The following is a 71,538-nucleotide window of genomic DNA, read 5'->3' as shown; positions in this document are numbered from 1 at the left end:
GAGCATCGTGCACAGCCTCATGTGCCACCGGCAGGGAGGGGAAAGTGAAAGCTTTGCAAAGCGGGCCATTGAGAGCCTTGTCAAGAAGCTGAAGGAGAAGAAGGATGAGCTGGATTCTCTAATTACTGCCATCACCACAAACGGGGCTCATCCTAGCAAGTGCGTAACCATACAGCGAACTCTGGACGGACGCCTACAGGTAAATTATAGTGCCTCCTTCGCAGGCGTCACTCGATGCTGTTCGTTTACATCATATTTGAAACTCCTCTGTGTTCTGCAGGTTGCAGGGCGTAAAGGTTTCCCGCATGTCGTCTATGCCAGACTGTGGCGATGGCCGGACCTCCACAAGAATGAGTTAAAACACGTGAAGTACTGCCAGTATGCATTTGACCTGAAATGCGACAGCGTCTGTGTCAACCCGTACCACTACGAGAGGGTTGTTTCTCCGGGAATTGGTAAGTTCGGATCACATGTTCATCAATTTTGGTCATGTAGTTGCTATTCAACTTGCCAATAAATTTAGAATGGTGCACTAAGAGATTACAGTGTATTTTTACATGGATTAACATGTGTCAGAACAGATATTGTATGCTTGTAAGTAAGAATTAAATTTAAAATGAGTAATTTTAAACTGATTCACATGTTTTTTTGTTTTTGTTTTTTTTTATTAATGTGTTTGCAGACTTATCAACATTGACCCTTTCAAATTCAGGTACAAAGCTTTCCTTTTCCTCGTCAGCGACATTGTAAACGTTCATCAGTCTTAATCATGTCTGTCATTTTCTGCCAGGTCCTCTTATAGTGAAAGACGAGTTTGATTATGAAAACCAGCAGTCGCACTCCAGCTCTGAAAGCCACCTGCAGACAATCCAGCACCCTCCATCGAGGCCCGTCCCCCCGGATACGTTCAGCAACAACCCCCTACTGCCCCCATCGGAGGGCAGCACTTCAGCTTCCTCTTCTGCTTTCTCCACCATTAGTGCTGGACCTTCAAGTGAGAAATGACACAGACTTGAGATTTTAGATGATAGTCGGTTAAAAAAAAACAACTTTATATTTATCAGTTTATTGCAAATCAACAAGCGCACGATCTTGAGGTCCTTTTCCGAAATCTAAGTAAATTACAACAGAGATGAGTGTAAAAGCACAATATTTTAAATCTTGAGATGGTAAAAATTTTATACAAATATATAAATAAATAGATCTGGAATGTACTTACTCTGTGTCACTATGGGAAACTGCAAATGTTTTGGTAGGAATCTAAAGCACTGAGACAACAAAGTTTTCGGTGTATTTTTTTATTTTTTCTTTTTAAAGTGGGGCTGTATGAAGTAGTAATGAGTAGGTAGTATGTTACTTTTAGCAGTGACCGTGATCCCACTTTGAAGAAAAAAACAAAAAAACAAGTGAAATTTCAAAGTGGTTCGGATTACTTTGTAACGTCTCTCTATATCCCTGATTTTGTTCACCTTGAGCCGCTTTGGAATTAATTTCATGATGCACTTAAGGTCGCTGTCCATTTGGAAGACGCATTGATGCCCAAACTTAACTTCCTGGCTGAAATGCTGCTTCAGTATTTCCACATGATGTCCTCTCTTTATGATGCCATCAGTTTTTTCCTGTGGTAGTTCAGTCCATCTTGCAGCAAAGCGACGCTTTAACCTCCGTTCTTCAGTTGGTGTCTCTCTTTTCCCTCCAGTTTTAACAATAGTCGTCACGTACATCCACAATTCACCGTGGATGTTTCTGTCTAACCAGCTTCAACCAGCGTTTTTTTTTCTTTTCTTTTATTGATGCATTAAAATGCTCATATATTTAAATTATGCCCGTCTCCTTCCTGAACTTGATGAATGCTGGACAGTCCCATGGTGTTTAACTTGTTTGGATAGACAGACCTGAAACTTTTTTCCAGGTTGCACAAAAAAGCTTTGTGTTTGAAGTGTGGCTCATTTCCAAATGTTGTGAATTAGCCAATCAGAAGCTTACACAGGTATGACATTTTCACCTGGGGATTTCCACTTTTTTTAAGACATTTTGAAAGTAATTATTTAAAGGTTGTCTTTATGTAAACTGAGATTTTATTGCTTGAAAATAGGAATGTTAGAGACTGAGTGTATTTTTATAGTGTGTGTAAATATCAGGTGTTTCTTTTTTTATTCCTGATTTTCTAAGCTAACATCACACTGACTGCTGCATTAAAGATGTTGACGAAAGCAAAAAGAATACAAACGTCTCCATTTTAAAATTACGCGTTTTCTCTGGGTTCGCTCGATTCGAGTGTTCTGTTTGCATCTCTATGCAAGTTACTTGCCAACACTAGTGTCTTATTTTATGTGCTTACAGATCCCACTCCGAACTGGAGCAGAAACAGCAGCTTCCCCCCAGCGGTGCCACCACACCAGAATGGGCATCTACAGCATCACCCCCCGATGCCTCACACGGGCCATTACTGTGAGTGGATGGGGAAAAAGATGGACAAAAAAAGAAATCTTTAATTCTGCTGCAGTTTTAAGACATAAGTATGAACTGAACGCTCTTCATGCAACAAATGCATTAAAATCAGATGCGATGTAAATGACTTGAAAGTGTAGCAGCAGTTAAAGCAGTGCGGAGACTGCAGTAAGATGATCTTTCAGATAATGCAGAACAAGCTTTGCGAAATGTTTTTAGTCAGATTAGACGACTGCTACTATCATCTGCTTCCCCTTTTAAAGCAAAAATGTAATTTAAGTTACAATCTGGGTTGATTAGATAAGCTGTAGGTCAGTTGTGTCTTGATGTTATTTCAGACAGACATGAATGTGTTTGACTAGAAGCTTTCACGTAGGGGCTCAACATTACTGCATTTAATTTGATTATTAACATTTTATTAATTAACTGCATACTTTCAGTTGGTATTTTTAATGGGTTTTAGATTCATGATTTTTTTTTTCATTATTATTTTTGCTGTAGATGAAGCAGAACCATTTGTGTATTTAGAATCAGGTTTGTTACTGATGGATTGTTGTTCCTAATTTATGTTCCCCAGGGCCTGTTACCAATGAAATTGCATTCCAACCCCCTATATCCAACCACCCAGGTGAGTATAAAGTTGGAGGCAATGGAAATGCCAGAAGTGCAAAAGCAGCTGACGTTAAGATGTCTTTCGTTGCAGCTCCAGAATACTGGTGCTCCATTGCGTACTTCGAGATGGACGTCCAGGTTGGCGAGACGTTCAAGGTGCCGTCCACATGCCCGATAGTCACCGTGGACGGTTACGTGGATCCGTCGGGAGGGGATCGCTTCTGCCTGGGCCAGCTGAGCAATGTCCACAGGACAGAGAACATTGAGAGAGCAAGGCAAGAGCAAATATTATTTTTGATGTGGTTTGTTAAAGCAGTAATTTCGCGCGGCGGCTAAGATGTTAATTTCTTTGTATCTTTAGGCTCCACATCGGCAAAGGTGTGCAGCTGGAATGCAAAGGTGAAGGCGACGTGTGGGTGCGCTGTTTGAGCGATCACGCAGTGTTCGTTCAGAGCTACTATCTGGACCGAGAAGCCGGGCGCGCCCCGGGCGACGCCGTTCATAAAATCTACCCCAGTGCTTACATCAAGGTGAGAGCGGAGCGCCTTCTCTTTCTTCTATGAAGCCTCAGCTTTATTTTGCCCAACCTTGAGTTTAGCATCAACTAGAAATGTATTTCTTGAAAAGGATGGACCTTCATCAATGCTAGGCCTGTCGCGATAAACGATCAATCAATTAATCGAACGATAAATTAAACCTATCGACCTCATTTTAATTATCGGCTTTTCGTCTCTTCCCGCCTTTTTTTCTTTCTATTGATGACACTGAATGAAAAAAGGGTCAAAAAAGCTCTCCACTGACCCTCCCTTCCTCATTTCCTTAGTATAATGTCCAGTGCACACGACACGAGTTTTTGGCGGACTGTCGGCCCATTTTCAAAACCTGACAGAAATCCTAGGTATAACGGTTCAATCGGGTTCATCGTGCCGTGTGGTGTCCAGCCACATGGGCACAAAATAATGGCTACAAGTCCAGTTAACTAATTTTAAAATCAGACATTAATCATTGCTTTATTAGAATCTACCTGTGATGCATGTGGCTAGAGTCAGCGTAAAGTCCTGACTTAATGATAACCTATTTATGTCACTTTAACGAAGAACAGCTGAAAACTTACCGGTTTTATCAACTGCGGTAGGAATTTGGCTTCAACTCCTCCCCTTGTCATTTCTATATTCTTTGTACGAAATGTTGAAGAAGCATTAATGTTGTTTCCACATGTGGACTTCAGCTATTTGGGATTCCCCTCGTTATTTCCCCTCATAAAGCAGGAGGAGAATCCGGCTTTCTGATTGGCTACCTGTCACATTCAGGTTAAGCTCCCAGTCGGGGAAAACCCCTGATTTAGATCAGAGCGGCCACGATGATCCACCGTAATCCACCACACACTGCAGGATGGTCGGTTACGAAATCACCAGTGACCATCTTGGAACACCCAACGTTCTAAGACTGTTGTAAGGGGAAAATAGGGGCAACAAGTCGTGTAGTGTGAACTACTGCATTAGGTGGTCGGATGTGCCCATCTTCTCTATTTAAATCTAGTGAATCTAGTGATTACTGAAGGCCAATATAGTATACAGACTTCATAATCTGCACTCTTTTGGTTGAATGCAGTATTTAGTTCTACTTTGGCTTTATGTTGTTTTTATTCAAGTATGTTTTTTGTTAATGGAGATTGAGAATCAATTTGTTTGTTTTTGGTTGTTTATCAGTTCCAGTGTTATTTTGAAAATAAAGTGCATCCATATATGGCAGGAAATCGCATACAATATTATGTCATTTTCATTAAATCAGTGTCAAAAGGTCTTGAAACAATATTATCGTTTATCGCAATAATTTTTTTAGACAATCGCTCAGCAAAATTTGTTATCGTGACAGGCCTAATCAATGCATTTAAGTCCTAATTGATTATGAATGTAGAAAAATTACAGCTTAGAGTTTGACTTTTCCTGCTGCAGGTTCATCTTTTCCTCCCTGTTTAATCGAGAACCGCNTTTCCGCTATGAAGCCTCAGCTTTATTTTGCCCAACCTTGAGTTTAGCATCAACTAGAAATGTATTTCTTGAAAAGGATGGACCTTCATCAATGCATTTAAATCCTAATAGATTATGAATGTAGAAAAATTACAGCTTAGAGTTTGACTTTTCCTGTTGCAGGTTCATCTTTTCCTCCCTGTTTAATCGAGAACCGCTTTGCTCAGACAGATGTTGCGTCTTTGAATGTTGACAGGTGTTCGACCTGCGCCAGTGCCACAGGCAGATGCAGCAGCAGGCGGCGACGGCGCAGGCAGCAGCTGCAGCACAGGCGGCAGCCGTGGCTGGGAACATCCCGGGGCCGGGCTCAGTGGGAGGCATCGCCCCTGCCATCAGTGAGTGCTCCTAATGCTGCACTTGGCCTCCAACAAGTGTATTGCTATGATTGCTTGTCATTATCCCCACCTGTGGGGGGTTGAGCCTTAAGTAGTACCAGGGCCTTTCTCAAAGCACTGCGACCAAGTAAATTATAGCGCAGGAGAGGGAAAAACCAGACGGAATAAAGGAGCAGGCGTTTTAGGCTTTAAAGGTTTAGCGTTATTATGACTTATCACAAGTTTTGGATATCTTAATTTGAAGCATCTAATCATCTAGAACACATAAACGCACATCAAGGCTCCATATGAAGATGGAACCAGAAGTTTGCATACACAGAATAAAAGACAAATCCACCATTTTTTTTTTTTGTCTCTTACCGTCTGAAGTTAAATCAGACCAAACTTCTCGTGTTTGTATTTCCATTTGATATATGACACAATAATGGAAATTAATTTTTTATGTCTCCAAAATAAGAAGTTTACTTACATTTCCTGAGTATTTGTTTCAGATGCACCTATATGAAAATTTGGGCTGATATAGGATATTAATGGAGCCACTAGCCCATATAAATCCTTAAACTTTTGGCTGTGTAAAAGTGAACAAGCAATAATCAACACTTTTTGATCATCTGAATTATTTGATAAAACTGCAGGAATGGATGAAATTTGTAAGTGGGTAGACATTTTTTTCAGAGTAGAAACAGCCATTTGTTTGACCATTTTAACATTCTCACTCCTTAAGGTTTTTACTGATGCCAGTTTCAGTAAATTTATATAAATACATTGTTTGACATTCTCATGCCACACACAAAAACTGTTTTTAACTTTGTCAAAATGCACGTCGAAGCCTTAGCTCGTTCCAAGCAGAGAAGTGAGTTTGTGTGCCGTTCTGCCTCACAGTGATGAAGCCGTCTGCTCTGTCCACTCAGGTTTGTCTGCAGCGGCGGGAATCGGCGTGGACGACCTGCGTAGGCTGTGCATTCTGCGCATGAGCTTCGTGAAAGGCTGGGGGCCCGACTACCCGCGGCAAAGCATCAAGGAGACCCCCTGCTGGATCGAAATCCATCTACACCGAGCTCTGCAGCTTCTTGACGAAGTTCTGCACACCATGCCCATAGCTGACCCTCAACCTCTTGATTGAAGTAACATTCAACAAACTGTACAAAAATGAAAATACAAATGGGAGAGGGGCGGGGGAATCAATAGAAAATGTAAAAAAAAAAAAATACATTTAAAAAAAATACTCATGACTGACCACTCCATCTGTAGACTTGGAGTGCTAAAGGAGGATTGCAATCATATGAATGTTGTATAGGTCGTAGTTGAAGAAAGGACCTAAAGGCCGGCGGTATACTCCAAACTGGAAATCACACAGTCAGCATTATAATCACTAAATATCAGGACGCCTTCTGATTGAGCACATCACAGTATTTTTTGAAAACATTTTACCAGCATCATGCGAATTAAAGTGTCGTCCCTCTGTTAACATTGTGTAAAGCAAAGTCTTTATCCAAAACAATAATAAAAAAAATGTTTCTACAATCATAAAATATCCTTAATAATCCGTTTACTGTAATTTCTCGTCTGTTTGTCCTGAATGTATTTGTAGTTTGAGTATACTGCTGGTATGTTGGGCTGAAAAGACTTTCTAACAAGAAAGTCTTTTTCTCCCTCTCAGATCAGGGCCTGTATGGAAAACTGTATGTTACTCATTCTCTTGTAATCTTTAAAAGGAAAAAAAAAAAGATTTCGGTGATAAGTTTATATTCTTTTAAATAGTTAAAAAAAACACACAGAAATCCCAGTTAGAGCTCAGAATCTTTCAGCTCCATTTTTGTATTTTTTTTTTAATCATTCAGAACTGTTACCACAAAATGTTTTGAACCTTGATTTTTTTTTTTGTTTTTTTTATTTTTTTATTTTGTTTTCCTCTTATTAGTACTGAAAATATTTACAAACCAACAGAAGTACCAAGTTTTGGTTAGGTGTCCATTAGCACTTTATCAGTTTCATTTGTGTTTACTCAGCTGTATCCATATATTCTTAGCATAGCTGATATTTTTCTTACTGCGTTCTGTAGAAAAGGAAAAAAATTTGCTGTTGACCCAAAAAAAAAAAAAAAAATTAAGTCTTTTATGCTGAAAGTGGTTTGAGTGGTTAAACATCAAAGTGGCTGGAATTACTGACAGACTTGGGTAATAGACTTATCTAAACAGCAGCTGGAAAAGTGTTAAAGGAACTGCGAGGAAGTGAAAGCCATAATGATGCCAAATATACATTTGGAGGTTCTTGTGAGATGACCAGACTGAGGTGGTTTCAGTATTACTTTGCTCATTAAAAGTTTAGTTTTCTGGTTTGTTTTGCTCCTCATGATCACCACGTATTCAGATCTCTGTTAACCAACACATATGGCAGTATTTTATACACTTTTGCTACCTTTACAGTTATAATTCTGGTCATTATAAATGTATGTGTGTGTATATGTATATATATATACACACACTGCTCAAAAAAATAAAGGGAACACTCAAATAACACATCCTAGATCTGAATGAATGAAATATTCTCATTGAATACTTTGTTCTGTACAAAGTTGAATGTGCTGACAAAATCACACAAAAATCAATGGAAATCAAATTTATTAACCAATGGAGGCCTGGATTTGGAGCCACACACAAAATTAAAGTGAAATGTTCCCTTTATTTTTTTGAGCAATATATATATATATAAAAACACAAGTTGAACGCTGTAAAACTTCCAGAAAACACTACTTCATGCTCATCTTGACAACGATAATAAAAGCTGAATATGTGGAGTTTGAATGACTGGTGGTTATATGTACGAATAAAAACTAACGGGCCAACCAGACAATACGCGTTTAGTTACGAGGCGGGACAACGGGTGAACAAGAAAACGTTTATTTACTGCAAAGACAAATCACAAATTTTTAAGGAAACCAACACTAAGAAGCTAGCCTGAGCTGAGATCTGAAATATTCAGAAAACAAAACTACGTGTCTTTAATAGTTTCTATCATCATCAATACGACACACTAAATGATAACGTCCTTGTAGATATAAAAGTCCCCCAATCGTCCTCGTTTTTTTGTTTTTTTTTCCTGTAAAATACACAACACGCGTCGGTTCGCTTGCCAATTTGAGAATATACATGTATGGAGCAAACTCAACACAGGAAAAAAAGTCACGTGAAGTTTGTATATATTATATCAGGTACTGTTACATTATCCAAAAAGGGTGAGAAAGAAATCACGAAAAGCACTAAAGTCAACATATCCGATAAAATATTCACTAAATAAACAAATAATTAGGAAACAAATAAATAGAACTTCTCTTTTTAGTTTGATATACACATTTTGGTGAATTAAAAGGCTTCTCCAAATGCCGCCGCTCGACGCTTGTCCCGGCATCGGGCAGCGTGCTACAGATGGCCACGACTCACCAGACTGTCAAATGGCACCTAACGAATCTCAAAAAACAGGTCACAGCATTCAGAAAATATCATTGGACAAAGAAGAAATCACAATCAGAAGAAAACAATGTCTGAGGAGTTTTTTTTTTTTTTTTTCCTTTTTTTGTACTAAAACGGGAACTCTCCTGGTGCTTTTAACACTTCTATACATCAACAAAGTTTGTAGGTTCTTAATGCTTCTGCAGTCTTTCTTTTTTTTTTTAATTGGCAGCCCCTGTCCAGTGTGATGACTGCTGTTTAGACCAAGTCTGGCCAACCTCGGACCCAGTGACCACTGAGGCCATCTGCTGCAGCTGGGGCGAAATGAAAGGCACCGGAGTTTTCTGTGGTTCAGTGAAGCTGTTATTTCGTTCATGTGGAGGAGATTCTACTGGATTTCTATTCAAACTTAAGGATTTGGAACCGGATTGTTTGTTTTTTTTCCTAACGACAAATCAAACACTATACCACTGGCAGCAATAACATCAGGCAGGTTTCAGTTCAAGAACTATACAGGTGCATTTTTAACAAATTAAAATAATAACAAAAAAGGTTTATTTAAGCATAGACAAGACACAATGATGCATTGTGTTTCCATCAATTCCGGTGATATCTTACAGCCAAAGTAAAACACAAAATTCAGTTTCTGTGTAATTTCAAATAGTACATAAAGATCAATTGTTTTAAGAAAGAAATTTAAATATAGAAATGTTAAACGATGGCTTCCAAAATCACGGTGAAGACCACATGAAGAATCTGGCCTTTTCTGAGTGGAGTAACTAAGCTAAGTGAAAAAGTTAAGTGGAAGAAAAAAAGTGTAGTAGAAGGTACACAACAGGCTACACCTCTCACATTCCAAAGCCATCAGCGGTTAAAAAGCCCTGTTTTAGGAAAGGAAATAAGTTAAGTAAACTTTAAATGTCACTTTGAAATTGAAGTTCAGTGTAACGTTTCCAGTGATTATTTGAGGAGCCATATCCTTTTTTTTTTTTTTTTTTTTAAAGTCCAAAGTCGAAGAGCCTAATGGAGATCTAGAGTCTATTTTCCAGGAGAATTTTGTTCCTGCCCGCACTGCCAAACGTTTTAACACCTGCTTTAATGGGAAGGTGCCAATCGAGGCCATCACTGCCCTCGATTGGTCAGCAGACGGACCTGGCCTGGATCCCACAGAGAATCTAGGGAGGATCTCTGAGAAATCAGCATTTTTCTGTTTTTATTAGCCGTAAGATAAAAACGTGAAAATTAACAGAAATAAATGCTTAAAATATCTCAGTGTTTGATGAATCTATGAGTTTTAATTTTTTTTTTTTGCATTTAATAAATAAAAAAAGACATTTTTCAATAATGTTGAAATGTTTTTTTAGATACACCTGCAATCTGATTGAAAATGAAATAGTGGGGTGAGGGGGTGAGATGGTTAGATTGGTGAGAACAGCATATCCAGCAGCTGAACCCAACCAGAAAGCACTTCAAATTTAAAGAGCACACAACTGAGATCGAAACAAAAAACAAACAAACACCGTTCAGGCACTAAATATAAAAATCACGATCCACATTGTTTGGTAAAAATATATGACAAGGAAGCTGAGATTAATTCAAGAACAGCAAAAGAAGAACTGTAACCATGTCGGAGACACAATAAGGTTTTTATAACTTAAACCAAGATTGAGGGCCTTTTTAAAAGTTTTAAATAGAGTAGTATTCTTTAATTCATCAAGTTGAGAGAATGTGGAGATGAACCATTACAGTTTTTTCATTTTCTCATGTTTTAAGCCACAGTCTCCACTTATTGCCTGAACTTGAACAGTTCTTTTTTTTTTTAAAGAATAAAGTGGGTACAAAAAAAGGTTAGAAAGAAAGAAAACAAAAAGGCCTTCAAAGCATAGTTCATTTATCTTTTTGAGACTTTTAACAATTCCCAACAAATAAAACTAGAAAGCCAGATCTAAGTGTGGACAGTTTCTAGATCTGGTCAAATATTTCAAGACAGCACGATCAGAGCGAGAACCTGGCTTCCTTTTCAAAACTCCCCCCAACAAACGAACAACACCGTCGAGTCCGCTGACTCGCTAACGTAAATCACACAATGTATTTGCACTTTCCCACCCTATTCAATATTGAGGCCCATCTAAGTTGAACAACAAAAAAAAAAAGTCAAGCCACCTGTGCACTGTTAGCAAGACAAAGGTTTGTAATTACAGCAAATACAGTGCTACTACTCCCCCTTTTCTTTAACACAAATATTCAGCCTACAGAGAATACAAAGAATAAAACAAAACAACCAACTTTCTGCTCTTTCTGTACAGTAGGTTTGCACTTTGCAGTGGGATAATTTCTGATTTATCGTCAGATGCCATTACATCGTACCCATAAGCACTTTAAACAGAAATGCAATAAATATCAATAAATAAACATTTTGTGGAGAAATGTTACAGACGAGCATTAAAAAAAAAACAACGGCAAAAATGTGTGTAGCAACAAAAACAAAAAAACAAAAATTCCACATAGAGGTTAATCTCAATATTCCCCACAACGTAGAAGGCTAAAACAGTTCAAGTATAGTTGTAGTCTAAGGATTCAAAGGTTACAATACAATGCCTGGCTAAAGTATTTATGCCTCTCACACCAATTCCACATTTTGTCGGATTACAAACACAAACTTCTTCATATGTATTTGGGATTTTATGTAATCCACTAAAACAAACTGGTGCATAACTGAAGTAGGAAGAAAATGATATAAAAGGATCAACAGAAATCTGGAGTGTGTGTGTGTTCACCCTGATACCCCTCAATGATATCCTGCAACTGATGCGTGAGCTTGTCTAAAGGTGAACTCTGGTCCAGTTGTGGTAGATGTGGCGGTTCGTTTACGGTGTGAATGGGATTTGACACAGCCACCATGTGTGGGCTGCAACTTTGAGCCAAACGCCTTCTCATAGTCAGGTTTGCATTATGGGACGCTGCAAAGTAAACAAGCTAACAAAAAAAACCCCACAAGTCTTTTTTGTAAAGCATAAAAGCCGCCATGCAACATTCAAAAGCATTCTGCATACTGCTCAGATAATTCTTGCATGAAACAGTAGCCAGAAACACACTAATGATTCCTACCAGCTCAGAACACAGTGACTGCTTCCTGTACTTGCATTTAGGTTAAACACATGCAACCAATAAACAGACTGAATGTAGGTTTAGAGTTGTTGTTTTTTTTTCCTAAAAGTTAAACTCATCAAGTGATTTTGACCAAAGTAAACGAGCTACAGGTGTGAAACCACCTGCGAAGAAGAATGGGCCGAAAATCCAGTCTTAAGATTGTCAGAGCTGGTAGAGGAAAACCCAACAGACATGCAGCTCTACATGCAGCAAAAGACAAATCAGCAGGACAACAATGCAGGCCACACTTTTCAGATGTGTAAACTCCAACCCATCTACAATTATGCACCAGTTTAGGTTTTGGAGAGCTCCAGACAGAAAACAAAGTGAAGTTTGCCGTAGTACGGTTTCAAAATGTGAAAGGAGGCGAGGATACTTTGGCAAGGCGCTGCAGTTCCCAAGCTGTTCATATTTCACAGTCAATGGAGTAATTACAGATGAGCTACCAAAAGAAACATTCACGTCTTAACAATCGGATCAAACACGTAAAAAGCAACAAATATATGTAGTGTATCATCATTTTATATACTATACATATATATATATATCTATATATATATATATTTATATCTCTGAATATTAGAAAATATCTACTTTTGGTCCACTGTACAAAGATGGTCTCTAAACAGGGAACAAAGGGTTAAGCATTTTATGGGCTAAAAACTGAAATCAAAGTACATCAGAGGTGAGAGAAAAGCAATGCAGGTTTTCTCTTCGTGTTGAGATTTGTGCAGTACAGTGGTGTGTGTGCATTAAGGTTTGGTGACTGTGCTGCACGCATCAAAGGGTTGGCACCACCGGTTTGAGGTAGGGTGACTGATGGATGTGTTCCCAACACATACACACACGCACGCACGCAACACACACACAAGCACACAAGATGAAGGGCGTATGAGCACATAAAAAGCACAGCGCAGACCCAAGAAAAAGTCAAAGACACACCCACGCAAAACACACGCTCACTTCATCCGATGACAAAGGCTAAATGCGAGAAATAGGCCTCAAGAAGGCAGAGCGAGGGCAGGACAAGGCTAAGACTGTGACTGTGACTCAGATAGGTTCAGAAGAAAACAAATAAACAAAAACAACAACAAAGAACTGATGAGCCAGCCCAAATCCAGCCACGAGTCACCAGAAACCAAATCTGCGGCTGGGCAACCTCAGGTCAGGACTACGCGGACGAGCTGCATTTAAGGATAAGGCACTATGATAAAGCCGAGGTACATTAAATCCCTGACATTCTATATAGATTTTTTTTTTCCTTTTCCCATTTTTAGTTTTTTTTTTTTTTTTAATTCTGCGTCGCGACATGGCACTGCGGGGACAGGGAACAGCATCCGTGTGGCATCGAGAGACTTGCGCTTAGCCTCCTCTGTTGGTTGAATTTTTTGGTCCACTGCAAACGTAAGGAATTTCATGAAGTGAGAAGAAACTTGTAAAAGCAGGAAAAACGGCTGCCAAGAGTCTTTCAAGATCACGTCACGTAAACCACATTACGAGGCATCTAAAAGGCAAGCACTATGCACGCGGTGCATAAAAAAAAAACTTCCCCCCTCCCCATTTCATCCCGAATCTCATCTGTATACACAAAAGCAGCAGTACAGGTTTTTTTTTTCTTTTACTTCTAATATCACTAAAAAGATGCAAGTGTTTTTGTGCAAGTGGCTACCATATAACTGTCAAACCGAAGTTTCCCCATCATTTCTAGAATCTGACCCTTTGTTGTCTAGCTACATACAATACTCAGAAACGTCTCGCTCAATCGGAAGTCTATCAGCGTTGTTGACAGAAATCAGAAAAGACAAAGAAATTCCATGAAAAACAAAGCACAATGATAGCACCATGAGTTTGGAGGAGTGTCGATCGAAAAAAGAACAGCAAAACTATGTACAACAGGTGGAGATTTTGAGTGATTCGATGCGTTTTGCTCTACTGGGACTAGTGACGTGGATTTGAGCTCTGAGACATCAGCAGTTTGAAGGGATAAAACCCGTCCGCGTGGACAGACGGAAGCCTTAAGTCGCGTCTGAAGAGGAAACATTTAACGGCGCACTCGAGTCCCTTTTCCTCCAGGTCCCTTCCACAGACTGAAACAAGGCGACTACACATCCAGAATCCAAACAGACAAGGACAGAGCACATCCTGGCCGGAGTGTCACTCCTCCACCCGCTACGCGGGGCAGAGCGCAAACAGAGACAACGCATGTAAAAAGATGCAGACATCTAGACGTAAAGAGGGAGAGAGAGACGTGGAGAGTGGGACGGTAAAACTAGGCAGACAAGGTGAAGCTGTGCCCTTTGACCCTCAAACGGAGGCATACGTGTTGCCTGTGGTGCTGCAGTGGCGGATGGTGGGAGTCCCAGCAGAGGGCGTTAGGATGTGTTCGGTGTGGTCCTGCAGGGGCTGCTGCAGCGAGTGGAGAACACTGTGCTGGACGACACCCACCACAGGGTGGGACCCGTCCTCCAGCGCCCCAACCTGGATCACTTGGATTACCTCGTGCTCCGGCTTCTCGCGCTTGGCGAGAGGTTCTCCGGAGTCCTCTGTGTCCTCTTCCAAGTCACTGTCCATCCCGCTAGTTTCGTCTGGGCAGAGCAATGTAGCACATGGACAAAAGAGAGAGAAAAAAAAAAGTCCTCAGCGTTGTATTCTTGGATCGAATACTTCAAAGTTTACAGAAAACATTAAAACCCCTGCTGCAGCTGTCTGACTTTTTAGGGAGAACTGTGAAGATACTGTTGCAGTAATCTGTGACTAAAGATAAATCTTCAGATGTTCTTATCGTAAGATCTTGCTGGGAAATTAATCCTTTCACTGTAGAAATCTTCTTCAGATGACAGAAGACTGACTTTGTAATTGTCTTTACGTGTCTTTGAAGGTTCAGTGCCGAGTCCATCACTACACCCAAATTTTCACAAGTTTTTAACTATAAAAACTGAGGCCGCATGCTGAAAAACACGTCTGGTTTGCTAAATATGTTTGTGTTGACGGGGTTTCTGTCTGGAAAAGTCTGGCATTTTTAAATGGGAAACATGTAGGAATCCAATTTCTTGCTACATTTTGCTCGTTTCAAAGACTCTTTCTAAAATATGTATTGTCCAAGGACTTCAAAAGTAACATTATTTTGGTCTATATATCTCATTCTAATATTCACAGTTTGCCTTTCTGTTTATTATAGTTGTGCATTCTCTGTATTCCTTTTCTCTTAGCCTTGAATTTCTTGTTTTAACATAATTAGCTGAATTAAATCTGTGCAATCAAGTTTTCAGACATTTTTCGGTTAACAATAAGCAAAGTATATGATAAAGTGGAGTTTGTCGTTTTGTGCTGTCTAGTTACTTTTGGCTTACCTTTATCGATGCTAGCAAGGGATAAGGTGTGGAGGTTGTCAAACTGAAATAAGAGAGCGATAAATAGAGAAGATATTAGCGCTTGGTAAAGATGTATCCAAAACAGATATTTAATATCAAGAATGGTAGATTAATAGACAGAATCCTAGGAGAGAGAATACAAGAGAGCAGATGCTGCAGCTGTACCTCGCCCATGACTCCAATGGGCGTCTCTCCAGTAGCCTGAGCCACCCGGTGTTCCACAAGGTAGAACATGTACTCGTCATACAGGAGGCGGATCAGGTGGAAGGAACCGAAACTGGCAGCACTACGCAGGGTCAGGTCTCTGATCACCATAGAACTACACAGAAAAAAGAAGACACCTTAACGCTCAATGTCTCAATGCTGTAAAACCTCAATGAGCCTGAACGCTGGAGGCCTTCCCAGACCTGTAGAAGGACCACTTCAGCAGGAACTGCCTGGCTGCCCTGGGGAAGCTGGGCCGGTGCTCGTAAGGCTTGAGCACCTGGGTGACCACGTTGTCCAGCCAGGCTGCCCACTGCTCCAAAGAGCTCTGCTGCTGCAGGGTGGCCTTGAAGTCCTGCTCCAAGTGCTGGACCACGCCCTCCTCGCACTGGCACACCCAGGACGCCTGCTCCTGTACAGCAGCAGGAGGAACAAACCGGATTTGGGGGGGGTTTAGAAAAGACACGCGTGACGGAGACGAGCGCTCGGGACTGCTCGGACCTGTACGTTGGCAAAGTCAACACGGTTGAGATCACTCAGCATCTGGTTGATTTGGGATGTGTTCTGCAACACAGCACGTGCCGCCTGAGCCAGGTGGTTCAACGATGTATATCTGCGCAACGTTTGCGCAAAGGCACTAACAGCGGCAATCTGCGACACGAATGCACACAAGAAGCTCATGTTATGGACAAATAATAACTTCAAGTATAAATTTAACAAATTTACTATGAGTATTACAGCAAAGTGCACCTTGGTCTGGATCATTCTCTGTGGAATGGCATTCATGGCATTACTAAGCCAACCTTCCAGGCTTTTGGCAAAGTTGCGAATGGCTTGAGTCAAGGCACCTGGGAGCAAAAGAACCGCAACAGTTACTACATGACCAGCTTCATCAGGTAAATCTGATAGGTGTCCGTGACTGTGGCTCACTGGGAATGGGTCTCAGGACATCAGGAATCAGGATCTCCACGAGGGCCTGGTACATTAAATGGTCACAGGTGCTCATCCACTTAAGAACGGCCTCGTTCCTGCACAGCGCCAAAAGCTGTGCTCGAGGGAGCCGCGCTTCAATCTCGCTTATGCTGCTGCAGAACGGAGCAAACCTCAGTTACAAGTCATTCCTCTAAAACAATCTGATTAACCTTGAAATAAATGCAAACCCATGCAGCAAGGCACGTCTCAAAGAGCCAGTCCCCACCTGTTTTCTGTTACGGTGGCGCCCTCTACTGTGTCAGGAGGAGAATAACGCCAGAACGTCTGCCACAGCTTCTCTATTAGACTGAACTGGAGGTTGACAACAACATCCAAGATAGCCTGAAACACATCGAGAAAGTTTTTTTATTATTTTTTTTTTTTTAATAAAAACTTTATAGCTTATGAAAACAAACACTTTTAAATGTCTTCATAGGAGTGCTTTTTCAGCTAAACGGGATGAACATCAGGGGAGTTCTGACACAAAACATCAAACTAGTTAGAAAAAAAAACACTAAGCTAGAAATATCTACAAACTAAGTTTTTGACCTAATTAGTCAATTGTTTAAAAGATGTTTGATATTTATAGTATTAACTGCTTTTACCAATAAGGTTAACTTTATGATAGAAAACAGACTTAGAGAAAGGACAGCAAAATGAATAAAAAAAAATCCTTGAAAATAATTTAAATGGCTCCACTAAAGCAAGATTATTAAAATTAATAACCCAGACCTGTTCGTGGGTTGCTCATCTTTAAGAAGGGTGTCATGATTTGCTACCCTTTCACAGAAAACAAAGACTCTCCTTCGTCTCACCTCACAGTGCTCTCTGTAAAGGGACTGTAGAGCTTTCACATCCTCTGGACTGATGTTCTCCATACTGCTCTGTCCCAGGTCCAGCTCTATAAAGTCAGGGAGTGCCCGCGATGCATCTGTTGGGGAAAAAATAAATAAATAAAAAATTGTATAAGCACTACATGACTCAAAATGAGCCACAGAGTCACATTATCTGTGAAGAAAAACTAAGAAAAAGTTCACCCTCGCTGCTTTTGTTGAGTTAAATATCCCATTTGTTTCTATTTCATACATTTCGAACGTCAGGTGCCATTTTAAACATCGCAAATTACGTTTCGCTTTGTTTACGATGACTGATGTCGTAAAACGTACCGTGACAAAATAATTTCCCTCTCGGGGAAAGTAAAGTATCTAATCCAATTTAATGCAATTAGACAGATAATTTTTGTTCCTATGACTGATGATCATAATTATCTTAAAAAAAAATAAAAAAAAAACAATTCAGCGATTTAGCTTAGTTGAAAAGCTGCTGACCTAGAAACTGCTGGTGGTGCTGGCTCTGTGCAATGACTGTCTGCTCTGCCGCTCCAGGATGGTGCTGCCCCCCGCTTGTGTAATTGTCTCCGGAGCCACTGTCGAACTTCTGCACTGGCTTGAACCTGAAACCACATGGCAAAGCTTATTATCTCTAACCACTATGATTTGTATCACAGCAGGTGCTGCAGGACGAATGGGTCCTACCTCTGTTTCTGCTGAACTGGTTGCTGCCTGAGCGCCATGTACTGCATGTCTTCTTGAAGTCTGTTGAGCGGCGAGTCTGGTTTCACTCGTATACCGTAGTAATGGTATTTTGAGTTCCCTCTGCAAAAACAAAACCGGAAGAAGTTGATGTACAGCGAAGGTTTTAAAATAAACCTGAAATCTTGAAAGGACGCAAACTGAAATATTAAACCGAGACAAAAAAAAAAAAAAAAAAAAAAAAAAAGAGCCGACCTCGTCCCGAGGCGCCTCGTACGGAGTCCCATGAAGATGGAGCGAATGAGTTTGCCAAAAGATGCTGCATTTACAGGGTCTAGTTTCTGCTCCTGGCAGTGCCGCAGGTAATGATTGTAGAGGGTGGACCGCGGTAGACTAACTCCCTCTGCTGTCTCGTAGTTGTCCAGCAGCCATTGGAGCTACAAGAGGAAAAGATGTACCTTTTAACTCACCTCTGTACACCATTTCACAAAAACCCTAAAAACTTCTGGTTTCATTCTGTAAACTTGATGCTGCTCCATGGCAGCTTTGCAAAAGCTTCTATTGCAGCCATGGATTTGAAAAGCAACACTAACATAAACCTGCGAGCGCCACAACACACGTGGATCTACAAAGATGAGAAAAGGGCAGAACAGCAAAAGAGGGAGACTTGCAAAAGTTCAGGTTAGGCAAGAGCGTGCGTTCAGGAAAGCAACTTACATGGCTGTTGAGCAGCGAGCTTCTCTGACTGGATAAACCCTCAGATTTTTGGAGCGTCTCAATCGCCATTTCAATCTGATAAACCACGAAGCACAGGACAACAAAATGTAAGAGGGGGAGGAAATCAAAACTGAAGCAAGAAAACTAAAGAGCTCATTCAAACACTTTACTGGCATTACGCAAAAATAAATAAATAAATGAATAAGTAAATAAATAAAGAGAGTCTAGTAAAGATCCCAAAGCAAGCACCACTAATCCCCAAGCAGAGCAGGAATACTTGACACTTGAACATTTTTTTCCTTCATAATGAAATATAAACAAACCACAGGACAGCTGGAGGGTTTGTAAAAAGAAAGTACAGCGACTTTCAAATCTAGAGATTATGAATCAGGGCATAAAAATGATCTGGTCTTGACGGTTTCTGAAAGTATGCAAGTCTAACCGAATGTGTCCAAAACACACAAAACACCCCAAATCCTCAAAGCAAAAACAAAGTCATAGTGAAAAATGAAGATAAACTTGTACATGCTGCTCCACAGGACCTAGAAGGCAAAGTAACAAGCTAGTTGTTGCAAAGCGATTGCACTTGTAAAAATAATAATGCTGGTGTATCAAGTTTGTGTTTCCACACTGCCAGGAAGGAAAGAGATCAGCAATAATCAGCAATCAATTGTTGCTGCCAATCAGTTACTGCCAAAAGTAGTTTTATATGGTACAGAATCAGGAGATGCACTTCTCTCCACTCACAAGGCATTCTCACCTTTGCTTTGCTTAATAAATGATAAAAAGCTTGAAACCTGTTGAGAGTATATCACATTTCCAGTTAGATCTTTAGTCATTTTAGAACCTGTTAAAAGACCAGATCAGATTTATCCTGTCCTGATGCATAAAGCCAAAACACTTCAAAACATGTACCATCCTTTTAAAATGCTTAAACAAAAGACTCATCAAGCACACGCACGCACGCACGCACGCGCGCACACGCACACACACACACACACACACACACACACACACACACAACAGCTAAGGTTTGACCCAAGCTATGTTCAACAATTTGTATACTGGTTGTAAGTAAGATTATCCATGCCTAACGCGGCGCAAGTGTTGTGTAAATGGGTCAGAGCTGATGCGAGTAAAGCTTGGGAACTGATAACAGAACAACTGCTGCCAACAACCAATGAAAAAAGAAAGGGCATCAACTGCGAGCCATTTCTTTTTGGTTTATTTATTTTTTAATAAAAGCGTCAATAAATTTATCATTAACTTTTGTTGATGTTTAATGTAGAGACTAACTGAATCAAATAACCATGTACAACTACTTAATGACAAAAAAAAAAAGGAAATACAAATAGAGAGACACTCAAATATTTAAGTAGAAAATAAGGTGCAGGAACTAATGAGGTGCCTTTATGTCAAGAATTTTTTTTTATTTTTTTTTTTACATTTTTAGCAAATGTAAAAATGCTCTCAAATAAACAAGTAAGTATTTTATAAATACGAGGATGTCTTATTACCACCACATATGTTTGCTTATCCCTTAATCTGTCGCAGTTAGTTTTCTAAATCCTGTAGTCCGTGATCCCTCATCCGGTGCAGTTAAGAGTGTCTCGGTCGTTTAAAGAAAAATCTGCTGAAATCAGTCTGCTAGAGTAAACTCCAAGTCTTTTCACTCCACTCAGAACTGTGAAAATAGTGTAATGTGTCCCCAGGTTTAGATGATTGTTTTTTTTTGTTTGGAGCAAATCAAGTTGATTCTGAACAACTCTCCATAAGTGGTGCTGAAACTTCAGTCATAAGCATCCAAATTAGGCTCAAATCAGAGCGTAGCTGTTGTGTTGAGTACTCCATCGTATCTGAACAGAGCATTAATAAGGAGTGTTTGCATCTGAAGACTGATTCTCTGATCATTCTGCCACAGCGCCTCATCTACTCCCCTCCACCCCCAAATAGATCAAATTAAAAATAAACAAAGTTTTTAGGAAAATGTTTACAGCAGTTAGATCATTATATGCAGCCTTTGTAGTTTACTGAATACGTGAGCGCGCAAGTTTTAATATCAAGGGCCATTTCCAAGACTGTTAAACTACTCCGGATCAGAAAACAAACACTGATGCAGAATAATGGAGACGGCGTCTAAACTGACGAGGGCAGAAAGGTTTTATTGATTTATTTTAAAATCAAGGAAGATGTGAAAGTGGCTGTAAAGACATAACTATTTAGAAGTAAAAACGCACATGCACAACCAAACACACAAATGTTTACGCGAAGGCCCCGTTCCTCCAGGTGCTGTGTCACTTACAGTGGCCGGAGAGGCTCGTGCCGTCTGGGTGGCAGGATGGGGTCCGGCGTTGTCCATCAGGTAGGCCCCAGAACTGCTGCTGATTACCTGACCCCCTGCCATGCCCATGCTCATCCCTCCAGTGCTCCCCCCTCCGTTGTTGGTCATGCCATGAGACGTCACCACAGTGGACACCTGCGATGAGCTGCCCTGCGTGTCGAAGTAGCTCCCTCCACTGTTCTGGCTGTAGAGCTGCGGCTCCGAATACGTGTAGGTTCTTCTGTTCAAAACAGAGGTCGGCAGTCAGACAAATAACATCGTTATGACGACTATTCAAAAGAGCATCAACGCTGTTAGGAAACGACGGGCTTTTCAGGAATGATGAACACAACTTCTGTGAGTTCATATCCTGGTTATTGACCGTTTATCTGCTAATGTCCGTCTTTCTTTGCATAGATGTACTGACTGAGTCGCATAAAAGGTCAGCGTGTATAATGTGCATTATGCACATTTGGGCATTGGCTAAAAATATGATCGCCCTTACTGTGTCTGGATTATGCTTTGGTTGCAGCAAACAAAGCATTGGCAAGGGAAGCAGAATCAAAAGGTCATTTTGTTTTTCAAAATTAAATCTTTAAATTACTGTCTCTTAAGTACAGCTCATGTTTTACAAAAAACATTACTTTTCGATGTGGACAGGACAAAAGCTGTCCACATGCTTTTCTTTAAAATAGCTTGAAGAAAAGTTTCCCAACAACATGACGATGCTGCCTAATGGTGGGGATTGTGTGCTTGGGATGACCGAGCAATACAATTCTGTTTGCAGTCCAAAAATCTGACCAGAGCACAGCCATCTACATGTTTTGCTGTTTCTCCATGATTTTTTTTTTTTTTTTATACAGTCCCTTCCTTAAGGTTTTCCCAAAACAATTGTATGCACTGGATTTTATACAAGGGTGTCAGCATAAAAGGAGCAGAAAATAAATCCATGCCACACTTCTGAGATTTTTATTTGATAATAAAAAAAAAGTTCTCCAACTTTTGCAAGACAGTAACATTGTTTTAGAGAACTATAAAAAAAACTGATTCAGATGTTCTGTTTCACATAATTTCTCCATGACTGCAGGTCTCTGGTAAGCTGCAGCAGACAGAATCTCTCAAACGGGGATGCAATATAAGGAGCGCATGCTTCAAGAACCTGTATTATGTTGACATTAGTTTGCTGCTCGCCCATCACCCACCAGCTCCCCTTACGTAAATGTTTCAATCGGAGGCAGAAGTCTGTCTGTCCGTGTTTGTGCATACGCCGATGTGTGAGCGTTTATCACAGTAGGAAAAACACAGATTGGGCTTGTTTGTCGATTATGTGTGTAACCTTGTTTTTCAGACCCAGGGGAGCCTTTTATAGAATCGTCACTTCAAAAAAAAAAAAAAAACTGGCCTACTTGTGGTCATGTTCAAGGAACTGAATGCAAAAAAAGACATCTGATTGTAAACCTCAAGAAAGAAAAACCAGAAAGGAGGAGATAAACAAAGGACAACTGTGCTTCTCTGCAACATCATGTGCTTGTGACATGAATGATCACTTGAAGAAATTTGAAAGAAGGAAAGAGGGGGATTCAAAAAAGGCTGAATGTTGAAGATGTGCAAGAGCAGAGCTGGGAAACACCTCGACTCACATGTTGCCGTTGGTGTAGACGCCACTATTTTCCTCCACATACTGCACCTGTGCTGGGTAAACATGCTGAACCTGTTGAACAGTCTGCGCCTGGCGAAATAAGGTGCAAAAGCTTGAAATTACTCAGCAAAATTTTGCTAAGAACTTGCAAGCGCGCAGGTGCAAATCGAGCAGAGACGTACCTGCTGCTGCTGAACAGGCACCTGCTGGGTGGAGCCGGTAGGCTGGACAGGCACGGTGGTCTGGAGAGGGACAGTGGAGGTGGAGTCAGCGCCTGCTTCAGGGGTCTGCATGGCGCCTGAATGAAAAAGAAAACAGACCTTCTGTAGGGCTGATAATAATAACTCACACGACTGTCTTAACCTGCAAGCTTCAGAGGTGAATCAACTTTACAGCGTAATAAAGACAGTATCATGACCTTAATAGAGTAAAAAGCTGATCCCTGATAACCAATAAGAACTTTTTCACAAATACGTCTTGCTTCTGGCTGCTTTTCAAATGCTTCATTTTAAATGAAGCAGTTGAGAAGCAAGTCATAAAATGCGTGACAGCAATACCGAGGCAAATACAGACTCGACGCCTCATCGACTTCCGTGCGCCAAAAGTCAGACCTGTCAGGTGTTGCATAAGAAAATATTTGCTCGCAAACGTAAGCAATTACCCACGTTTTAGTTTGCTCAGGAACGGCCAAATTAGAATCTAATCTTGGGAGAACAGGAAACATGGAGTGTCACCATAAACCTCATCTGTTTTGTCCAAATCAATGCCAGTAAAAAAAAAAAAAAAAAAAAAAAAAAAAAAAAAAAGAAAAGCGGCTCGGGCCAACTGCACCTAAACACCTGTCTCTGCCCCGCGGTACGCAATGTTCTCAGGGACTCATGCATCACCGGCACATGGACTTGTCTCCACATTCGCAGCCATAAAACAAGTTAATATTTAACTAACTCTAAATAGATGCTGCTTCGCTTTCCTCTGCCGCGCCGCACTTTTGCAGGCTCAACGTCACTTCTGACTAAACACCGCGAACAAAGAAAAACTCTCAGATGTTTGTGTGTTCCAAATCTAAAAAAAAAAAAAAGCCCAGCACGTCCGTGATATAATTACTTATCCTTGTTCAAGTGAACACATCTGCAGGGGAAGGACAAGAGGACACACTTAAGGTTAACCCATGTCTGCGAGTTAATAATAGTGTGGCTACCATCACCCATTCCTTCCAGGGAAAGGCCATCTCCTCCCCATCACAGTTTCCATGAACAAGCCTCTCTTGGTTAATTAAGCTGGATCTCCTTAGAGCTCTAAATCACTCCTGGGACAGCTCGCCCCTTTCCATTACCTTCAAGACTGCACCCAATTTTTTGCAGACTTTTACTTTGTTCATGTTGGGGCAGCAACATTAAAACTAGTTGTGACCTGACAGGAAATGGATAAAAGAAAAAAGAAAAAAAAAGAAGCAAATAATAGGGGGAAATACTACTTATTATAGACCAGTCATCAAGATAACATCTTTGGAACAGTTTGGACACTTTTGGGAAGCTGTCTAGTGGGCAAAATCCACCTTCCTGTGTATGTAGGTTTTACACAACAACAGTTTCAAAACTGCTAATATTTCTCTGTCAGGCCATTTCAACAGTTTAAAGTCCTTTCAACAGAATGCTAGTGAAAATAACAGCGTGACTGCAGTTTTCTCTGGTTGCATGAATCGGCCCTAATGAATCTCATTACCTGCCCATCCTTTCTGTTGGGGTACAAAAGGTATCAGGCTGTTTTCCGTGGGCTGGAAGTTCATAAATAACTGTGACAAGTTTTGACAAGACCCTCCTAGATCAATTTGATATCACTAAGAGATAGGATACGTTTAAAAAAACAAAACAAAACAAAAAAAACTTTGTGCCACCTTTCAAACCTGAAACGCATAACCTTCGACATCTTAATACAAAAAAAAAAAAAATAGGAATCAAAGGGAGCAGAAAATTGGAATCATATTCCAAAGTGTAGTTTGAAATCTAAAGTACATGGCCCCAGCCGAGTCCATCTAATTGAGAAAAGGAGCCCCTACATCACAGCACACCCTTGTTGCCTCACCTCAACCCCCTTCACAAAGACACGCACACACACAGGCACACACACCTCCTGCCACACCATTCAGGCACTCCCTTGTGGCCCACTTAAATGCCGTGCTCCACTGAGCAAGTGCAAGCCCTACAAAGACTCAGAGGAACAAAAGCCACCAAGGAGTGCAGCATTTTGCCCTGAGTTTCCTCCCTTCAATTTCTCCTGCTTACATCCCAGCCCAAAAAAAAAGAAAGAAAAAAAAAGAAAAAGAATCGTGAAGCACAAAAGGTTCACAGTCGCAGCTACCAGAAAATACAAAGGACTACAATTTGCCTAAGTAATGATCATGCATGACAAAGTTGGAGTGTAATGAGCAACGCCAAAGACATGCAAGTACGTGAACAAGACTAGGTGCATCAGAGATGGATTTTCCTTCCCCCCCACCCCTCCAACTCACAGTGACTTGATCAGGTGTTTGTATAGCAGCGAAGCAGGTGGAGGGAGATGTAATTTGGAGCTGAAGAGGTGGAGGGTATGCAAAGGAGTGTTTGTTTTGATGGGGGTTTAAAATGACAAAAGAAACCTGGAAGTGAGTTACGAGGCGAGGCGCTCTAATGCCGATTTTAATGCAAGAAACTTTGCATTGGTATACGTCACAACGCAAGACAAATCTTACAGATTTAAATTAGACTTGGTGTGTGGAATAAAACGCAAAAAATAAAAAAAATAAAATAAAAAAAAGAATTGGCAAGAAAGAAAAGACCTTTAAATAGATGCGTGCTCGTCACTGCAGGTTCTACAGATGGTTCATATAGACATATTTTTTTTTCTTTTCTTCTCTTAAATGAACAGTTTATAAGGAAGGTTGTGGAAAATTACAAAGCAAACATGCAGCAAGGCCATGAAAATGGCTGGTGGAATAATTGAATTAATCAGGCCCTCTTTAAGTGATTGGAAATGCAACAGGATCCAGGCAGCAGGTGGCATGGTACTATTTCTGCCCTCCTGGACTACAGGTAAGTGGTAACATGATCTGATAACTGGCAGTTCCTAACATCCTGTTTTGTTTGTGTATGTGGTCAAGAGGGGCGGAGGGGCGACCCAATTTAGCTTCGATAGGCGTCAACAAATAAACATCATTTCCTTGGACTTTTTTTTTTGTGATTCGGTTATAAACGGCTCCTGTGCCATTAGGTCCGACTAAACAGGTGTTTCTCCAACAATGAGCAGCAACACGACTCACACCTCAGATCATAACTACTTGTTCTTTGTTTACTGTTAAATAGCTCTTCTGTTCTGTCGAGGACAGATTAAGATAAATTGGGACGGTCTGGAGTCCCACGCCAGTGGAGGTGCACCTGCTCTCTCTTTCCTTCCCCTCATCTTGCAACACACACACACACACACACACACACACACACACACACGCACACACACGCACACACACGCACGCGCTCGCATGTGCGCGCATGCACGCACACCTGTTTTCCTTCCTAATGGGAATCAGAGGGTTGAACAGGTGAACAATAGACCCAGTGGACCCAGGCAAGAGTAAATGTGATGCAACACTAAGAAACCTGCTCTAAAATAAGTCAATCAATCAATAAAAGTATTACTATTAAAATAACGAGATAAGAGAAAAAGAGAAACTGGCTCAGAATTTAACACTAAAAGTTAGGGAAACTTAAATAAAATGTACTATCCTGCTTTGAGAATAACAGAGACGTCTTGGTCAAATGGTGTTTAATTTTGATATTTATCATTCTAGGTCTACATATGTTCAGAGTTTTCAAACTAGGTCATGAATCACATTTACTATATATGTTTTTTTGTTTTTTTCCCCAACATAATGTAGTTTCTGTGGAACTGGTTTACTGTGTGTTTAGGGGGAAAATAGCCCTTGGATTTTGGGCGACTAGAAAGAGAAAATTTGTTTATTTAACAAAGTTTAGTTTGAGAACAGTAAGTCCAATAGCTGACTTAAACCAGTTGTATGCAACATTTAAATTTTTTTTTAAATCTTTAAGTCAGAAAAAAGGGAAAAAACACATTTGTAAGACTATAAAGCGGAAATGAACTGATCAACCATTTCCTGTCGTATACCTGTTTCCTTTTTTTTCCTGTTCTGATCCACCGATTCAGATTTTGATCCGTTTTGATTTTTTTTAAGGACAAAAGCATAGAAAAGGCAAAATAAAATAAAATAAAATAAAAATAATAATAATAATTCAAAAGTGCTACAGATGTTTTAATAGCTGTGGTAGTTTGAAATCCAACACAAAATGTGCTAATTATGAGATCCTTCCCTTTTATGCAAAACATTTTCCATAACCTTGATTTGTGTTTTATTAAACACAAGTAAATGGCATCAGAGTACATCCTGTAGACTGATGTGTAATGAATATGTAAAAGAATAAAGAAATTGAATAAATATGATAAAAAAAACAAATAAATCTGACTTTCTAGTAGTATATCTCTTCCTGATCACCAGTAAGAACTGGTGAAGGGAAAATTGGCCAATTCCAGTTGACTGATTGGTGCATCTTTATTATTAAATGAACTAAACCGTTATTTATGCAATTTTTATTCATCTTTGACATTTTGACAGGCTTAAATGTAACCTTACTAAAACCTGGGATTTGTGGCAATTCAGATTAATCTGGGATAAACTGTGATAGGATGTTTAGCCTACACTCTTTTCAAAAGCGAAGGCTAATTTCCAAAATTGTAAAGAAGTATGCATTTATACACATATCAAGAAAATCCGCATTAATTCAAGTCAGTTTTCATGATAAACTATAAGGCAATAATGACGTTAAACAGGCTATTTGTAATTTATGCAACTCGGGATAGATAAATTATTCACTGAACGATAAATATGGACAAATGTGAATTAATTAGGGCTTATGTTCCATTGCACAACTTAGCCCTGTGTTATCACAAAGCTTATCACAGCCATCTGATTCCACAAAGAGGGCAGATGGAGAGCTAGCGAAGCTATCTTGGTGCCTAAGACAAAAGGGAAAGTAATGGCTTAGCTATTGTCAACCAGTTAGTCAGAGCAGGGTTAGCTCACAGCACTTTCCCTTCGCTAATCGCCGTGGTGATTTCGCCCGGTTAACAAAACACAAACCACTCGAAACTCCAACTTGCGATCTCACCGCCACATTAGCCCCCAAAATGGAATACCCAACAAGCATTGTGAGGAAGGCATCGCTGGCGTTAGCAGCCTAGCAACAACAGACACCTGCTCCTGCTCCAGCTGACCAGTTAGCATCATTCACTAGCCTGAGAAAGCTGCTACCACTCAGCATGGCAACTTCAAACGGGAATATACACCTACAAAATACTCCTCTCTCTAACTAAATGCTATATTAAAGCTCTCAAATGTAGTTTCTGCTCTCCCACCACAGTAAGTATCCACAGGGAATCTTAGCAAGCAGGCTAACACGTTACAAAGAAACACCCTCGGCTAGCAAACTACCCCAGCTATTATCCAGCAGCAGACAAAACACAAACCAGAGGCGCTTCTAAATCTCCTTCAAAAAGCAGCGACGGGACAAACCAGTTGCGTTCTGGCTAACAAACACACAAACAAACAAAAAAAATTAGTTTGAAGCAAACCTGAGCTACGGACTGGTTGATGAAGATGAGGATGGTGGAGGAGGTGGTAATGATGGAGCGAGAGGTTGTTGTTGGTGGGTTACAGTCGCCAGGACTACGGGGACTATGGCGTTGCCTCACTGGGCAACAGTTGCTATAAAACTCATCGGCTGCGCGCAACCTTACCAGGCAGGTGGGAGGGGATTTAAGCGCACACATAGGCTAAATATATCTATATATTCCTTTAATGAAATGTATTTCCTCAAAAATACAGACGTTTTCCCCTTCTGTACGAATATGTTTCAATGATTTGGCCATTGAAACACGTTCAATATATTTTAAAACATGAAGAAAAAAAAATCTAAAATATGTGCATAAGAAATTTTTGGGTGGCATAAGATTTTTTCTGTTGTCATTTTTCCTACTATGCTATGACTATGATTTGGCCTTTCTGATAAGGATTCACGTTATTTTTGCTTTGTGCTTCAGCTATTTATGCTTATTATATTCAGAGATGGGTTGTATCTATGTATATTTACTCAATTACATTTGCTTGAGTAAATGTGTTTTATTGAACACATTTACTCATATTTACTACAAAACACTTGTAGGGGAAGTTTTACTGCACCATACTTTTTTTTTTTACTTTTACTTGAGGAATATTATGAAGAATCTTACTTGAGTAAAATTTCTGGATATTGTAACATTGACATAACTCTAACTTCAACAAACAAATATGTTTTAACCAGAAATGTATCTAGATTTAAAGTGAGGCCTCTTGTTTGGACACAAGCTTTGTTTTTCTAAGGTTATTTCCTATCTATTTAATGTCCTGGCCCATTTTTAGATAAGAAAACAAAAACAAAATAAACAGTAAATATTTTCATTGGAAGTTATCCTCTTCTCTAAGTATTGATTTCAAAGGTTCATATTGTTATAGAAAATTGTTTGTTCTGTTTGAATGAGTTATTTTAGAATTATTTGTTTACACTTTTTTTTCATTTTAATCTTTAAAATGCCAGAATTTTCACATATCTGTTTTTTTTTATGATGACATCATTTTAAAATATTAAATCAGACATTTTGATCATTTACTCAGTACTCAAGTAGTCTTTTCACGGAATACTATTTTACTACTTTGTGAGTTATTTATTGGTTGACTATTTTTACTTTTCCTTGAGTCAGAATATGTTGAAGCAGTGCCCCTCTTTCTTAAGTACACCTCCGATTATAGGACACAATAAGACTACATAATGCAAAATATTTCCAGAGTTTGCCACAGCATTCAAACATATTTAAGAGCTCATGTGTAATTTTTACACATGAGCTCATCAATTTCACAGATGACTCATTTCTAATTGCGTAGTTTGTTATTATTTAGAAAAGTGAAGCTGCATGGTGTTGTTGTGCTGTCTCCAAGCCCGAGTTTGTGATTCGTAAATATTAGTTTTCCTTCCTATTTCTTTTGAATGAATAGTTCTTCACGAGACATAAATTAAATATAAAAAAAAAGTTTATTCCTATTTAATAACAACCAATTAGGACATGGTAAACCCATTCTTTCTTTTTCCTTTGTTGGGAAGGAGGAAAGCTATTACTTTCACCAATTTTGTAATTTTATTCAATCTCTCCAGTTAAAGGTAATTTTCCTGATTGATAGCACTGTGGGTCCAGATTTTCACTTTGTCTGATTGTACTTTGCTCCAAAACTTGCATATTTTGTCCTTGAAAGAAAATATTCACCTCTATGATTTATTTGCCAGTATATTCAGATCCTCTCAAAATATCTATTTGCACATATGGATGCTAAAAGTAAGCCAATCTGGGCGGGTTGCACAAGTGGGGCTAAATATTCATGAAAAACTTTTAAGCTGACAGTAGCAATCAAACAAAGACACATTGTTTAGCAGCTTTATACTGACTACAAAGCCTTACCAACCACCTGTGTCTACAGCATAAGACTTTATTTGATTAGCACTTACTAAACAGATGCTTTTTGGAAAAGCTGTCGTTGTTGTTGCTAAGCAACTAGTGAAATATATCTGAGGAATAACACTCTTGGTAAAAGATTTGAGTAAAACTGTTTGTCCTTTTAGTTTTAACTAAGTGGATGTGAAAACTGAGTCCAACTGGACCCATGCAGATGGATTTCCACGTAAGAAAAGTAGAGATGGTGGCAAAATATTTCAGATTTCTTAAAGGGTATTGTATTTTTGAGCCATGAAAACCTAGACATAATGAAACCAATCAACACAAATAAAACATATTGAGCCTTTTTATTGGTTTTAAATCAGATAAATAATTCTGAAACACACATTTATGAAATGAAACATGCATTTTGAGTTTCAGCTGCTGAAACATGTTTGTTTCAGGACAGTGATGTCCAAAGTGTCAAGATGAAATCATTCATGGATTGTAAAAAATCTTTTAAAGAAACATTCAACATACAAATACAACTTTTAAATTTTGTCTGCCCATTGCTAAACTAAATATTCAATATTTTAATGCAAGTAACAAAGTAGTGTGAAAATAAATGTAGGTGCAAAACATGAAGAGGGTTTCATAAATTTACCTTTCTAAAGGGAGTACATACAGTTTACTGATTTTTTGGGGGGGTCTATTGGTTTCTATTTTAGTCCAGAAAGTTTTTTTTCATTGCTGAGCAACAAGAGGAGGACACGGATCAGCCTTTCTTCTAAAACATTCGCTATATTTAGGCAGGTTTGATGAAGAGACGTGCCAGAATCTGCTTTTAAGAAGTCCCTGGATGTTTCTGGACCTATTTTCTATAAAATTTAAATGAAAGCAAGTAACCTGGCTTATGAAAGATAAATACTTTGCATTTAACCAAACATTCTTAAAAAAGAATTTAATCTATCTGCAAAAATCGTCGTTGGCTATAAAATAAGAAAACAACATCCATCTACCTGCACATGCAAGCCAAATTTTTACTGTTCTTGAATAGCAGTCTGGGGACACACAGAATCAATTAAAGATGTTCAAATTGGTCCTGAGTTGTATTCTGAACATCTCTTGCATCGGGGAAGAAACAACCAGAACCTGAGGGACAATGGCATACCACAGCAGAGGTACCAATATTGATTGTGGATGTTGGTTATGATGAAGAGAAGGTTTGTCCACTGATGCAGTTTGGGCATTTTTTTTAAAACCAGTGTTTGAAACTGTAACACTTTCTTGAAGTGACCTTTTAAGAGCAAATACCATTTTGTGAAAAAAACTTACTACAGACTTACAGAGTGAGAGGCGTGACAGACTATGTCGTCAGAGCAAAGTTTTTTGACAGCGGCATTAAGGCATTGCAGCTAAAAGCTAATTCATACAACAACAACAAAGATGTGACCTATGACCATCATATAAAGAATAGAAACCCCTATTTGGAGAAGTGGGCGTATGCAGCAGAGTAAACAACAAGTCACAGCAGATATTTTAGAATCTATATGAGTGCTGGCGCTATTTTAGTGTTTTCAATTACAGTTTATTTCACAAGCTGTCTTTCATGGTGGTGTTTTACAGCCAGATCAGGCTTGCTGGAGCAGGTTTTAAATCCCTCTTTCAGGTCCGGGTGTGTTAAATCTCCAAGCTATTGCACTCAAGATACTTCTTCTGACCATCCCCTCCTCACTGAATAAAACAATATAAAAATGTCCATCAGTTAAAAAAAAGAAATGAGTCACGAGTAATTAGGTTAAAATCTCCATGCAGAGTTTATTAAAAAAAACAACATATGAGTACAAATTACTTACTTCTCTTATCCGATCCTGTGGAACTTACAAGGAAATAATATGAATTTTGATCATTTGTTAAAATACAAACTGGAAATAAGAGACTATCATTACAATTAATTATTATAACAATGTACCTTCTCTCACCATACGGGCATAAAATGGAAGAGAAGAGGTCCAAAAATGTGAAGCATTACATAATGCTTTCATTGAAGGCCAAGCATGTTGTCAAGTTTAAATAATTTGCAGTAATAAAGCATTAAAAGTCACTGGTGTGATCCCAAACAGTAATTTCCCTCATTGTCTAAACACAGGAGCGCTCGTTGAACACTACTCTATTCAAGCAACAAGTAATATGTATGACACTGCTGTCAAATAATAAAGGTTGTCTTGTTACTATAGTTACCAAGACACGTTTCTAAGAAAAAACTGTAATAAATCATCTCTTGCATACTTTGCTTTGATTCAGTATTGACATTGTGCAAAATGCCACCTGAAAGTATTGAAGTACCTTATGTTATATCCAAACTGTGTAGGAAAGGATTAAGAAAACACGAAATTTCTGAAGGCTCATGTACATTCTCCCATAAGTTCTTATTGTGAATCATTTGATTTAAATATAAAAGAATACGAAACAGTGCAAACCCACGACGACTGAGTAGTATTAGTAGTAGCATCACGCCTCTGTATAGATGCTGGAGACCTTGCTTGAGCTGTGGTCCACCATGCAGAAGTAATCCCCGCCATGCAACTCTTGAGCAGCAGAGGCGTCTTGAATTTGAACATGGACGTCAAAACCTGCAACAGATTGCAAGCAGAAACACAGCGATCTACGTATGCAGTGTGAGAAAGAAGAACGTCAAAAAGCAATAAAGTACTTGTCCTTGACTGCTTTCTACAATGCACTTTAAGCATTTCAAAAGGCTATTTGTGAGGAAGTCCAGCCATGGTGATAATTGACTACCGCAGCAAAGCCTGCTTCTATAAGCATTACCATAAATACGGGAACTGGAGGAATTTTTCTTCAGGGTGAAGGAGAAAATTCCACCTTTTTTATTCACGCTGCTTTTAAACATCAAACATTTGATCTCAGAGAACCTCGTCAGGATCTCTGTGGCTGCCGAGTCTGAGCAGGAACATGTTTTATTTAAAGGTGACATGCATTTGAAAGGTACTTGATTATGACTGAAAAGAAACGATATCAGCTGCTAATGCTTATCATAAAGACACAGCACAGCTGAAAAGTGATTGACAAATTATGCAAACCTTTGTACAGTGCCTTACAAGTATTCAAAGTCACATCCGCAAACTTCTATGCACATAGTTTGAATTTCATGTGATAGACCATCACCAAATAGAGAATAACAATTAAGCCGGAGGAAAATGATCCACAGTTTTCACATTTTTTTCTCAGAAAAATATCTGAACTGTACCATATTTCTACTGTATCTAGTTGGCACAGTTTTAATGCAATTGCAGACATAACCCCAAAGGTTCGGAGTCGGAAAGTTTTGCTTTTTGTTCCCAGAGTAAGATGCTGACATTACCATGTTTCACTGTGGGGACAGTGTTTTAAGGGTGATGCGCATTGTTCATTTACAAAGTCATTTGTATGAAGGCCAGAAAGCTATTTTTTGTATAACCAAAGCACCTTCTTTCACATACAAGTCATAACAGGACTTTGTTCCTGCCACTTTTCCATAAAGGCCAGTTATGTACAGTCCGTGGTTTATAATGCAACGTCAAGATGTCCTATCATCTGAACTGTGAAACACTGCAGCTCCTCAAGAGATACCACTGGCCTCTCCTAAGATTAATCTCCACTTTGCTTGACCTGTCTGTTTGAAATGGATGGTCATGCCTTTGTAAGTCTGCTATATGAGTCTGTAAGTTTGTACAGTCTGTGTTATGTGATCTTCAATGTGCTATACGTTTACAAATGTTCTCTGAGCAAACTACAGAGGGCTTCATAGGTAAACTGTATTTATGAAATTATACACATGTGGATAAATAAGGGTCACTTCAGCAGGCAACTGGTTGTACTCAATTATTTATTTAGTGGCGTCAAAGTAAGTGGAAGTGAACACAAATAATGCTAATTTTTTCGACATTATTGTGACAAAATGGGACAAAAGGAGATGTGAATACTTTTGCAGGACACTTTAAACAGGCTCTTTAGATATTTTGAGTGTGTGTATTGATTTTTTTTTTTTAATCTTTAGACTAGGAGTACCTGGGCTCTGATCCACCACATCAGGAGGCTGGCCAAGTTGCTTCAGATCACAGTTGTTCAGCAGCATCGGTCCGCTGGGAGGAAGAGGGTGGCAGGTGGAGGAGGAAGGCCCGGAGGAGTCCCTGGAGATCAGCTCATCAACAAACCTGAAGTATTTCAAGCTTTAGTAAATACTAATTCTCATTGAGAATAAACATTTCTCACACACACACACAACTTTGAATATATTTCAAACCTCTCCAGTTGGTCATTATTATAAGGAAATATTATCAAATACAATATTATATGTAGAAATTTGGATTTAAATGATCATGGTTTTATATATGGTAAAACTGTATCAACTTCTGGAGAAACAGTACAGCTCTTAAAGCTAATATTAACATTCAGCAAGGTATGTAAAGGGCCAAAAATGCCACATTTTTGTGAAAAAACATCATTCAATATTCAGGATATGACATAAAAGAAATGCATGAAAAATAAATACAATAATCTGTCAATCAATTAATTCCACAAATAGAAAATAATCTATTACAATCCAAAATTATAATTAATATTGTGTGTTAAGATCATATATAATCATTTCATATTTTCTGTGAAATAAATCCGTCATTAGTTCATTTAAGCTGCCACCAAAGCACAACAAAGAGACCCCAAAATCTGATACTTTGATTAGCTAGGCTGAAAGATAAAAAAAGAAAAGAAAAAGTAAATCATATCCTGCAACACATGAATTTTGAGTAATTTCATACATACTGTGTTATAAAAAAAATTATATTTCTATTAATTGTTTCTACTTGATAGGTTATTCAAATTTAAGATGTATTTTCTAAACTTTGGTAGATAAGCACGTCTGTCTTTGGGTGTATTTTCAGATTTGCAAGGAGGAGCGAACTCCAGTCAGCACACATCTAATGCTTGCAAACAGCTTTGAGAATTTGTTTTAGTGCGTTTGATAAACCGGTGGCACAAAACGTGACTGCTGCAAGATTTTCCCTACACAGTGTTCAAGAGAAAATGTATCTAAAAAGAAAACCCTCTCTGCTTTTTAGTGTCGGAATGCACTTTATCTGATACAAACTCTTACTCCATTTCTTCACTTTACTTTTAGCAGAAAGGTTATCCTGGAAAATTAAAATGTACATATTTGTTAAGCACTAATGAAAAATCAGGCATTACTTTAAGATAAATCAGTATTGCTTAAAATGACACAGTAGCTGGTATTAATTTTTCAAGGCTACATGCAAATTAGATGAATTTTAAGGTAAAGTTTTAGACAAAACACCGACTGAGAAACAAACACTATCAGATGAAAAAAAAGAAAACAAATAAAAAAAATCCAACAACGATTTTTCAACTGATTTAACAACTAAAAGAGTAATTACAGCCTTCGCTCGTTGGAGCATAGATGGCATTTTCTAGATTTTATGATTCACTCATGGAATTCCCCGGCAGCTCTTGGTGGTGGCTATAGCATCCATTGATGCGAGCGGTTGAGACCAATGAGGCAAGGCGAGGTCTGCTCTCACAAGCTGATTGTCTGGTCGGATGTCCCGCAGGGAAAGCTTTGGCCCACTGCTGTCCTGAGAACAATCCGAACCATTGAGGAGCCGTAAGCATCTGGCTTCTCATGAGGACAAAAAAAAAAAAAAAAAAAAAAATCCTTCATTAGGTTCTTTGAAGAGAAGAGTGACTGAAGAGGCATTTTACCCAGGTTGAAAAGTGAATAATGTTTGTGGCCATTAAATGTGAAAAGCTTTTTCTTGTAGCATCCACTGCACATACTCGCAAAAAAGCAAAGGCACAAACAGTAATTTAATTGTTGGGTGGCGGCTCCTGTTCTTGATGTTTTGTTGCAACTGTCTTTTACTCTCAGTTAGACTCTTAATTAATTAAATGTGTGTATTGTGTGGATTGTAGTTTGTTGAAACGCATACATGTTTTGCATGTCTATTTAAAACAAGATGGACTCGAACACGAGACCTTGTTTCTCGATACGATGAACGTGCATCAAGGTGAAATGAAATGAAAAAATAAGGAAATCCTTTTTTTTTTTTCTTTTAATGCAAGAACAAATGGATGTTTGCAAAAACTGATTATTTTAATCAAGTGTTTGGAGTCTTGACACCATGGCAACCATTGTTTGAGTGGTTTACTCCCTCTTGGTGAAAACGTAGCAAGCTATTTTGCTAACTTCTCATCATAAAAGCAAGAATTAGCTTTGAAATGCGTTTCTGACAGATTTAAGGTTTAACTGAGAGACTTACCAGTACTTTCAGAAATGACTGAAATGTAATGAATATAACAATGATAAAAATAACTATAATTGTTAATTACCTATAGTCATCTGGCATGGAGAACATCTGAGTCAATTGGGGACTGTGATAAGAATCCTGTCCTTGTGTTGCACCTGAGGAACAGAAATTACAGACACCCCAGGACTGTAATTTTTTTTATATTTCTCATATTAAATGCATTTATGCGAACATGCAGAACTTTGACGTACAGGAGTATGTCTCATGAGACGCACCAAGAGCTGGGTTCAAGCTGTTGTCTAGCCTTGCCGGCGGGGAAATGTCGGGATGTAGAGGGTGAATGGTCAGACAGTCGGCCAGTGTGTCTTGGGCTGCATCGGTGGAAGATTTCATCTACAGAAACGACACAAAAGGCTGAACATAAACAAATATGGACAGCAGAGACACTGACAGAAAGTTCACTACATCACTATCGTTCCATTTGTGTTCTAACGTTACGTATATCATTTACAATTTTCCACGACTTCTGTAAATAATACCGCTGATAACAGTCATTAAAAGGGTTCACGCCCCCTCCTGTAAGATTATCTGCCAGTCAGCTGTCTGCATTGGCAAAATCATTCCACCTGCTGAAATGTAGTAGCTAAGGTAATCACATCTCTTTATTAAGCATCACAGACTTGAAGACACCTAAAAAGTTCTTGAATGTTACTTGCTACACAAAGTTTTCTATTGTCTACCAGAAGATGTTTTACTCCGAAAACCCATTTATTGCATATTCATTTTTATATTATTTAATTACTAATGAATGAAAAATGTGTTCATCAGATCTAGCAAGAATCCAGAAGCATAAGGTTAGGACAATCTAAAAAGCATCCACAAAGATTCACACTTTTGTGATAAACATGCAAATTTCCATAGAACATGTTGGAATTTTCTTTGACCATTTCTTGAATCTCTATGTATGAAAGTCAATACATGTATTTTTTACTCTATGCTTTCAGCAAACACTAAATTTATTTGTGCAGAAGACAATAAAAAAATTTAATATCACAGATTTTATTTAGAAACATCTTTGAAATTAGCTAACTTACATTTAAACAAACAGAAAAATGTATCTCCGCAAATCCTCGTGATTTTTGTTAGCATCTTCGATGACACACACCTCAAAATTAAAAACCTTTCCTCACCAACATGCAAAAATCCTAATAGCAAAATTGCACTACTGTAAAGTGCAACTCTTAATGGAGTGGCTCTCAGTGGGAAAACACTAAGACAAACAACATTACTCAGTAATTTTGTGAGACCCTTTTCTGCCTCTGTTAACCTAAGTGTGCATAAATTGACAAACTTGGCTGCAAGTCATTTCCATCTAACCGCATGCACACCTTTAATTAAAGATAATGATCATCTGTGTACAGTTAAGTTACAGAGATAAGTGAGTGGGATGAAAAGCCTGTCACAGAGCTAATTAGGACGAAGGAAAGCACAATGAAATGAAATGTGTCACGTTCTGTAGGTAAGAGAGGTTTATTTCATGTTCACGGCTGTCATGCTACCGAAGTGAAACTCGTTTCTTCAGCTTAGCTTCAGACAGCAAATTCCTGAGATCCTCTACAAAAACAGCCCAAGGATTTTCATTCAGTGATCACAGCGTTTGAATTCCCTGTCCTTCTACTGCTTATGTGATCCGTCAGGAAAAAAAAAACAAAAAAAACATCTGCTTTATTCTGCTATATTAGCATTGGGGTACTCACCTTCTTCCGTAACTGCCGCTCTTTGGTAGAATGAGACTTCATGTGTTTCCTCAATGAACTGGGGTCAGTGTAGCGTTTTGCACAGCCAGGCACCTGGCAGGCATATGGCTTCTGCACAACCACAGACACATAAACCCAGACGGTGAACGCTCACTGATCCAAAGAATCAAAACAACATCTCTAATTATACCGTGTGATTGTGATGAGGCACCACTGACTGTGTCCAGGTGTGTTCGCTGGTGTTTAGCTCTGTCGCTCGAGTTGCTGAAAGCCTTGTGGCACCCTGGGTGCTGACACAGATAGGGTTTCTCCCCTGTGTGGCTGCGCAGGTGAATCTTCAGGTTTTCAAGTCGAGAAAAAGCCTTGCTGCAGCCTTCAAACTGTGACAGTGTGAACATAAAATGTGGTTAAAATTAGTCCTGCTTATAGACCGGCAGCTTGTAAAAAGCAAAGATTTGAAACAAGTCTCATTAAAATGACAGGTGTTGTTAAAAAAATGAGGCCTAAATTGTAAAATGCAAAGTTTTCGGAAAAAAGTCACTTATGGTTCCTTGCACAAGTATTCACACATGCTAACACCCTTTGTTGCATCAGATTAGAACCACAACCAACATATTTTGTTAGAAGTTCACGTGAGTGAACATGGACATGCAACCTGAGGCTCTGGATTGGGTTGCTCTGTTTTTTTTGTTTTTTTTTTATGAAAATCAGCATAGACGTTGTTCACTTGATGGAAAAACGTCTACGCTAATAGGCTATGGGATTTGATTTTGTTGTCTTTCCATGTTGCTGTTCTGAATAATTAATCATAATTTCAGTTTGCACTTTCATTTTTACGTTTTTTTTCCCCAGGTTTTATGAATATGGAAAACACTAATTTGGCCTTGTTTTCCTTTATTCCTTGTAAAAATGTAAATGTTTTCTCCATGTTTAAATTTAAAAAATAATTACTTTTATTATGATTTCACAATGAAACTGCGTTTTTACAGTACACTTGTGAAAATAAATCCATGGTTAAGAAGCTTTGGTACCTCTAGACATGTTGTACCTTGCTTTGTACAAGGACAAAATGACTTTTTGGACTAAAAAATGCTTCCAAAATCTATGAAAGACCAACACAAATCGTCCATAAATGAGATGTGAAGAGATACAAGATCAACCCCTTTTGAACTGATACCCCCAAATACAATTTAGATCAGTTAATCTCATTATAAATGCAGGTGTTATGTGAAAGCCACAGAGGTTAGATAACACAATACTTAGCAAGGCACAGCAGTGTTAGGAGGCATCTGCAGCATTGTTGCCACACATGTACAGCTAAGCCCCACATTTTTAATCCCTTCTGACAGGATCAGATTTAATTAATTAATTTTTTTCTGACTAGAAGTAATGATAAGTTTTTGTAGCGGCTAACACAGCAAATAATATAAATCTAAATCAGTTTGGAAGCAGTGATAATTTAAGGCTTTTACTGCTTGTTTTTACAGTGATAGGTTTCAGCTCAATGTTTCAATATTCTTCAGTGGCAAATTTGCTTACAAAGAACTTATTTCAGAGTTTAGATTTTACCAAAGTCAAATCTGACCCAAAGTTTTCACGTTTGCAGTGTGACCAGCAGGGGTCAGTGTTTAAACATGCATAACCACAGCTGCATTTTATCAACCATACATCTTACATCACCTTGACAGCATTTGGCAGCTACGGATTATGAATAAATAAACAGCAATGTTTAGTTAGTAAGCTAATAAGTATTAATGTTTTCTGTAAGACTGAAAAGTACTTTAATGAATGACAGCACCATACAGAAGGTCTTATGTGGGCAGATAGTGTCTGGCGTTTGAGGAAAATATTAATACCAAGTCTAATTCCAGTCAACATAAGTGGTTACCTCATCATGTGACCAATGACTTCATCCCTGAAACATGCAAATCATTCAGAGCCTTTTCCCCTAAGTCCAGAGTCATGCTGCCCTCTTCCTGGGGGGCTGGAAGGGGTGGTTTGTGATGGGAATCTTTTTTCTTTTTTTTGTCCTAATGAAGCTTCATGGTCAAGGAGCATGTCTGATATTGTTATTCTTTCTCCAGGACTGGATTCCACACATTCTTCTATCTCTTGGTCATAACTGCCAGAAATAAATAAACTTTTTTTTCCCCTCACAGAATGAGAAATTCTTGCCGTTCTTTCTTAACATAACAGTGATTTTTGACTGGGGAAAAAAAAAATAAAAAATCAAACAAGCCAATCTTGCTTTTGCAATCAATTGCAAAAAACTGATTTTCGCCTCAATTCCAGGAAAGGTATTTACATGGTCCAATCATAAGGTTTGTAAAAAAAAAGGTTCAGGGAGAATTCCAAACATTTGGTGGAAGTGGAAATTAATTTGGAAACATGAAACAGAAAAGAGAGAAAATATGTAAAACGTTTCACACATCTCTTATTTAGGAGAGAAATCTTAGTTCATGTCTATTTCTAATAGCACTATGAAGGCCTTGCACTAATGGCTGAATTAGGGCAATACAACAATAGGAAAAAGACACCTGCCTGAACCAATGCAAACAAAGATAAATAGCCTCTCAACACCAAAAATAGACTGAACTAACTTAAAACTAAAACCCTGGCAGCAATCCAGCCAAGTCTAGAGGTAGATAGCTGTGTTACTCCCTCTCCGCTTCTCTGAGTCACAAAGCTCTCCTGAGGAGGGCTTTTTGCTGTGCCACAAGGGATGTTTAGGATTGAAAAGAAAGCAGTGTGGCTCCTCAGTCTCACAGCCAACTTCTGACAGATCCTGGCAGGTACTCACGCCCCAGCTGAACAATGACAGCTGCAATCTGTGCCAGCAGACTCTGTCTGGTGCCCGGTTCAGCTCTGAGGTCACTTGGCTATTCTACACCCTGTTAGGCTAAATTTTTTGTGCCTTTTTTTTAATCTTTCTGTTTGTGAAACCCTTTTAACTACACATACTTTCTAGGTATGTGTAGTATGTGTAATACTAGAAACTTCAAATATCTTTTACAATTTCTCAAGATAAAATTGGAAGGCCTCTGGGGATTTCATCATCTGAAACACTGACCCACAGGCAGGGTGCAACAGAAAAGATGCTAACAGTTACTGAACAAAAACGCATCAAGGGGCTTGTCATCAAACCGCCGTTTCCGAGGCGACATCAATGATCGCATAGACGGTATTCTTGGATCTGCTGTTTCTCCGAGCTTGTCAGTGTCAATTTATTTACAGAGCACATTTAAAACCTCGCTGGGTGGAGAATAAAATGAAAAAAAAAAGGAAAGATTAAATGTAAATTGAAATACAACAAACAATGTCAGGGGCAAATTAATCATGGGAAGCTTTCTGTGAGGTATTAGCTCACACTCTGTGGAAGCACAAAGTCTTACAAAGTATTTTTAGTCTAGTTTCTAGTGCAAATATCTTGGTACACTTGAAATAAGACAAAACTAACTCACATTAAAGTTTTCAGTAAGATACAGAGGGTTGTTTTAAGTCATCACACTTACAACAAGATATTATTTCCATAAGTGAAAATAATATCTTCACTTATATTATAAGTGAAGATACTTTGGTACCAGTACCACTGTACAGTACTGTACTAGTACAGTACCAAAGTACTGTACTGGTACAGTAGTACTAGTACTTTATATATATATATATATATATTTACATATTTACAAGTTGTCTAAAATTCACATTTACCCTCACAGTGATGAGCATACCTGTAAAACTATTGTTGCTTAGGTTACCTAAAACAAACTGGTGAGTAACGGTTGTATTTTTAAAAAGAAACTGTTTAATAATTGTTGACCAGATTGTGGGATAACAGTACAAGTCTTAGCCTGCCCCATATGTCCGCTGTGAAACAAGAGCTACTTCAATGTTGTGATGGTGGCACAATGTGCCTCATATACCATACTACAGCTTATGTAGCTGTCATCTATTTACTTAAAGAAAAATACATATTTCTACTTTTTAAAATATTTTATCTTCTTAAAAATAAATTTTACTCATAAGGAAAAAATGTCTAAGACATGCAAACTGCTTCAAAATGTTTAAAAAAAAGCAAATGACTGTGTGTAGCCTGCGTAAAAGCTTTTCTTTTCCTGCTTAGGTGTTTTCTGGAGAAACAACTACAGGTTCTAATTCTCCTTTTGGCAATAAGCTGCTGCCATAAATGTTTCATCACCGAATGATTAAAGGGAGCCATCCAACAACGGCAGCCGCCATGGCAACAGAGCCAGTTTCAACTAATAAGTGAGTATTTTGGAGCAGAAGGTCGACTGCAGGTATGCATGATGTTAATATTTAACTTGTTAAAAGCATCAATGTACTAAACCGTGTTTAGCTGATGACTTGTTAATTACTCATCCAAGTCAGAAGTAGGAGTGAGGAAAAGACAACACATTCTAGGCATATATGTGTCTAAGAAATAAACTGGTTCCACCGTTGTGTGTGCTAAACAACCTTTATGACACAAAGAGACATTTTTTATGCTGACAAAATTTGTCTAGAGATGCAAAACCTGCATGATTTTTTGTTTCTCATGTCTTGTTCTATTATTTACAGTAATTAGGATGTAATTAAATGCACTAATTGCTGTGCTTAATTGAAAGGGATTTGTTAAATGCATGCATGCCATCTAAACTTTAGAAATGAAAATATTTTCTGTGTTTAATTTTTTTTTTTTTTTTTTTTGCTACCAGTGTATGGTTTCAAGCTTGTGGCATAACATGGAAATATAAACTTTTAATTTCCACACTTTGAAGACAAAATTTGTATGCATTTTTAAAAAATATTTTCATTTAGGAGTAGTACTGACAAAGCTATGACATTAAACAATGTTATCAAAGATTTACACTTAGACTGCACTTTAAATTCCATATTAAAAGTAACATGTCTTGGTATTATTGGATCTCAGTGTTGTGCTTAGCAAAGCTGATCATAACATACTGACTCATTTTGTATTTACATTTCACATTATTATTTTTTAATGTAAACTTTGCCTTTACCATTTTATGTTTTTTTTTTGTATTTTAATACAACTTTTGAAGCAATTTTTTTCCTGTAGAAAACTTTTAATTACCTTATGCATCGATGGTGCAATGTAAAAAAAAAAGAAGAAGAAAAAGCTTGCCATGTTTTATCTCCCCATCTGAAACATTTTAAAATAAACTATCTCTGTTGCCAAAGGGGCATCACCTTCCCAGGACAGCAGCCAAGCTTTTCGGGCTCAGTCCTGGCAAACCCCTTGGATGCAGACAACCACAATAGCTTGCAGAGGCCCAGTGGGTATTGCCAGAGCTGCAGTGCAAGGCCTCTTTTGTGCTTATTTAATAACTATATAATTGAGTTAACTCCCATGCCAATTATCACAGAGCTCTGCTAATTGCCCCGTGGCTTAAGTTAGAATCGGACTGGCTATATTTTAAATGAAGACCTTTCCCAAATGTCATTTCACATGAGGGTAGTCACCCTAATAATGATTTTTTTTTTGGCAGCCTTCAAATGGACACTGTAGTGTTAATTTGCTCATAGTGAAGCGAATTTAGTGAGGTCCGCCATTTATCATGCTTCTGGGTTGTCGGCATTCAGTTATGTCGTTTCACAGAGGAGCAAAACCTTTTCAGCTGATTGAGTGTTTTCAGACAACAATCAGAAACAAGGAGAATGCAGGAGTGATTTCAGCAGAATGAGATGCAAGAGAAAGATATGTGAGGTATACCGAGCATTTGTTGGGTTTCTCTCCGGAGTGGACCCTCATATGGATAAGAAGCTTGTATCTGGCATTGAATGGCTTAAAGTTTCGTGGACAGCCAACCCAATAGCACGTGAAGTCCTCTGCCTTTTGCTGGTCCACGTGCAGCTTCTCTATGTGCCTTACCAGCTCCTCCTTTTGGTCGTAAACTGCAGTGCAATCCAGCCACCTGCAGCAGTGGGTGCCGCAGTCCTCCGCCTCCCCTTCCTCCTCCTCCAGCATGGGAATCTGTGGTAAAAAGCTGACTCCGTGCCTGTGTGGAAACATGGGAGCTTGCATGGCAGTGTTCTGAGACTGGGCCTTCATTTTGCAGTGGTATCTGGGAGGGTTTATGTGATGAAGCGAGTGGTAAGGGGGAGGAGGCCCATGTGGAACGGCGGCTTCTTGGACCCTCGTCAACGACGCTGGCTCTGGCTGCAACGGTGGTAGAATGCAGTTAGACATTTGGCTGCAACTCTCTGAAGTCTTTTCCAGGAACCCTTCTTCATGTGAAAGGCACTGCGGCCCCACCATCATGTTAGCCATCTGGTTCTCCAGGCCCCCTCCCTCGTCAAGCACCTGCATTCGGCCACACTCTGACAGCTGGGTTAATGCCTGGGTAGGGCCCGGCACGCTGCATGGATGGTGGTGGGGTATGCAGCGACCTTTCACCCCTAAGAAATGACCATATCCGTCAGAGTGAACAGGAGACAGGGTGAGATGGGATGACGGAGAGCTGCGAGAACCGTTGATGTAAGCCACAAGCGACGTGGGCGAGGTCCGTATAATGCTGTTAAAGTCAATCCCCATGACGTCTGACAACGGCGACGTGGAAAGCGCTCTCTTCTTCGCATGAGATTGCCTCGGGCTTCCAGCCTCAGCAGCAAAAAGATACGAGGGCAGGGAGGCGGAGGTGCTTGTTTCTCCTGACGCGGTGGTGCCCGACATGGCCGTGCCGGGGGAGAGGCTGAGTTGTTCACCGCCCTCACCGGCTTGGGCGCAGCTCTGAGGTAGTCCCACGGGGGGAAGCACACGGTAGCCATATGCCCAGTCCTGTTTGCCACTAAACACGGACTGGGTTTCAAACAGGCTGAGGGTGGTGGACGCCAGGGATTCTCTGGAAAATAAGGACCTGAAAAAGATTCCTGTTTGCTTTAGAAATAATATCAAATCTTGTGAGGGCCTCATACAAATGGCATAACACTGAAATATCGCTCACCTGGCATCGTTGTGAGAAAATGGCACACTGTGAGAGGACGGAGGCCGAAGTCTCGCAGGAAATGTTGGCACTGAGAAAGCACTTATAGGACTGCTGGTCACTGTTAGATTAACACCCGCTGCCGGACCAGAAGCATCAAAAGTGGATCCAGACGCTGCAAAATCAGCTGGAGACAATCCAGAACTTTAAAAAATAACCTGGGTTGTACTGCACTAGAGCTTATAAGTTATGGGGACAAAATTAGATAAAAACCAAACTCAAAAGCACTTAGCCATCAGCAGATTTTAACTGTGCAGCTATGAGCTATGATATAACTGTGAACCACACTGGAAATTATAGGTCTTCAGTGCTCTTTGAATAGCATGCATTGGATCTAGTCTATTTTATTCTAATGCCCCTAAATACAAAGAGCACACAGATCAGGGATGAAGCTGCAGAGACGCTTTGAAAAGCTTTGAAAAAGACATGGCTATTATTCTAAAGCAGATCATTGTTCCAATGTAATTCCAGAGTAGCTGTAGCGATGCTCAGCTCAGGTGGATGAAGCTGTAGACAGGTCTAAGTTGAGTAAAAGAAGTTACTCTATTTAGAGGAGAACATTGAACTTTTAGTGCTCTGTAAAAAAAACAAAACAAAACATATGGGTGACGGAAAACAAATACTCCACATCACCCTGAAACAGCGCAGAGACATGGAACGTGTCCAGTGTTAGCAGGAATATTTTATTTATTCAAATAAAAACACACAAAACCCCAATAAGATGCAGGGTAAGAAAATGTGAGAAGTTTAATGAGTTTGAATACTTTTGTAAGACAGTGAAAAGCTTTAAAATGCTGTTTTAGAAAATAAAGTAACACCTAGATTTTACTCACACAAGCATTTTTGCAAGACATTTTCATCCTTTAAGTTTTGTCTTTTACCTTTGACACTGTAGATAGAAGAGTTTAGGAGTTTTGCGTTCCTGGCAGTTGTCTTAGTTGTGTTCTGAAGTGGAAAAGCGGGTATTTGCTCTGGGTTCCTGGGTGGCACCGTTAAATTTTTCCCGTTGGTCAACACTTTCCTGCGGAGGCTCAGGTTAGGGAGGACAACATGGCCCTCATTTTGGTTTCCAAATGCTAAAGAATGGATGCTTCTGCCTTTTGCTTTCTCCGTTCTGCCAGTGGACGACCTAAGTCCGGCTTGTTGAGGTGAGGAAGACACGGGTATCCCGATGGTCTGGGACTGGTGGCCTCTGATTGTATTCAGCGATGGAGGGATGCTGCAGGGAGACACCAGGAGCTGGCAACCTTTTCCACTCATGGTTGAGGCAGATTCTGCAAAGGATCTGCGCTCATGAAGAACTCTTAGTCCAAGAGCTGTGTCTTGTGAAGATGATTTTGTATCAAAGATGGGCGTCCAAGGGTAATGCCTTCAAATATACAAAAAAGTTTAAAGAAATAATCTCAAAAAGGACAAATAAATCAAAAATTGAGTATACACAATCAATCCTTTCAGTATGTAAATAAAAATAAGAAATGTTCGTAGTCTTAAAAAGTCTTGAAAATGATGCAATTTAGTTTTAATCACTTTCCAAATCTGGATGATTGATCACTTTGATTTTATTAAAATTGCTAACTCATAAACACTATCTTCTGAATTGAAAAAGGAGCCGTCGTATCCTTAAGGTTTTAAACCAACTCAGTGTTGTAATCTTCAGGACTTTTTTTGTCTCATTTTGGAATTTGTCCCTCTGTAATTTTCTTATTTTGCTCATTCAATTCTTCTGTTATTGATCTGTCATATTAAATTTCTGCTCAGAGTTGCAGTTTTTGGTTTTGGTTGTTTTGCGTTGATCCGAGTTCCTGGTTTATTTTAGAACTACTCCATAAACTCTATGAATTCAGTTTTGGTTTCCCGACGCTTCTGTTTCTAAATGTCTCATTTCGTTTGAATTTGGATTAATACTTTAATCAAACCTGTTCGTTGGGTCTCATGCATTGCACTGTGTTCTGGTTTCAGTGATTTTGCTTCCCTGTGTGTTCCATCTGCCACTTCTCCTTCTTCCAGGTTCAACATCAGCTACTTGCCTTCCCACACAGTTGCACCCTGTTTATAATCAACCACCTGCTCCCGGATTAGTAATCACACTTTGTGGTGACTGTAGGTTTTCACCGTGTTCTTGAAGTTTCATAATTGGAATTTATGTCCTGTTGTAATTTGGTTTTTGATTTTACTTCCTCAAAAAACAAAAACAAAAAAACAAACAATATACTTGAACAAAGTTTGATGTCTTTGCACTGGCACCTTTTCATTTTAGAATTTGTTCTCATTCTAACTCAATGTTTCCCAACTCTGGTCTTCAATGCACACTGTCCAGCATATTTGGATGTTTCCCTGATTTAAGACATCTGATACAGATGATTGCAGTTCAGCAAAAGCCTGAAATTATATGCGCTTGAAGTAGGGAAACATCTGACACATGCAGGGCAGCGTGCCTTTTCGGACCAGGGTTGGGAAACACTTCCCTAAAAAGCCATCAGACTTTAACTTAAGCTCATTTCTTCATGACAGAATTATTAAAGACATATTCCAACTGAAGACCTCAAGTTCTTGTCAGTCTGCTCTTAGCTCCAGGGTCCAAATATAACAGGATCACTTTTTCCAGACTTTTATACCTTGACTGTGGAAAAAGGTTCCTTTTGTTTATATTGTCTTGAGAGTGTTTACGCGTTTAAAAAAACAAAACAAAAAAAAAAAAACAAAAACAAAAACGGATTACTTTTTTTATATAACTCTTGAATTATCTGCATGATTGTCTGCTGGGTTTAATAAGTTTTTTTTTTTGGTTTTTTTTTTTAACATGTTTCAACTGTTACGTTTTTTTTTTTTTTTTTTTGGTTTTTTTTTTTAACATGTTTCAACTGTTACGCTGTGTGGTATATTGTGATGATGCCTGTGAAAGAAGCTATATCATTAAAATTAATAACTTTATCAAATTCAAATTCGAAGAGAGGGCACATAATAAAGTCCGACTGCCTGAAAATCAACATAATATCATTAAAACAGCTATGAACGGATTTAGAAAATGGAGTCCTGAACCTGAATTGTAACGTTGTCATGGAACATTTGTAAGATCTCACAGGCAAGTAAATTGTACGCTTTGTAGCCTATTACCTATCTACAAAACTTTTATTAAAAAAAAAAAAAAAAGACTATTTATCACCGCGTCATTGTGACGCATCAACTTACCTGCAATGAGCGGACACTGTTCCCCAAACTGACCGGACCCTTCAGTCCTCCGAGTTGTTCACCTTATTCTCATTTCTGGTTTTTCTTGCCGAGTTTTTGACAAGTGAGAAATAAAGCTGAGCCGGTTAGAAATCCCTCCGCAGCTTCCCCGCGATCTTTATCCTCTGTTTCCAGGAACAACTTCTTTTTTTTTTTTTTTTTTTTTTTGCTTTCTTGCGTCCCGATTATACTTTTGCCCTTGGCGCGGCTGTATGTGCACTACGTCATCTCAAGAGCACTTCAAGAGTAAATCATTAAGTGTTTTTTTTTTTTTTTTTTTTTTGCTTTGTTAGTTTAGTTAGTGTGTATGACAGAGCTCCTCATCCTAAACGCAGACTGCAGGTTTATTTACAACTCTTATGCACCTTCAAAGGAATTATACTTTGTGAAACTTCCAGATCAGAATTCATAAAGTTTTTATCTATTTTTTTTTACTATTATACATAAATAAAGCTAATTAGGGGGAATATTTTCATCTTTCACCACAAATTACGTTTTTTATACAATATCCTCCTACAAAATTTGCTGTAAATTGGTGCTAGACCTGACTTAAATTGAATATAATTTTATAGGGGTTCAATCTGCAGACCAGGGATAAGTTCATGCGACTTCTGCTATTAAAAGAGCAATTTTTTTTGCTTTTGCTCTTAATAACTAAATTTTGTCCGTAGCCTGAAAATCTAAATGACTCTCCAAAAAAGATGACTCGGGTATGAAGTTTGTAAACTATAAAACATTTGCTCTCGTCGGAACCGAGAGAAGCACAAATATTATTTAATATCTTAAGTTTAAAAGCAAAGAAATGTATCAGTACGTAGAAACAATATCTTTGAAGCATCATTTATTCATTAAGATTAAAGTAAATAAAATATGCAACACAGTGACCTTTGCTTCTCATTTGTTTCAAACCATCAAACTAATTTTTATGTCACAGATAACCTGGATAAAATAGTAATAAAAAAATTAAATAAGAGTTTTATGTAAGAGGGGGAAAAGCCATCCAAAACAAACAGGCCCTTTGTGAAAAGTAATTCAACTGTCTGACCTTTGTGATCAAGAATTCCCTTAAAGACAACCTGTTTGTCAACATGGAGGTTAAAAGATCTCATTTAGAAACACTCATGCTGATCTAAAAAAAAAATAATAAAAAAAATAAAAAAGATATTAAGGTCAGACTAGAAATTCTTGACATTTATCGGTGTGGTAAGAGCTGCAGAGCCATTTCTATAGCAACTTTTACATTTGAAAGCCTTGTATTTTGAAAGGGTCGGCCAGGGATGGGACTTTTGTGTTTCAGGGTCCTGCTGGCAGCTAGAGATAATCTTTGTTTTTAGCAACATGCAAATCCTCTGGCTTCAAACGTCTGGCCAGGAGGGAGGATCTTCAGCAGTTACTTTTTCACATTGGGCCAGGTTGGCTTGGACAGCGGCTGCTGAGAAATGAAATAATAATTTGAAAACCGTTGCCGTGTGTCTGTTGTTAAAGTCTGATGTGAAACAACTAAGTGTGACAACAAGAGTTAAAATCTGTAAGGGCATGAGAACTTTTTCACTGGCATCTTCGTTTGAGTTTTGAACCTTTGTAAAACGCCGTGTGCCTTGTTCTGAAAATGCAATCTAAATTCAGTCTGCGTAATTATTGCCGCTCATAGCATGCCGCGTTACAACCCAAATTGAGCCCATCCTTTAATGACCTTTCGGATCATGATGAGCAGATTGGATTTTTATGTTTTACTCTTCATTTTACTCCACGTTGTTGCTATCAAACCCTGTAATCTGTTTTTGATAAATTGGTCTGGTTCCAGTGCTGAAGCTCTCCCCCTCCTCCTCCTCTTTCTTCAACACTGCACATGAGGTATTGTTAGGATCCTTTTAGCTTGTTGCTGAAGTGTTTGTCTGTGGATTGTGTTCCAGGATGGCATGGAAACCAGCATGTTTACAGACGGAGGGAAGGTATCAGAGAAAGGAATCTGGCTCACTAACTATAATAATGATGAACCTTAATTTTGTCAGACAATAGAAAGACACGCCTTAGACATGAACCAAACACTGAGTTCTCACCACAAGACTCTGATTGAATATAATGGGTTGCTCAGCAGATGAGATGCATGGATTACTTTTGGGTTCAGTACTTTAATGTATTTTCTCAAATATAAAAAGTATTCATCTGAAATATATATACTCGTCAGATCATTTCTTATATTTAAATTTTAGCAGCAGTGCTACACCAAACCAACATGAACAAAGGATGACAGAATGCTTAACTACAAGTGGATCTAAATTTGAATGCAAGATGGAAAATGCTACAATACTTACATTAAATGTGGAGCAAACAAAACTGTACATTATTTACAAACTAATACAAACTAAAAATATTTAAATTTAATCCTATCATTATCCCTAAATTAACATATGAATCGCCATTTTGCTAAAACACCCCTTAATCCACATCTTGTTACTGTGCTGCTAGGAACAAATTAATTGTATACAAACTCCTGGGGAAAGTTTTTGTCTGCGCACACCTGTTGGGTGATTGAAAGAGGCGGCGGTGAGTCCTTTCAAGAAACAGTGAACATTCATGTTTTAGTCCCATAAAGCAGTTTTATTTTATGTTACTGCAGTTAATACAATCATCTTTTGAAATATTGAAAAGTTAACAATTACTATTTGCCTTTTTCACAAAGGGAATGCTAAAATGAGGCCAGTCAGTGTAGTGGAAGACACACCTCGTTTACGTGGGATTACACATTCCAGGCAAACAAAATAAACACATTGAAGTGCGTTTATTTAACTGCTCTGCATGTGTCTACATGAAAATAAACAATTGGATATTTAAAATATAAAGATCACAGTAACCAGCTCCACTATGTGGTTTCTCCTCCAGGAGTGCCCTGTATTTAGCTACAATCATCCTCTTGTAGAGCAGCTTTGATGTCCCAATGATGATAATAATAATAATAATAATAATAATAATAATAATAATAATTAATAAAGTATTGTGAAAGAATGATGCTGCCACCACCATTTCTCACAGTGGGTGTGAAGTCAGTGTTTTACATGAAATTCAAACTTAGTCTCATCTATTTTAACCTTGTTTTTCTTTTCTTTTTTTTTGCCCACCTTGCATAGCTTGAGGCAAAACGCAGCAGGGAATACTTTTGCTTTTTGTTACACAGCTCAACAACCTTCCTACTCATCCATATAAATCACATTTACGTACTGGATCACTAATTGTTGACTTGTCACCAGATTCACTCTCCTCCTAAGCTGTGGATCTGCAGCTCCCTCATTTTTACCGTGAGCCAAGTAGCTGCTTCATTGAGCAGAGTTGATTGCAGTTTATGCGGACTGAGATTGTGCTGCTGTGCCTTGCACAACAGTTCGTTTCAGTTTTATACCATTCCATAGTCCTGCAATGCATTGTGGTGGACTATCACATAAAAAAATCCCATTAAAATTAAACTGTCAAAAAATACTTTTGCACGGCACTGTCGTGGTTCAGATCTGTAGGTACAGTTCCCCCTTCTGCCAGCAGGGGCTACTATCAGCACGCTAATGGGTTGGCAGTGCTGTAGTCATTATTTAACAAATTATTTAACAAAGTGGCACCACAAATTGATACAGAGGAAAAAAAAACCAAACAGAAAAAAAACAAACAAGAACTAAAGGTCAAAGAACAAAGCTAGTAAAGACAGACCTACTGCTCCCGTGGCTTTATATTATAATAGCAAATATTTTACTTATTAGAAGGATGGTACTGTTACGCAGTCATTTGTGACCTTTTTTCCTTTTGCAATGAGTCAGAGAGTCTATCAAGATGCTTAAGTGTTTGAGCTGGAAACAGAGCAACAATAGCTTCTACACAATGGCCAAAGTGGCCAAAAGTTTGAATGGAAAAAGAAAAAAATAAATCTGCAATACCTAGAAAAGGTAGAAGCAACAGGATTAGAATCTAATAAGGGGGGGGGGGTGAGAAGACCTGAAAAAGGATAAGATAAGATTTAAGCATGAACCATTAGTGAATAGCTCCATTTGTAGCAGAATTAATGCAGTAATAGACTCTCCCCCACTTACAGAATCCATTTTCTTCCTCTTGATGACACAGCCTGGCACTCCTGGAAGCAGCAAAGCACTCATTCTGGTGTCAGGAAGAGAAATTGTGGGTGATTTCTCTTTAAGTTATATTACAATGGTCACTTAAGTTAATGCACACCACTGTGGACCTGTGATTAATTAATCTACTTTTGATTTGCTAATGACAGTTCAAGTTAAACACAAGGTTAGTGAAGGCCGAGTCAATCCATTTAACTGCAGAAGTAGAGAGTACACTGGCGAGTGTTGGAGATATCAATTTATTGGTATCATTCCTCATCATAATGGCTGCTATTAGCCTGCAGCCCCTCTCATACTTACTCTGAGGATATTAATATTTGCATATGGTGTTAGAATGTATATAAGAATATATTAAAAGTCTACTCTAAACAACAGAATCAATCATGTTGTTTTGTCTTCAGTTTAAAACTGAAGTTTTGTAAGATGCCACACTAGACAGACTTTGCACTGCTTGCAGGTGAAGGTGAAGGAAAAGGGCATGTATTTCATTTTCTTTTTACAAATGGAATCTGAAAGGTGCAGCATGTATTTTTCATTACGTGCACAATTTGGGTTACGTCTACCAGTTTTGGACTCGTAGAAATTGAAAATTATAGTCCATTCTTGTTTGAGAAATTTCTTGAACTCGGTCAAATTGGATGTAGAGCATCTGTGACTCAATTTTCAAGTCTTACCATTGAGTCTAATTTGGATTTACGTTTGAGCTTTCAGCCATTTATGTTCCAGTACGTCCATTGTCACTGTCCTGCTTATAGATGAACCTCGACCCCAGATTAGCCTTTTGCAGCTTCAAACAGGCTTTCTTCCTAAATTGCTGTTTTTTCAATTTCGTTTGTCAATCTCTCTGCAAACTGACCAGCTTCTCTGTTTGTGCTTCAGAAAAAAGCAATCCCCATAGCACTTTGCTGCCACCACCACGTTTCGCAATGAGGAGTGCAAGTTTTCTGCCTCACATTGTGCTTAACGACATAAGCCAAAAAAAGTAACACTTTTATGCTATCTGACCACAGAGGCCAGTTATGTGAAAAGCATGAGTAAGTTTTCCTGACAGCATATTTTCCTACTCTCTTTAGTTTACAGGACTCTAAAATGCATTGTAGAGAGCTAGGTGCGACATATTGAATATTCTTCAAAAAACAAAAAAAAAGAGGGAAAAAACAGTCTTCCTCCTTCATTATTTTATTTTGAAACACTTCAAAGGGAGATTTATGAAGCTCCCTTGATGGTCATTACCAAGTTGCATTACTTTGCCCTTGCTGGTACATTTTTTCCAGCGCTCTCCAGGGGCTGCTGGGTGTCCTCTAGGCAGTGCCCTACAGCAGAAGAAAGGTGCAAAGAAGAGGGTTACTGTTAACCATCTGTTCTGAAAACAACCTTATTTAATGAAGACGAATGTTGGGGTGGTATCTGACGGGGGCTGCAGGCAAGGGTCTAATGACACATTCCTCTATGTCTGGACCATCCAGGTGTCCTGACGGCATGGAGCATCAGTCTACCTGCACGTCAGCTCGACCAGACTTCCTAAGGGACATTACAGTAAGCAGTATAAAAGTTTTGCAGGAACTGGCTCAAATGCAAGACACTAAATAGGTTGATCTTCTGCAAATAAAATGTCTCCTTGTTGCATTTAGAGGGTCAGTTCTGATGTAACCACTTGAAGAGGTTTTACTTCTTCTGCATCAACGTTTTAATAGAGAGGAGGATTAATCTTTGTCTCTGAGCCACATCTCGTCATGGCTGAGTAACACAAATTTAATTGGATTTCAGTTACTTAAAATAAATCCCTTTTCATTCACGATCCACATCTAACGTCGTCCAAGTTTCTTTTCACTCATTGTGTCCTCATTGAAATTTTTGGAAGTGTCACCGCTGATTGGGCAGCGTGTGTGTGTACGAGCCCCCGGGCCTCATCATCACTCATGTGATTCCAGAGGCGCGCGCTAATAACATCTGAGCATGAAAGAAGGAGCTTACGGCTCCCGGACCCCTCGGGCTTAAAACCCTGAATGTGTGCTCAAATTAAAACAAGCCTGTGGCCTATACCCTCTAAACGTGTGGGCTGTTGTATCAGCGTTCTTTTATTAGAGTCATCCTGTGGGGAGGGGGACGAAAAACAGCAGGAAGAGACGGGAGACGGAGCCTGAAGGAGAGGATGTAGACCCCTCTGTTCCCTGTTGTCATTTCTTTTCTTTCATCCTTCGCTGCAAAGATGATTAGAGAAGTCAGCTTAGATTGATGGATGGAGATGGAAGCCAATCTCTTTCATACTCATCTTCGTCTGGATGTTAGCATGGACAGAAAGGGAAAAGATGAATGACCGGGTCAGTTCTCACGACTGTTCTTCATGTACAGCTGTAGAGTGCCTTTGAAAAGTCTTCACATCCCTCACATTACAATTACAAATGTCACTGTATTTCATTTGGATTTTATCTATAGTGCACTAATACAAGCAGCACATTCCTGTGAAACGGAGGAAAATTATTTCATGGTCTCACAAATGGGTCTAAAAAGTGTGTCAGGTGTTTTACATTCAGTTACTCCTACTGTGATACCCCAAAATAAATTTAACCAACTGGCTTTAGAAATCACATCATTAGTCGATGGAAGCCACTTGTGTGTCAGCATGATTATAACTTTTTGTAGAAGGCAAAACATTTCAAGCAAAAAGTTATGGAAAGGTTTGAAGAAGAGCTCCTACTCATCAGCACACCTGATGCAGATGAATAACTCTTTATGGCATGCGAGAGGGGAGTCCGTCTGGGAGCTAGGGCCAATATGTGAAGTGGTGGGCTCCTGGATGGTCCTTAGGTACATTCCTAAGGACCATCCTCATGGAGACTGAGCTGGATCATGGCAGGGGCATCGCTCCATTGGTTCTCCTGTGGGCTACCGGACTGGGTGGGAGGACATGGTGCCTTCCCCTTCATTGGTCTCTCTGGATCTCTGCTATATTGCTGATTCCTGTGCAACACATTAGGGTCTATTTGGGGGTTCCCCCTCCTCAGTGCCAGGGCCTTTTGCAGGTACCCGGCTGCCAGGATGACCGGATTCCAGGCTCGACCTGCACTAGGGAATGTGTTGGTGCAGAACGCTGCATCTCTCCCTGTGCCTCTTTGGCCAGCAGCCCCTGTGCTTTGCTGTCGGCATGCCTCCATGTTTGGTGCCCATGTCCTGAAGGCAAAAGGTCATACCAACAGAGGTTTGTATTTCATATGCAACCTGCCAGCAGAAACCTTAATTTAATAAAGTCAATCAGCCAATTTGGATACCATCGCCATATGTTCTTTTTGTAGAGTAAAATATGTAAGCAAGCAGCTTCTTCAAATGCCTGGAATGCTGAGGCAGGACATGTGGAAAAACAAAAAATACTTTTGCACTGCCTTAAAAGTTCCATTCTGAGGGTCATTCACACTGTCCCCTGGCTCAACAGTCTGTTAATCTTTAACTTTTTAACTTCTTTAGTTTCGAGAAATCAGATCCGAATTTACTTATTCACCTCTTCCAAATAACGGACATTTTAATCAGGTCATGTATTGCTGAGGTCTACAAAACAAATTACTGACCTAGTTTGACAACACCTGAAAGTTTCTGCTTTTTTTTTTGTTTTTGTTTTTTCTTACAAGAAAGCAAGCTAATTAAGATCTGTGTAAAAGTCACACTGGTGATTTATTAGTTTGGACCTCCTGTTTTAGTATGAACAATGTAAATGTTATCAACATTTTAGCCACGACAACCTCATAAGTATCTCTGGAGTCTAGTGGCAGCCACCGTGGATGCCAATTACTGCCGTAATCACTCTCTCGCTGAGAACGTGGTTTTCAGATGGGGTAAAAGTATTATCCATCTTCATCATATTCATTATCAGGCAGCAGATGCAGGTGTCCTAGTCTCCCACTGCTCCACACCATTAGTGACTGATAGACAGAGGGACTGTACTGACAATTCCTCAGCAAAGCACACCCACATGACTTCTTCTTCTTTAAAAAAAAGGGACAAAATTCTTCAGTTAAAGAAACTGCAGAGATGAACACCGACTGCAGAGGCTACATTTTATCTATACTGTGACAGTTGTCAGGTAGACAAGATGCCCGTACGGTCAAAAGTCACACATCAGGGGGTTTGCAGCACATCATTTGTTCTCTCCTGATTATCCTCGGCTGTCGCTCTAACAAGGAGGGTCAGCGTGACAGACATATATTATCTTTGTTTCACACAACCACAGAGCAGAAAAGGTGAGCCGGAGCAATGCCTTAGCGGCGGTGTGTTTGTCACCTATCGATCCAGCTTACACTCGTATGCACACGGGTGGACAAGGCCAACCTGCCGCCGATGCTACGTGAACTCACCTATAGGCGAGGACTGCCGCGGCAGCTCAAATAAATCACCTCATTAGCCTGTTCTCTAATGGGTTATTATAAGACGGGTGACAACATGCTCCGGGTAAAGCTCGTGAGGTTTCAAACTTTTAAAATGCGTTTGGGTGGGATCGTTTTCCTATCTTGTCACACCTGGTCGAGGTCATCCCATTAGTTGGATTGATTTACATATAAATTGAACATGCAGTTCCGCACACCTCCTTAAACTCATCTGTTTCACCACTGTATCCTATTATCTGTCTTCCATACTTCAACAAGCTTTTAATCTCGTCTTTCACATCGTCTTACGTTTCATTATTTTTTAAGGGATGTTTATTAAAATTCATTTAGCTAATAACGCCCACTCTTGCGCACACACACACGCCCCCTCTGTTCTACCTACTCTGCTGCATTCAGAGACATCTGTGTGTCCTGAGGTGAAATGGGAAATGTTGGAAATTCACTGGAATATGAAAAGCAATCACATTTTCTGTATCAGTAAGCAGGTCTGTAGTAGCTGGAGGTCATTCGTTCTTTCTGCTGTTGCTTGGGGAGGCATTTTGCAAGATCCCCCCAAGGCTCACCTAGTTAATTAAGTTTTTGTAACTTGTGATTTTATTGCCCCACAAAGACAATTCTCTCTAACTGCTGACAGTTTATTGTATGTTAAACTTCATGTTACACCTTACTATAGAACAACTATGTTGTGATGCAAGATAATAAAGTGCCTTTGTGAAAGTATTTATACCCTCAGAACTTTACATTCTGCCACATCGTAGCAACATATTTTAATTTGTTTTTATATGGATTTTATGCACCAGACTTTTACAGAAAGGTACGGATTCGTAACGTGGAATGAAAAAGGATTTTTCCAAAATGTTATATGAATAAATCTCAAACGTTTTTACCGGATTTGTAAAACTTTCTTTACCAGCTTTGCACATTTACAGACTGAAGGTTTTGCCCATTCTTCTTAGCAACACACCTTAACCCCTGTGTTTACAAATGGGGTCCAACCGACCCCACACATGAAAAATTTGTATAATTTGCCAAGGTCCTCTACGTTTGCCCGAGTCCTCGCACGCACAAGGGGTAAGATCAGTCAGATTACATCTTAGTTTCTCTGGCCATCAATTTTCAGCAGTTCTTTGATAAGGATGTTTTAACATATTGATAGTAGGATCCCAACAGAATAATGCTGCCACCACCATGTTTCACAATGGGGATTGTGTGATCATGTATTAGTTTTCAGCCTTTTGCATGCAAGCCAAAAAATAAAAATAAAAAATTAAATTTGGTCTCATCTGACCAGAACACCTTCTTCAATGTTTGTTGTCTTTTATACATTGTTTGTGGTAAATTGTAAGCAGGTTATTTGAGTTTCTTTCAAAAATGGGATTCTTCTGTTTGCTTTTTTGTGGAAGTTGGATTGGTGGAGTGCGATGAGGTAGATGGAGATCTTTATTTTAATATCATTCACATGGAATAACAGTTAGATTAAGTTTGACTTAGTTTGGCTGCGACAAATATGAGTGAACTACATATTAAGTAACCAAATGTAAATTAACAGGAGGGATACAGAATAGGGGGGGAAAAACAAGAACATATACACATTGGAACAGAATGAAAATATTGCACATGGTGTGTCAGCTTCCAAGATTGTTCAGCATAATTATTGAAAGTGTTTTTCAAATGGGTCGTGTTGGTTATAGCTGTCTGGTGTCTCCTTCCTGAGGGAGCTGGAACAGAATGTACTCTGGGTATTTTGCATCTTTTTGAATGTTCAGCCCTTTTGTTATGCAATAGCACCTGTAGATCAGGTTAATGGTTGTCCGGGTGACAGACTCTCGTACCTCCGTGTTGAATCTCTGCAGCTCCTCCACATTAATCGTGTTCCTTGTTGCTATACCTAAAAAGAAACCTCATCTCCTCTCCTTGCCTGGCCTGTCGGTTTTGGTGGACTGTCTTAGTAAATTTGGAGTGGAGCCATACTCTTTCTATTATAAAATGATGAATTAGTGAGAATACAGTAGCATGTTAGTGTGATATTTAAAGCTTGGTGTACGGTTTGTAACCTCGCCAAGATTTGTATTTCTTCACAACGTTGTCTCTGAGCTCTCTAGTGTGTTACTTGATTTTTATGTTGGTGTTTTTTCACTAATGTTCTCTAGCAAAGGTCTTGGTCGCCCTTAAAGCAGCTGTAATTACACTTAGATTTAGTAGTTACTAGATTACTTTGAAAGGAAATTAGTTGCCATTAGTATTCTTTAGGGATTCGACAGTTAAAGGAGACTGAATACAAATGCATGCTTCACTTTCCAGATTTTTATAACATTGATCGATTTCCTTCATCTTCACAATCCTGTGCTATTTTGGTTTGTCGTATAAAATAACAATAAAACACTTGCAATGAGGCAAAATGTGGAGTGGTTCAAGGTGTGTGCAGACCTCTACAAGTCACTGTACATATCAATCCTACATATACAGTATATATATTTATACATAGATATCTGAAATGATTAATTGTGGTATTTTCCTCAAACAAAGACAAAAAAAGCTGCCGTCTTAAGGAGCAGAAGGAAACTTTATGCAGTGAGGTTGTCTTGGTGATAAGGACTTTGTATGCTACGAGGGGGTGGAAGTGAAGCTCCAGATATAGTAATGTGTGGGTGTGTGTATGTGACTTTATCCACTGCCAAGAAATAAATTAAGCAATAACATTGGCTGGGTGAGGTGCTTATGAAGGGTGAAAAGACAAATTGATTAAAGCCTGTAAGGGGGGAAAAAAGTCTATCTGAATGGTTTTCCTGCAGCAGCAGTGCTGCTACTGCACTATTTTCCACACTCCCTGGACAGAATTATTATACATTTTTTTTCCCCACATTGCTCAATATATCGTTTCCTCAAGCTGAGAAGTGTGGCCTTGGAAACCATGTATCTCTGAGAGCTCATTAAACTGCAGGGACTGAGTATTTTTGTTAGATGGTCTGAATGAGAAGGAACCATATTTATTTTAAACCACAGATCATTGACGTCCAACGCAATATGCATTATAAAGGTGGGCATGCATATCTGCAAAATGTGCTTGGTAAGGTGAATTGTGACAAACTTATGCAGCATTATAAGGCTCTGGGGTGTCTCTTTCCCTTAGAATAATTGGTTGGACAGTGCTCATAAATTACTTTTTTTTTTCAATACACAGTTTATCATCTGAGAAAATGTGCTGAGATAAATCCTATTTAAGCCACTGACTGTGAAAGACGAAAAATGAGCAAGATAATAACAAACCAATTTAAGTGATGACAGTGAACGAACCATGTATTTTTTGAAGTCGGTTGTCATAAATAATTGATTACAGCTATTACAAACAACGTACTGGCAGAATAAACAGTGCTAAAATTCAGCGTTATTGCAGACTGTGGCCTGTTCACTCTGCTTTTCATGGAAAGTGCACCTGGGTCAGTGCTTCTGTGTTAAGCTATGTCTTTTACCTCAATGAAACCATCAACATCGATTTTGCTAATTATGAAGTTGGTATAATCTGCTTTTCTTTCCCATGGCATGTACTACTGGGTCATTGTTTCTGTGTGTAGCTGTGTCTTTTTCCTGGAATGAGCCATCTCACAGTGCTTTAACTGGTAACTAAGTACACCAAGAACACTCTTTATTTTTCTTTCCAATTGAAATTACTCCCGAGTGCCTGTGTCTGGTTCTTTCCAGAATCGAGTCATTATAGGTAGCATTTAGCTGATCTGTGAACTTGGTTAAACATGTAGAAGAAGAGAACAAACTGCAAGTCAAAATTGATTCTGACTTGCAGTTTATGCGAAAGTGGTATTTACAGGGTGTGAATATGGGACAGCGGTCATTTTAAGTAATGAAATACCATATTGGGAATTTGATATTGTGTCATATTAGGCAACAGCACATGGAGAATATAAATTTGAGTACCCAATACCTTCTAACGAGTTTCTCTAACTTGGATAGTTGATAAACAGTTGTCGTTTTTTTTTTGTTTTTTTTTTTTTGCACAAACATTGTGCAACTTGCACTGAGGCACAACAGACTTACTGTAACATTCATGCCAGGTTGCCAGTCCTTTCTGTTTTAAGCTGTTTAAGTCTTAGTGTGATCTTTTGTTTTACAGCAGAAAATAACTGAAGAATTACTTTCAATACTGCAGGGAGCACAATCTTCTCAAGCAGAGTCAGATTAGTATCTCCTGACATCCACAGACACAAACATTTGTAGCACAACTATGTGCTTATACTTGACTTATATCTAACGCATCTAATGCAAACAATTTCTGCGTTTTACATAAAATAACTTGAAATGGAGAAAGAAAGTAGCACTTTGAAGCTGTAACCTAGTCTGAGAGTGCTGAGTGCGTTTTTTTTTTTCTTTACTCTCTAATTTTCACCTTTTTTCTTATTTTATTTTTGGCAAACAACAACCATTGAGTCTGAAGAAATCAGACTCAATGAAGGGAGTCAGATGAAGATAATTTTCCAGAAATGCCTAGAGTTTGGTTTACCATTTTAGCTATGTTTTGATCTAAACCCTTCCAGTGTAGCTCAGGTTATTATGACTTGACCACTGCTCCAGCAGAAAGTAAAACTCTGCTTTAGTTTCTTGAAGAAATTTCCATTCATCTCTCTCCATCTTCTCATAAACTCTGATCAGCCTGTCTATTCCCCATCAGCTTGATGTGCCAGCACCATATGTTGATATGAAGATATGTTCTAGATCATGTGAACTGCTTTATGCCACACATAGTGTGTTGCAGACCATATGCAGTGTTATACATTAGTAAATATAACTGCATCCTAATTTTTTCAGTCATGTGTGTTATGAAAATGCCATTCCTTGTAGGCAGAAATATCTACTGAACGGAGGCGGCCGGGTAATAAGGTTGGAAACTGACAGAGAAAGATTATGATAATACAAACTGCTTTTTGTTGCCCTTGATGTCAGGAGTTTTGACATTCTTTTAAACAGCTGGATATCCTTCACCAGCTCTCCTTAGAAGAGTAACGCACTGTGACTTGGTGAACCCAGGCTATGGCAGGAGAATAATGAGGAGCCATAACTAGTGAAAGTTTCCTCCTCCCACAGTAAAGCAGATGGGAACACCTCCACAAACTCCTTCTCATATTCATCTCAAATGGAAAATGCAAGCAGAGGCTGCCAAGTGTCTGAAAACAAATATGATGACTGACAGACTATCTTGTTTTTTCAGCTGAAGCCAATAATGCGGAAAGCTATCTGCTTCGTGAGGAGAAATCTCTCCTGTGTATGAAAGGCGTATCAGACCTAATACTGAGCAAACTTTCATTCCCCGGCATGCCTTTTGTTTGGGTTGAGTTTAATAAGAAAGAAAAAAAATGAGGGAAGCTCAAAATTATCTTTGTCTCTGGGAAATGCTGGTTGTGGTTCTGTTAATCTGTAACCCACTTTACACAAAGACAGATCTGCCTACAAACGCGTTGGCAGCGCTGACTTTTGGTCCGAGGAATGTGGGCAGTTTCCCAGGGCGACTTTAAAAAGGGGGGTATACTAGCATCAAATAATAAAATCTAACCTTTAACAAGTTTTCTATTACTTTTTAATACAGGTACAGTCAGTGGAGTAGGTTTTCTCTGCTTGCTGGTAAGAATATATGCTTTCTATAGGACAACACTCCAATTTAGCCTGCCTTAAAATCTTAGATAATTCATTGCATGTTAATTGGCTGACTGGTAAAAGAATGCTCACCTGCGGTGCCATTCAAGCGAGAACCATCACTGCACATGGGTACAACTGTGCACACATTTATAGTGTTAGAGAAGTGGCAGGTAGAGCTGTTGATCAGCACCATGCATGGGAGTAATAGATCCGTTTAGCGTTAATCAATGTCGCTCACAGGCTCATTGAGCAGTGCACTCAGCATCCTGCTTTTGTGTCAGGGAGCCTTTTAATCTAATTGGACATTAAACTCCTGTCATTATTCCTCATGCTCTGAGACTTATTTATGGCTTTCCTGCTTGCTTGTCTTTACCTTTTCATTACAGCGTGCCAGTCTTCATCAGCAAACTCATTAAAGGAGATGAATCAAAGGAGAAAGTTGATGCGCAGCTGAAAAGTGTAATTTAATAAATGTATGTTCGGCTGCAGTGTTCGGCACATCACTCATGTTGTTTACGGCCCGTAGTGTGTTAGCAGGTGAGGGCACTTTAATAATAAAGGCCTCTCACAAAGGCAAACAACAGCGCTGAATTTTAATGCCGGGGCCTGTGGGGAGTGAGTGGACTGTCAATGCTGCAACGCGTGACGGCGTTGCTGTGGATTTCATTCAGAAATGAAACGATTTGTCAGTTTAAGCAGCTTTTACACAGTATCCCACAAATCAATAGTTTCATCAGCATGAAAAGGAAAAGTGTCTCATGTTGTTTGTGTCATTTTGTCCTAAAGTGCTTTCATGAGAGCATTTTAAAAGGGGAGTACAGTTGAATCAAGATGCTTACATGCACTGCACAAAAAAGACGCATTATCTTTTCCTTCAATGTCTGACATCAATCAAGCTAAACGTTTTCTGTCGTTAAGCTTGTTTACCAAATTACTGATTGTCAAAGTTAGTCATATTTGCTGAATGGCAGAAAAAGATTGGAGAGAGAGTTTGGGAGAGATTTCTTTGAAGAAAGTCAGAAGTTCACATTTATGCTAACATCACTTTGCTTTGAAACAATTTGGGAAAACGTAGATGATGTCATGACTTTGCAAGCGTTTGATAGGTTCATTTAAATAATTTCTTTTAAATGTTTGGGGCACGTCTGTGCAGCTGGTAAGAAGGTGTCACTCGCTGTGAAACAAGCTCTGTACCAAGGCTGCTTAGAGAAGATGAAGCCATTATTCCAAAACAGTGGTGTCTTTTTCACTTCTTAATTGTTCCTTGAATAGGTTCTGTATATTGCATGCATGCTAAGATCCCCTAGTTGAGTTGCTGTGACCTGTTTGCTGAGGACAGGGAGGAGGTCACACCAGGTCAATTGCTTCTTGTGTGATCTTTGAAAAGTGGTCATGTTTTTTTTTTTTTTGTCGTCTTTGCAAAAATGAAGCACAAATATGAATTTACGTGACCTGTTTGAGTGTTTCAGAAACTGCTAATTTTCTCAGATTTTGAATTGAAACCATCTCCCAGGTTTATATTAAATGGCCTGAAAAAGAGTTTTATTCTTCAGTGGCCTCCACACTACACCAAATCTCCATGCAACGTAGCACTTTTAGGATGTGGGGGGAATAGCAGATGTACATCATGAATGTGCAGCTCAAAGATCTGAGGCAACTGTGAGATTCTGTCATGTCAGTATGGACCAAGATCTCAGAGGAATGTTTCAGAAACCTTGTTGAATCTAGGTCACGTAGAATTGAAGCAGTTTGGAAAGCAAAAATGGACCCCAACTCTCTAGTAGCAAGGTGATGCATGTAAATACATGTGAAATACTTTGTATTTATATTAAAAAGAAACTCCTATGAGTTTGTAATTATTTACACTTCTTGAATATAATTTAGAAGTCAAACCATTACAGAGGTCTTGGGGGATTTTAATTAAATTGTTGTTGGATCACCAGCCATCCCAGGACTATTAATCCCACAATGCACTGCATTAACCCGCTTTTAGCAGCAGGAAGCAGAATGGAAAATCAGATGGAAAATCTATGATGTCGTGGAAGTTTATATAAGGAGGATTCAACTATGTAAACTGTGAAACAAGACCACATACCTTTGAACTACTTTGTTCTCTAACCATTACAGTTGGTCACTTGGACTTTTCTTTCTACATCAGTTTGTTTCTTCATTAACTTTCCTCAAGGACAAGGAAGTTGTAGTTTTTTTTTCAAAGACCTGTCCCTCCCCTTTATCTTTTCTTGATTTTAATTCATATGTTTGTTCTTCCCATAAGTGATCTTGACCATTAGAAGCTGTGTCTACATCTGAAAGATGTATGTTTTCTTTTTCAAACTTGTGAAAAGTCCTGATTGTGGTGGCTAACCAATAAAACAAAGTTATAAATGATCATAACAAGTATCCTCTTAAGCTGTGCAAAACTCGTAAATCTGACAATATGGTTCACAGCCTGTTATGCCTCCTCTCAGAAAATGGAGCCTGCTCCCTCTGCACGGTCAATCACATACACATTGCATGGGAAATTAATTCCATTATTAAACATGCTGCAGTTCAGAAATTTCAATTACCAACCCCAGCATGTGGAGGAGGAAGAAAGTGATGCACGCCTCCCCTAATGCATGAATATTGTATTAGGCCAAGAGAGTAATCAAGGCTGATAGCTACAGAAGTCGAGTGTCTTAAGGTCCATTTATATACATGACTTCTGGCCAGATGGTCACCTTAGACAACAGGTTCATTTATGCAGCCATTAGATACTGAAAATTGTTAAAGTGGTCAAGAGCGTGACAAGCAGGGGCTCCAACACAAAATGGCCACTCCACTTAATGGGTTTAAGAGGTATAAATGGTAAACGTTACACAAGTACGCACCTCTTCTCCAAATGAATTAATGCTGCTGACCTTAGCGCTTGTTAAAGCAAGAATGTGATACAGAGACAAACCATGTTTCCGTGTTTAGACAATGTGTAAAATAAACCAAAAACAGTTTCTGTCAGGGTTACGTAGTGTTAAAATAAATGCTCGATATATGTATTTATTTTTTTTTTGGCTGTCTTCTGAGAAATTGGAAAAGCATAAACACAGGGGAACAAATCGGCTTGCTTTGACCCCGTAGAGGACAAACACTTACCTCTGTTAATTTCCACGCTTGCCATTTCCTCATGTTTTGCGGACTCGAGCATTCTTTCCAGTTGGGTAAAATGTCCCCTGTTGCCATTGAGCCATGAGTCTGAGAGAGAGAGAAAAAAAAGGTCAAAGCAATTTATATGTGACACATAGAGTTTGATCGCTTTGTCATCGCCTCGGGGGCCAAACCTGCCGCTCTCATAAGTACGTTCCTCACACACACACACACACGCACACGCATACACGCAAGCTCGGAGTGAAACACACAAAACACCTGCAGAAATGTGCACAGGTGCATACACAAGCAAAATACAGCTGCAATTTGCATGAGAATGTAAAAATAATGATTTAGATGCAGTCTGGTTTCAAATAGGTTTTTTTTCTCGAGGAAACAACATGGAAGAGTCACGGTGCAGACGCCAAATATAAAGTTAATTTGAGATTCGTGTTTAGCGAGCCATGCATTTTTGTCATTATTCAATTTAATAATAATAAAAAAAAATTCTATTAAAAAATGACATGGGAAATTAGAATTCAAAAAACTTTTGATTATATGGAATACATATTGGAGATGGGGCCAAATTGTTTTAAAATCCTAATGTGTATTGTCCAAGTTACCTCATTAGGAATGACATAACTTGAAAAAGAAATATCCTGATCAAGAAAAAAATCTGTCAATAGTTGTTTTGCATTTAAACAAAATGCTAGCTAACATACCAGAAATATTGGATTTGGCAGGAAACTGTATGTTTGGATCATTTTGGGCGTAAGAAAATTTTCAATTACATCAATACTTGCTATTAATTTCTCGCCAAGAGTGCCTGTTGCCTGGGAACTGCATGCAACACAGACAAAGAGGAAAAACTGTAAAACATCTCCATGTATTCAGCGCCATACTGTTGCCTTTAATTTATTTTCATGTTCACATTATAATGATAGGATTTTCCAGCAAATTTGCTATGTATTTTCTTAATTTGAGTTTTGTATTGATAAATAATAGTTTAATGAGCCAATACTGAACAAAAAGATTCTTATTGGACGTAGGTTCTAAAGCCTTAAGAGGAAAAGAGAGCAGACCTATTTATGTCAGTTTTTGTTTTTCAATCCTGTTACATGTTATAATCAGAAAATATCCTTTTTGATATCTGAAAATTGTAATGTTAAGATGTTTAGGTGAAGCTATTTTCATATAATTGGTTGTGGTGTAGTAAACATGTTGGATTCCCTTTCATTGATATTTTGCAACATCACGATTCTACAACCTTATGATAAACTAGATGTACAATGCATTGCAATTGTATTAACCCCTGAACTTTTTCGCCTTTTGTCATTTTATAACTTGAGAGTATTTTATTGGGATTTCATATAAAAAACGACACAAATTAGAGCATAACTGAGGAGGGAGGAAAATCATAAAAGGGTTTCAAACTTTAAAAAATAAAAATCTGAAAAGTGTGACTTCAAATTTTACTTAGCCCCCTGAAATCCTTTGTAAACTACTATTCATCTATAGATAGTTTTTTTGTGCATTTGTCCTCTGTTTTTGCACACCTGAAGTGTGGATGTTTTAATAGTTAACCTGATATGTTGCAAAAATATTTTCACCTTATCTATGATGATGATGGCAAATTATGTTTTTGGGATTCTTTGCAGGGAATCCCAGAAGCATCAATTGAAGTTTGTGGCTTTAGCTTGGCAAGATTTGTAAAGATTCAGTGATATGTTTTGCAAGGCACTGCATGCGAACCCTACAGGCTGACTACTTGCTTAGTGGAAAAATAATTGGCCCTTTAATTTGACCACTGTTTTTTGAAATAAATAAATAAATAAAAGCGATTTTATTGCTACTGTTTTCTTCAGGTATTTGTAGATTTGCAGCTAACATACTGTATATTGGATGAATTGATAGACATCAAAATGCCAAAACCTTGTGATAGGTTTTACCGTGGTATTTTCTCTCCATGTGTACAGTAACAGATGCAATTGTCCAGCTGTGTCATTATTTATCGTACTCTTGTCCTGAAGCCTCTGGCAACAGGGAGAAGATGATGGAAGTCAGAGAACTAGAGGCACCTGCTGCCTCCATGAATACCCATCATGCCAATTTCTGCTCTGATTTATCGAGAGTCTTGCCAAGGCGGGGGACAAATGACCTTCACACGTAGTTATCAGAGGAAGATATCAACGGACAGGGATTTCCTCATCACATCCCTCTTTTGCCCTGGGGTACGGACCAGGTGCAGTGTGTTTGCCTGCATGCAGGTGTGTGTATGTGTATTACCAAGTAAAACAGACATTCAATCCTCAGGGCAGAGAAGGACAGTAGATTGTGTCCCACACGTGAGTCAGTCCTCGCTGGAAAAGTGAGTATTTATGTTGGGGAACTTACAGCAAAGGGTCACCACATATAACCTGCCTTTACTTCAATTAGAAATAAAGCATTTGATAAGGGAACGACAAATTTGCGTTTTCTCTTGCAGCTTGTGTGCGCAAAGCACAAACAGCTCAGAAAAATCTCTCTCCTCCACTCATCTGAAATCCCTAATTTGAATAACAAAACGCCAGTTGCTCAGCCTTGTTCTGGTTTCTTTTTTTTTTTCTACTTTTTTTTTCCCCCTGCATCTGATTGAGCTGACCTTCTGTGTGCTGCCAGCCAAAACCTGGTCTATGCCACACCAGGGTCCCACTGGCTCTGGATGTACGACTCCATGCTGTTTCCCACATGACCCCAGATGTTGTATGTCATCATGCCTTACTGCTCGCCAGGCTGGGCTCTTTCTGACCTTTTGCAGAAATGTTTTTATTAAACAAGTTGGGTCAGAATTACAAGGTGTTTTCTCAAATATACACTTTCAAATATGCATGCGTCATCCACATATTTAGACGTAGTGGCTTCAAAATAGATATATTCTGGGCTAGAACACCATTTCACCTGTGGTCATATAAAACTTTTATTGATATTGAGTCATTACAGATCAGTGTGGACTACTTGGTGTGTAAGGAGCACTTTCATTTTTGCTACAGACATAATCGTCTGTCTTTGCCAGTTGTACTTGCATAAACAGCCCATTTTATGTAAATATCAGTACTTTATCTAATCCTAAAGCCCCAGTGGCTTAATCTGCAAAGCTACAATATGTGGTATGTGGTGCAGTAGTTGCTTTTTCTTCCAGCAACATGAGTAAAAACAGCAAGTCAAAGCATAACATAGGTCTAAGCAAAACAAAAATGCACTCAGTGAATTTCTTTAAACTTAAAATTGGAAAAATGTTATGAAGAAATTTAACATTCTTAAAATATAAGGTGATTTCTTTTTATTTATTCCTCAAAAATATATGCTTAACTTAAGTTACTACAGTTGAAACCAAACATTTGCATAAACTGTAAATATCTAACACAATCTTTTTTTTAAATACAAGCTCAGATTTCCTTCGCAGTCAGAAGTGTACATACACTTAAGATTACTACGCATTTAAAGAAGACAATGGGAAACGAGTACGGTATTTTAGGCTATTTTAAGCCACTGAAATATTATATAGTGATTCTTTGCATAGAATCCCAAAAATATCAAATGCCACCATCATCATAAATTAGGTGAAAATATTTTGCAACAGAACAGGTGAACTATTTAAACATCCACACTTTAGGTGTGTAAAAATGGAGGACAAATACACTACACAAGTAGTTTACAGAGGACTGCAGGGGGGCTAAATAAAATTTGAAGTCACACTTTTTAGGTGTTTACTTTTTAAAAGTCAAGACAAAAATGCTCCGGCAGTATAGGTCTTTAACAATGAAAAATGGCTTGTGTTTGCATGTCGAATCACAGGGAGCCCCACAAAAATCATTACTGGAATTATTTTTAATTGGTCTGTCAATCACATTGGCACAATATAGATATATTTTTTTCTTGCAACAGATAAAATGTCTTTCGCATTGTTAGAGAAAGCTATGGCCTTCTTCAGCTCCACACTTCTTCAACACAGGCTTGAGTGATTCCTCCAAGGCATACCTGGTCTTTCCCTTTCAGTCGATTAAAAAAAGCCTGACACTTAGTCTTTTCCTGCAGACATGGCCAATATTTTTTCTGTCTTTATAACAACATTATATGGTCCTGGAAACCTGTGCGTCTCATTTGTCAGCCCTTTTTACTGGAGGCTCCTGACACTTCAGTCTACAGATCATGAACCCAATTAAAGCAAGCAATTTGTGTTAAATTTATTATGCCAAGGCTGCTCTGCTATTGGCTCAGAGCTCGTTAGGCATCACCTTTATCACACTTGGTAGTTCAGCTTGGTCCCCGAGAGGTCTCTGGTCATTTTTGTTATTGTTACTTTGATTTATTTCCCTGATAGCGAAGAAACTGGCCAGACACTGCCCCCCACTTGCCACCGAGTGTAAAATAAACTATTGCTTTATATGAGGTGTCTCATCCTCTGGTGACAGAATGTCAGAAGGGAGGAACTGGTTTAGTCGAGAAGCAAAATAAATTGTTTCAGTGGAGAATGTTGTACAAATGAAAAACAGTTTACCCCTCGGTTTATTGAGCATCATTTTTACATGATTTACTTTTTATTTGTGATAAGGCTTATAGCTGTCGATAGATATGAACTTAAATGTCTTTTAAAAAGTAGTCAAATTGGTGATCACAGCTAATTTACCATGATGTTTATTTGCCTTTTGGTAGGTGTGTTTAACACTATGTGTTTTAATGGTTGCTGAGGTGAAGGCCCTTTTATATGGGGATGAGCATCACCAATTAACTATAACTACGGCGTAACATGACAAATGTATACACCTGTCTGTATAAAATAAATAAATACAAATATACAGATTTATTTCAATATCTAAGCCAAATAAATATGTTAAAAGAAGAAAACGAAGTGCCTGCCGAAGGTTGCCAAACACTTAAAACTTTACTTCCAAATCTAAATTTCTCACCAGACTTAACTATTATGGCTGCAATAGAAGAAGGCAGTAATAATGAACTCTTTAGCTCCTTTGGAGCTCACATTATTCCAGTCATGAATAATGCCTACAGAGGGGTTATGGATAAAATCAAACAGAAATATTAACAAGGGTCTATATACTTTTGTACAAACATAATATTAGGGTATTCACAATTGTTATTTTTATTTATTTTTTTGTGGAAATTTTAGTTGTGATTTCTATAAAAATGTAATTTCTTATACAAACCACATTTGCTCATCTAAAAAAAAAAAAAAGCTTCACTTTTATCAGTGAAGCTTTGGCTGTCGACTTTCCCTTTAAGAGTTTTGGTTTTGTTGGTGCATTAACTGTGGACTGTGGATCATCTCTCAGCTTCTTCTTGTTCTTCCCTTTGATTCTCTCCATAGGACTTGATTTTTACATGTAACACCCTTTTTAGTTTGTTGAATCTTACCCCCAAAAAAGTGAGTAAATTGCTAACGAAATCATATAATATTTACTGCATATTACTGATAATATTTACTGAGGTCCTTGCTCTATATAGCTCAATATCCAAACGTCTTATCATCCGTATCGTGTTTTATTTAAGTAAACATACCTTTGTCAGCTTGCCATGTTTTTGTGACGTAAAAAAAAAAATTAGTAATTTCAATGTTTCCTCAAATTTAATGTCAAGTAATC

The 71,538-nt window shown here is 38.8% G+C and overlaps 3 protein-coding genes across 8 annotated transcripts in view; 1 reads left to right on the top strand and 2 right to left on the bottom strand.

Moving 5' to 3' along the window:
• Window positions 1–7,190, top strand: part of smad4a (SMAD family member 4a) — an 8,971-nt gene extending 1,781 nt beyond the window's left edge. The window contains exons 2-11 of one of the 2 annotated variants that reach the window (XM_007568574.2): window positions 1–199; window positions 281–455; window positions 683–712; window positions 791–994; window positions 2,344–2,451; window positions 3,029–3,079; window positions 3,155–3,338; window positions 3,425–3,593; window positions 5,290–5,428; window positions 6,340–7,190. The exon at window positions 1–199 is cut by the window's left edge and continues 162 nt beyond it. In XM_007568574.2, coding sequence (XP_007568636.1) covers window positions 1–199; window positions 281–455; window positions 683–712; window positions 791–994; window positions 2,344–2,451; window positions 3,029–3,079; window positions 3,155–3,338; window positions 3,425–3,593; window positions 5,290–5,428; window positions 6,340–6,551 — 1,471 coding nt within the window. In that variant the 3' untranslated portion in view covers window positions 6,552–7,190. The remainder of the gene's footprint in view (window positions 200–280; window positions 456–682; window positions 713–790; window positions 995–2,343; window positions 2,452–3,028; window positions 3,080–3,154; window positions 3,339–3,424; window positions 3,594–5,289; window positions 5,429–6,339) is intronic. The other variant, XM_007568581.2, reaches the window with a different exon arrangement.
• A 6,453-nt stretch (window positions 7,191–13,643) lies between these two features.
• rfx3 (regulatory factor X, 3 (influences HLA class II expression)) lies at window positions 13,644–28,613 on the bottom strand. Of its 2 annotated transcripts, none has more exons than XM_007568558.2 (17): window positions 28,459–28,613; window positions 22,965–23,080; window positions 22,784–22,872; window positions 21,126–21,381; window positions 18,824–18,898; window positions 18,362–18,543; window positions 18,110–18,229; window positions 17,903–18,027; window positions 17,390–17,505; window positions 16,801–16,916; window positions 16,533–16,687; window positions 16,353–16,450; window positions 16,104–16,253; window positions 15,806–16,014; window positions 15,564–15,717; window positions 15,378–15,420; window positions 13,644–14,612 (listed from the first exon to the last, which is right to left on the bottom strand). In XM_007568558.2, exons 2-17 carry the CDS (start codon window positions 23,073–23,075, stop codon window positions 14,332–14,334), a joined length of 2,280 nt encoding a protein of 759 aa, XP_007568620.1. In that variant the 5' UTR covers window positions 23,076–23,080; window positions 28,459–28,613; the 3' UTR covers window positions 13,644–14,331. The 2 variants fall into 2 exon arrangements, with proteins under 2 accessions (XP_007568620.1, XP_007568610.1); XM_007568548.2 differs by having other exon boundaries at window positions 21,126–21,384; window positions 28,459–28,612.
• A 3,525-nt stretch (window positions 28,614–32,138) lies between these two features.
• Window positions 32,139–49,036, bottom strand: glis3 (GLIS family zinc finger 3). 4 transcript variants are annotated; one of them, XM_016680007.1, is made up of 10 exons: window positions 48,613–49,026; window positions 46,305–46,792; window positions 45,385–45,550; window positions 44,154–45,297; window positions 38,641–38,802; window positions 38,423–38,533; window positions 36,941–37,058; window positions 36,748–36,820; window positions 34,414–34,559; window positions 32,139–32,978 (listed from the first exon to the last, which is right to left on the bottom strand). In XM_016680007.1, the coding sequence occupies exons 2-10, from the start codon at window positions 46,681–46,683 to the stop codon at window positions 32,857–32,859; spliced, it is 2,421 nt and encodes an 806-aa protein (XP_016535493.1). In that variant the 5' UTR covers window positions 46,684–46,792; window positions 48,613–49,026; the 3' UTR covers window positions 32,139–32,856. The 4 variants fall into 4 exon arrangements, with proteins under 4 accessions (XP_016535493.1, XP_016535489.1, XP_016535501.1 ...); XM_016680003.1 differs by having other exon boundaries at window positions 36,917–37,058; window positions 48,613–49,025; XM_016680015.1 differs by lacking the exons at window positions 32,139–32,978; window positions 34,414–34,559 and adding an exon at window positions 35,747–36,034 and having other exon boundaries at window positions 48,613–49,036.
• Between the last annotated feature and the right edge of the window lie 22,502 nt (window positions 49,037–71,538).

The sequence above is a fragment of the Poecilia formosa genome, unplaced genomic scaffold (assembly GCF_000485575.1).
Source record: "Poecilia formosa unplaced genomic scaffold, Poecilia_formosa-5.1.2 Scaffold6, whole genome shotgun sequence".
Taxonomy (NCBI): Eukaryota; Metazoa; Chordata; class Actinopteri; order Cyprinodontiformes; family Poeciliidae; genus Poecilia; species Poecilia formosa.
Note: the sequence above shows the minus strand (reverse complement) of the source record. Positions and strands in the feature narration are given on the sequence as shown.

Coding starts and splice junctions, on each gene's coding strand:
- glis3 (XM_016680003.1), bottom strand. CDS start 46,683: ATGAGTGGAAAAGGTTGCCAGCTCCTGGTGTCTCCCTGCAGCATCCCT. Junction 38,803..44,153: donor AGAAACCCAACAAATGCTCG/GTATACCTCACA, acceptor ACACTGTCACAG/TTTGAAGGCTGCAGCAAGGC. Junction 34,560..36,747: donor TCCATGCCAGATGACTATAG/GTAATTAACAAT, acceptor GAAATACTTCAG/GTTTGTTGATGAGCTGATCT.
- rfx3 (XM_007568548.2), bottom strand. CDS start 23,075: ATGCAGACCCCTGAAGCAGGCGCTGACTCCACCTCCACTGTCCCTCTC. Junction 18,899..21,125: donor CACGAGCCTCTCCGGCCACT/GTAAGTGACACA, acceptor GTGGTTTATCAG/ATTGAAATGGCGATTGAGAC. Junction 15,718..15,805: donor CTGAAGTGGTCCTTCTACAG/GTCTGGGAAGGC, acceptor TTTTCTGTGTAG/TTCTATGGTGATCAGAGACC.